A 71436-nucleotide genomic window follows, 5' to 3' on the forward strand; every position below is an offset into this window, starting at 1 on the left:
CGTGAGAAGTGTTACAGAGCACGCAGGAGAAGCAAGGACTTCCAAAGTTCAGGCCTGCTGGTGAATGTTTCCTTAGCTGCTAGCAGGAAAGGAAACACCAACAAAGAAGTTACTGTAAGTCATGCTATGAAAAGAAGACTGAGGATTTTTTATAGAATTTTAAAATATGGTAGCCAAAATGAAGAGATGCCTCTGAAAAATCCTATATAATAAAAATACAGTTATCTTTAAAAATTTACATCCTTCATTTAAAGCAATAACTTTAGCAACACTAAACACAAAAACACCTAAATGCTTTATTTATTCATTTAACATTTAAACATTTAACATTAAATATTTAATTTACAAGTACTCACTGTAAAAGAAAAAGGCTTTTTCAACAACTTCATTTCATGCCAAGCAGACCTTCCCAATCATCTCTCATGGATTACAGAAAGGTGTAGAGTTTATAACATGCACCAGATCCTACAGTCCTTAGCCAATAAAATTTTGTTGGAATTGTTTATCACCAGAACAGAATTTTCCATTGATATGGCATACTGGGAAGTGCTGGGTTCGAGGGAAGAATTAAGCCAGTTTACTCCAGAAAATATTTGTCACAACATTTTATGGCAATAGACTTAGGACTCCAGAGCGACTCCTACTTTCAATATGCCAGTATTGGTTTGGACAGTGCATTAGCATGCTTGAGGACAGCAAGGAAAATGCTGTTTCTACCACCTCCCTTCATTTCTACACAGATGAACCAGTGTTGTGTCCTCAGTGGTTTTACACCACTACACAGTCTGCCCAACATCATATTCACATTTGTTATTTATCATATTTTATTCAAACCTGATACTATACTAATTTCATACACAAGCACATCTAATATTCTGTGGCCTTTTTGCACCTCACAGTTTCAATGCATGCAGAGCAGCAAATGAATATTCAGACTCTTTTTGTCATATTTGCTTTTCCTGACAGTCACTGATGCAGTTCATTTTGATACAGCAGAAGAGAGGTGTTTGGAAACCTAATTTTGGAAAGTGATGTTTTATTGTTCATTATTAAAGAAAACAAAAAAAAATCAAGAAAAGGAAGAACACATACAATGTGCTATAAAATAAAATAGACTACTTGCAATTTGGAATAATACTTCAACTTTTGGTCAGCCCTGAAGTGGTCAGGCAGGTGGATTAGATAATTTGTGTAGGTCCCCTCCAGCAAACATTCTGTTCTGTTCAATTCTATTCTAATGTGTCTGGAAAAAAAAAAAAAAAAAAAAAAAAAAAAAAAAAAAAGAAAAAAAAAAGTAGGATTCAGTTCAGCACTAACATGCCAAAATTTAGACAATTTCATATAAGCTAAATGTCTTTCCATGATAATCAATAGTGATCGCACTCAGTGGAGCCAGACAGAGAGCAGTTCGTCACAACCTAGATCAGACTCACAGGGCTCTGCTCAGTCACTTGGGCAGACACCTAGCTCTAGCCAGTTCCAGAATATCCCACTGGCTCTCAATTGCCATGCCAGAAGGGCGTATTTCCCTCTCTGTTTTGAAATACCTGCTAGCCCCACACGGAGTCTTACATGCCCCCTCTCCCCGGGGATGACACTACATGATGGTGACTGAATCACATCTGGAAAGAGCGATATGGTGGCCTTACTGTCATCTCCCACAGTTGGGTGCTCCAGGATGTCTAAGGCATCTGCATTGGGCAGGCAGGTACCACAAGGGTCTTAGAGGAGGCCGACACCTTTCCTGAGTGGCAGCTACAGGCCAGGTTCACACCACCTGTGCCATCCAGGCCACCTCTGAAGCCTGGCTCCATTAGCTTGTCAGACCATCCTGGAGGCACTGCTGAGTGTTTTAGCCAGACCTCAATCAATTCTAACCACAGCAAAGATCCATATTTCACATGGGGATTTCTGAATGCAAAGGTGTTGATCTGCAACTGAATCCTACTCAGCAAACTGGAATTCCCAACTATTTTGCTGGTGTATGGGTGTCCTAAGAAAGCATTGGCCCAAAGTTCAAGAATTTCATAGGTTGAAATTCAGAGACATAGATAGTCACAGCATAAACAAAATCCATTTTATGAAGTTCTTTGTGATATCTGTTAAAAATTAATTCTAATGCATTCTTTAACACTATGCCACTTAGCTCATCCTAAATAATGGGATGTCTTATAACGTCACAACAGTGAACTTTTCCAGCATTAGATCAGAAGAAAAAAGATAACTCCAGACCCCTGTCTCAGCTACCGAACGACAATTAATAAAACAAACAACCAAAAAATATCAAATGGCTAGTTCCAGTCATGTTGCACCTACCTGCCCTCAGGACAGAAATATGTCAGTGACTCTGTGAGCCTGTTTCTGCAAGAAAGTAACTTATTCTTGGGAGTAGCTTCACTGAAATCAGTTTGTGTGGAAAGTTGCGCTGAATTCAAATGACAGCTGAATTACCGCCTGTGCAGTGCAAGTATTTATTTTTAATATACTGTTCATGCACTCTGGTCTCAGTTTAGCATGTTCATCCTGAGAGGATCTAATTTAATTATTCTCTTTTATATTTATGGCACATTCTCTGGCAGTGTTATCTTCCAAATACTCTATCACCAGTATTATGCCCGTCTATGTCAAGAATGAAGCAGAAGCCATGTTAAGACTTGTTATGTCAGCTTAAAATTTCATATTATCCACCACTTGAATACTCAAAGAAAGTCTCAGGGACTTTTTCTTTAATTAAATTAAATTCTGAAGGTTCCTCAATAGAAGAGAGAAAGTTTCAAGGGAGAGAAAACAGGGCCAAGCTTATCAAGGCAAAACAATTGTTATTTTGAATCTTAAACAAAGTCATTCCCCAACTCCTCTCAAAACTCCTAAATTTCTGCAGAAATACTGTCACTTTAAACCAAAACGACTTAGCCAAATTTATCCCTACTACAATGAAAATGAAGTAACTAAATCAGCTTTAATATTCAATCAATTTGGCTAATTAAGTCAAACATTCATGGATTTTGTTGACTCGTAGTGTGAAGATTGAAGGACCCACATAATGGATGGATTCCAGTCTTATTTAACAAAGCTGTAGAAGTTTTTTGATTTTATTTCTGTTTATTCACCAGATAGATAGGGCTAAACTAGTCCTGAATCTGCATATTTTATTTATGCATATAATAGCCAGCTTCAACATAGTATCTGAGCCCCTCCTTGTACTTAAAAATAGAAACATTTAGAAAAAGAAATTTAAAAAAAACAATAGCAGGCTGTCTCTTTTTTTCCTTTTCTATCTGAAGGAGGAAAAAAGATGTTTATGGGAAGGGGATGTTGTTTATTTGCTTGTTTATGTTTGTGTGTGATTGAGTAAGTGTCGGGTGCGTATGTTTGGAATTGGCAGGCAGCTCCTTATCTGTGCTGGCAGATATGTCCATGATCTAAAAACAGCCTTTTAGAACTGGCTGCATGTCTCACTATATACCAAGAAACAATTTCAGCAACTGCCTCAGAGCTGAGTCCTTCTGAGACCTCAATGCTCATTTACTGTTCTCAACAGTAATGGGAGTATCTCACCCACAGATTCTGATCCTCATCCTGTCCATGTTCCCCAGCTGGGCAGATGTTGCCTACTGCACCAGCACAATCACTTGTCAGTAGAGTACTAGGCAGACAAACAGCCAGACACCTTACACAGCACACCCTGCACACACCTTGTCCATTAAATGTGTGGTTGAAGTTCATCTTTAAGATGGTCACTTCAGGTTTCCTCTACAGTCATACATCACTTTTACGGCACAGTCCATCTGATGTTTTTTTGGATGGCCACCTCAATGTGCAAGCAACCATGCCCTAAAAGTACGATTACTTTGGTTGATTGTTGGTTTGGTTTGGTTTGTTCACTGACCAAGACGGGGTCTGGAATAACTAGTTTGTGATATGACCGCTTTATTCTTAATACTACAGTAAATCAGACCACAAGTCACACAACCACAGAGTGAATGAGGTTGGAAGGGATGTCTAGAGGTCATCTTGTCTAACCTCCCTGCTCAAGCAGGACCACCTAGAAATGATTGCCCAGGACCATGTCCAAGCAGCTTTTGAATATCTCCAAGGCTGGATACTCTAGAACCTCCTTGTGTGACCAAACACCTCCCAGCGTTTGGTCACCTTCACAATAAAAAGTGTTTCCTGACGTTCAAAGCAACCCTCTGGTGTTTCAGCTTGTCCTCACTGTCTCTGGTGCTGTCAATGGACATCACTGTAAATAGCCTGGCTCCATCTATATAAAACTCCCTCTGAGCCTTCTCCTCTCTGGGCAGAACAGTCCCAGTTTTCACAGCTTTTCCTCATAGGGGAGGATGCTCCGGTCCCTTCATCACCTCAGTAGTCCATCATTTGACTCCCTCCAGAGTGTTCATGTGTCTCTTGTACTGCAAAGCCCAGAACTGGACACAGTACTCCAAGTGTGGCTTTACCAATCCTGAGTAGAAAGGAAGGAAAACCTCCTTCAACTTGCTGGCAATGCTTTGCCTAATGAGGACCAGGATACCATCTACCTTTTTTGCAGTGAGGGTACACAGCTGGGTCATGTAAAACCGGAGTGGAGATTGTAGAAATGTGCTGAAATCCCCCACAAAAGGAGGAAATCAAGCCATTCTGGACACAGATATCACTGAGTCATTCATTCTGCATGACCTGTAATAAGTTTACAGAGATGATAGTAAGAACAAAAGAGAAATAAGCAGCTCATATGTCAGCAAAAGCTTCAACAGGAATTCTAATAGACCAGCAAGAAAAATCTTCTTTATGAGGCATTACTTTTACACATCTCTGTGTATCCAGGACCCACTGTTAGCCACTTGCAGGAACACATGACAGAATTGCAATCACCCTGATGAAAGCTCCAGGGTGTACATCCCATTTGGACCCTGCCTTATACCCTCTCTGTGTTCAGGACTTTGACACTACAAAGCATCACAGATTTATTCAGCTGCGGAAAGGAAGACAAAACTTTAGTATGACTGAGTGGATCACTCTGTTTCATACATCCCATTCTATCTCCCATTCCCACCCCATTCTATCCCTAATCTTGTATTAAATCTACATTAGATAAAATAGGTAAAAAAGACAGCAAAGCATAATTTCTTTTTTAATTGTGTCATAACACTGATTCAAGATGTGATGAATCCATGTCCCTGCAAATTGGGAAAGATAACTAGAACTATCAGAAGTACAAGAATGTGCTTTCCTTTATCACATCACCATCGTGAGTGCTCTGAATTTTTCATACAATTATAGGAAAGCCAGGCCAATGCCATTAATGTTTCCCACAATACTTTAAAGTCATGAAACATCACATGTGCAATTTTCAGAGAAATGAATGAGTTTTCTAATTCTAGGAGGTTTTCCAGGAAGTTTCCTATGAAAGTAGTTATGCATAAATAGTCAGAAGTTAAAAGCTGGAGTCTTCTTCACCATTCTTGTTGCTGCTTGACATGGGTCCTTCCACAGCAGGATGCTATTATGAATCTCACTCTGAGGCTGTAACACCTTCCATTTACTGCACAGACTGGTATATATATTTTTGGATTTATTCAGGAAGCCTGAGGAACTATCCATTAGGTCTTTCTGCACCATTCCAGTTTCTACAGAGCCACTGATCTTAAAATAAATAATTAAATAAATAAAATCATAAAGTGGGTGAGGGATTGGGATTGGGTCCAGCATGGAGAGTGGGGAATGATGTGGGTGAGGTAAGAATACTCTAATACACCAGAAAAGAGACTGAGGTCAACAGGAGTCATCCTGGCCACCTTCTGCTCCAGAGAATGATCAACAGTATTCAAACCATTCTCAATGTATTTATTTTATCTGTTAAACATTAATTGAAAGAAACACAAAAAGCCATCTGGCCTTAGTTAGGCTGCCATGAAAAACTCCAGAAGGGAAGAAGTAAACCCAATGCTGAAATAATTCCTTCCTTTAACAAGCTGTTTTATAAAAGCTTTCTAAGTCTCTCTGACATACCAACGTGATTCATTTACAGCTTTGAGGGTGGCATCAATTAAAAGGTTTCTTTCCACATTCCTTCAATTTGCAGATCTTTTCAGACAGATTACACTTTAAATGTCTTTAAGACTAACAGATGATTCCAAACTCACGTTCATTTAAAAGTACCTCTTAAAATGTTCTAGACCACTGGATTGTAACTTTTTCTACTTCGCTCAATTTGTATATGAAAAGTTGAAATGACTGTCAAAGTTACCATAATGATCTGAAGTGGTAAAACAGAATGAAATAAGCCATTGTTAGATTCACTAAATTTGATGACAAATTGCACATTTGGGGGTCTTGACCTTACTTATTTGTAATGCAGAAATTCAAGAATATATTCCATTTTCTGGATAAATCAGTGTAGTCATCTTAGACCTGTTTCACAGAATATTTTACAAACTTTATTTAAGAATTTATAAGGTTTAAAATTTTGTCCACTATTGAAGTAATGTGAGGATTTTTTTTAAAGAATTTTATTAGATTCCAGATGACTTCCATCAATGCTTTCACTATGTCAAGGCTTGGAGCACACACTACCACAGAGCTGGCTGAGGAAGGGCAGCTGCAGACTGCCTCAACCCCTTGCTTGGCAGGTGACACCAAGTATTTACAGCTGATGTTTTCACTAAAAGGCTGAAGATTTCTCACCCCTTCCCCTCATGAGCAAACTGAATCTCAGACATTCTTCCATAGACTAGTTCTCCTGCCATTTATCATTTGAGGCAAGAATAGCCCAACAAGGCTGTGGATAATCTGATCTCTGGCAGCCCAACGCTATTAAAAATGTTCCTTCTGTCATTAAAATCTCTCTCTCCCCTTCTTTTTTTTTTAAACCCCCTCTATTTATGCAAAATTGATCTTCCATTAGGAAGCAGACCTAGACACAATGTTGCATTAGTATACAAACTGAAAAACTGACACAAATGTAATAAAGCTTTCCGGCATTTTTTACTTCTGGTTCCTCTATTTCTTGTCAAAAAGATGAGCGCTTTTTTGGGGGGCAACAAAATAGCAATAAAAAACTTACAGTTGCTGGCTGAGTACTATGACTACCAAGTTCATCTCATAATCACTGTCACAACAGAGAGGTGCAGCTCCTCATGCTTTGTTTCTAGCATGATGCACGTCACGCTTACGTTACTTACACATAATGGAAACAGAGTACTTTGATTGTGTAGTGACAATAGTCTGCATATTCTTCCTGGTTCTAGCATGAACCATAAAATCAATGATTTCCATTCAATTGCTACTACCAGGTCACAGAAAAAAAAAATAGAAATAAGATGATCATCTAGGCATTTCTGAGCACACGTGCTGCTGGCCACTTCTGAGTATCTGCTGTGTACTTGTTTTTACGAATTATCCAGTAAAAGTCAAACACCTTAAAGTAATGTAAGTGTACTATATTGATAATATCATTTTAATCACCCAACTATGTAATTCTGCTCCCAAATATAGTAGACTATGTCTATTTTCCTTAGGACTCTGATAAATGATCTTCATTGTATTTCATTCCTTTAATTGCTAGACAATTCCCTTATCAGTCCTAAACCCACTTCATCTGAGAACATTTATCTTAATATTTCTTTATTTGCGAGCCTTTATCTTAAATTTTGTAATTGTAATTACAGAACATGAGTGGGAACCTTGAGGCAGCTGAAATCATCTGCCTTCAGTTCAAAAGCAACAGAGATATTTGTCAATTACTATATACTAATGCCTTTTTCTTATATATTATGTAAATTATGTAAACATGTAAGACGAACAATTCTTTAACAATATGATTAAGTTCACCACCAGGAAAAAAAGCAGAAAGAGATCTGTTAAAGGAAGTGACACCTACATGTTTTCTAAGTGCTTGAGTTTTTTTCCATGAACAGTTTGCACTGATGTCATAAAGTTTGGTTATTCTCTGCATTACAAGTCATTGTGCATGGAGATAGCTTGAAACGATATACAAAACCTAACCATTTTTATTGCCAGGGAATTCAATACTCCTGCTTGCAATCCTTTGTCCCCATCATATTTGATCATTCTGATCTTCAGAACCTGAGAAAAATACAGAACAGCTAACTGGTTTCAGAGACTTATGGCAGAGACTAACACAAAATCTTAAAAATTTCAGTTGGGCTCAGTGTTTGCATAGAAGTCAACGTCCCTTAGACCTCAGAAAAAGTATCTAAACCCTTGCAGCATCTTTTAATCATCCACCTCTTTAATACTTTTTTCTAATAAATTTTCAGGCACTTTCCATTTCTTCTATCAGTTAAAATGAGCAAGGATAGAATTAGCACAATATTGGGCAGACAGTGTAGTAGCAATTCCCAGGATGCTCTAATATTTCAGCATCTTGTCACCATTTTGGCGATTTCAGAGAAATTGTGTGCAACTGATCACCATTACTGTTGTATCCAGAATTTTAAAAACCTCACTGAGAGAATTTGTTATTCAAAGTGGCCTCAAAGAGATAAATTAGTAGGATATATTGGTTAACTCAACACAAAAACATCACAGACACCGGGATATTACACAACTGAGTTATTCTTGTCTGGACTCTGATGACATCTTTGTCCCTATGCAGATACTAAGTTAAGTTTTGCCTTGGTATCTTATAAATAAGCTGCATATATAGAAATACGTCTTTCTTTACAGTTTTAGTATTTGGGGGATTTTTTAGCTTAATTTTTAATAACCATGGGAAAACCACATTCCTCTCTCCTTTTCTTTTTTGTGACCTAAACCTGTAAAAGATCCTCAACCCTCGTTCTGCAAACATGAAGATAAAATTGACGTTATGCTCTTGTCAGTTATTGAATGATATTCCTCAAGCTTTATAAGTCATGCTAATTTTTAAAGTGTAAGAGTCATCAACATTTTACAGAAGTTTCTTCTTACTGACAATTAAAAAAAAAAAAAAAAAAGTTAAAGCATCTCCTTTTCCCTTGTACCTTTTTAAAATAATTAAAACCAGCAGTTTTACTGGCCAAGCAACTATATAAAAGAGCAAACCTCTGACTACAACATAAAGATGGGTGGTCACATTTTGTACGTGACAATGATTTCCACCAGTGCTTCTGAGAGATTTATGAGGTTTCATTGGTTTGGATGCAAATGCATTATAACATACTAGTCATCAACAATTCCAGCTATCCCCGACTTTTAACAAACACACAGCACAGCAGTGAACGTCCTAAGCAGAAAGAGGGGTGCCGTTCTTCCTTGGCTCAGTACCACCATCATAACCCACGTAACAAGGCAGGAAAACACTTTGCTGCCAGAAACACTTGATGCAGGCTCTGCGCTGAGCCCGAGAGATAGCCGAGGAACCGCAGCAGCGCTGGGACACGGCCGCTTTCCATATGGATAGGTAGGATCGGAGATGCAAGGGCCAAAAAGCTACCTTTCTACAGCAACCACAAGAACTGTGCAGGGGATCCATTACCATGCTCCTATGGCATACTTGTTTCCAAAGCCCCTCGGCTCCACCTGGCTCTTCCTGCCTTCCCCAGGGCCTCAGGCGCCGAGGGCACGTGTTGCAAAATTTTTCCCGTACAAACACGCAACAGGCAGGAAGGGCAAAGTCCTACAGAGGTGTGTGTGGGAGGGTGAGGCAGGGATCCCGACGGCTCCCGAGGTCGGCAGGGAGCCTTATTCTTCCTCATCTTCGCCGGAAAAAGAGGACACACTAAGGACGCGGTGCCGAACGAAACAACACCGAGACCCTTCCCCGCCGCCGCCGCCTCTCCGCTTCCGCCGCGCCGCGGGCACTGCGCAGGCCCAGCGCCGGCGCCGCCGCCCGCATGGAGGAGGAGGAGGAGGATGAGGGTGGCGGTGGCCGGGCGGCCACGGCGAGCCCGGCCGGGTCTGCCCGCTTCGTGCGGTGCCTCTACGCGGTGGGATTCCTGGTAAGCGGCGGCCCTGGGGCCCGCCCCGCGCGGCCTGCGGCGGGCGGCCGCGCCCGGGAACGGGAATGGGCTCCTTTGCAGGCCGTGGCTGCTGGGTTCTGGGGTGCATCGCTGCAGCCAGGGCTTGTAGCGCTGCTGGTGTGCAGCGGCTGGGCTGTTTTACCGTGCAAACAGCCACGCAGTTCGACACACAGGTCGGACTTTTGTCCTGTGAATGCCATGGAATAGCGGACCACCCAAAAAGCTGAGTCTTGCCTCCGTGCTTATAAGAGAGCTGCTTCCTGTTTCCTTGAAATACCCATGGTTTCTGTACATTTACCCGCCCCCCCCCCCCCCCCAAAAAAAAAAACAAACTAAAAATATGTTTCTCTTAAAAAAAAAAAAAAAGTCTCCTGTTGAAAGAACAGACTTTTTAAAAGGTTCATGTTCTGTAATGATTCCTGAGCCTCAGGAAAGTGCCACTTAATTAATTTGAGATTAAAAGCGACGATTTGGGAAATGAATACAGAATGAGTACGAGTTTGCACTGTGAAATGTCAGGATAACTGTCTTACCAACTTTTAGGTTGGGCAATAGAAACGACCCAGTTGGTTTATGTCCCGCAGAAAATATCACAGGGAACTTTGCTCCTTTTAACTGACTTTTAAACTTTTTTCAGGGTTCTCCAGCCCTGACATAGCTTATTGACACTGAGCTGGAGCACACAAGGAAATCAACCAAGTGAGTGTCCTTTTAGAGGAAGTGGTGATGCAAGCTTCCTGTAGCCAGAGAAATAAATACAGCGTATCTGTCACTCCAGAGAAGGAGTTACACACTGGAATGAGATGTAACTACCCATCAAAGGATAGTGGTCTTGCTCTACCTGCATGCCTGTGACAGTCCAGTACTGCCAGGGTATAGTCTGAGACTTGTGCTTCTTAATGTCTCCACTGATGACTTGGACGAGGTCACTGAACCTTTCTTCATATTCACAGATGACACCTAAGATTGTATTGCTGGAGGTGTTTATAAGTGGTGTGCTCTGTTTGTTCATGCTCATGTATTTAATGGTTCTAACTTTGTAAGCCTCAATTTTAGCCATCAAAAAATAATTAATGACAGACTGTGAGAATTCGCTTAGTGACACACATTGTTGCAGTTCATCAGTGCTTGAGGTAGTCCAATTCAGTTCAAGTAGTCAGTGATGAAAGGTGATTGTGCTCCAATAGATCTCCCAGGGACACTGGATGCTGTGCCAGATTGTACTAGTACTGAAAGAACTACTGGGTCAAAGTGGTGAGCTTAACAAAAAGTAATAAAGCAAAAGGAACAAGTAGGAGATCCTTGTATTTCTCAGGATGGGCAGTGTCCTTTACCCTCCTCTTACAAAATGTTTTACAATTATGCTTTGCCTTTATTTTTTTTTTTTTTGAATTTTCTGTCTTGTCACTTTCTTAAGCTATACACAAAGGCAGTCTGTTAGTAGGTGTAGATCTATTGTAGCGTCTTCTCCATTGTAGTTGGGTGAAAGTACCATTTTTTAAAATACACGTTTTTTGCACAAATAAAAAGTATGTTTAGGTGATTGAAATTAGACCACTTTGGATTTAAAGCACTGATACAAAGTACTTTTCTTGTTTAACAGGTAAATTTTAATATATTTAAAGGAATATTTAATGTTTAAATGTATATCTTCAAAAGGATTGCATCTAGACTGGGTGAAGAGAATTGGTGGTTTTATAGGTTTAACTCCTCTGCGAGGCAATCCTTTATCTTTCAGTTTATGTGTTTTGTAAGATGAAAAAAATTCTTTTAACCTTGTGTTGATATGGAGATAATTTACTTTTTTAAAATTTATTTTTCTGATGTTGACTGTTATTAAGCCTGGTTACTATTGTCTTTGTGAAAGTTGCCAAAACTTTTCCTGCCTTTTTTTCAGGATTTATTTGGTGTGAGCATGGTGGTTCCTTTAATGAATCTTCATATCAAATCTCTAGGAGCAAGTCATACAGTTGCTGGAATCATAGGTGAGTTGCAGTACGTGATTTATGAAAGAGTAAGATAAGGCCTGGATTTTGCCTTACTGCAGACTGGACATTGGAACACAATTTTCCTTGTTAATAGCATAATAAAAAATAAAGACAATTTCCACATGAAACTGTAAGGGCAGCCATACTGTGTTAGACCCAGAGACCTGTTCAAACTTGTGCACTGACAGTAGCCAAAAGCACATGCTTGGGAAAGATCACAATTGGAAAGAACAAGGAAGTCTTGCAGTAGCATTTGTACGGCTACTTTCCAGCATCCAAGAATTCACAGCTTAGGAATTTAGGGAGCCAGAGGTGTTGCTTGTAGTTTTATTGTTATTTACACTTTGCAAATGGTACTTTTGCGGCTGGTTCTCCAAAGCTTTCCAATGTCCATGACTTCCCAGTTTGATTAAAATCCTTACAGCTGTCTTGGCAAAATATTTATTCACTTTTAGGAGTGTTTACAAATAAATTCTGAAGATTTGGAATTTTATCTTAAAGTGTTTAGTGCTAAGGTAAGTTCTGTGGCTTTAAAGTACCTTTTATGGTATTGTTTATGGTTTGGAGTGATACAATATTTTCTTTATTCCCAGAGCTGTTACTCAGTTTTATTATTTTGTTTTCTTATTTAACACTTTGTATGAAATAATTCTGCTTCTACACTGAGTTGACAGTATTATTTTAAGCAGCAACTAGTCAGAAATATGTTTTCATTTCAACAGCCTGCTTTAATTTTTAACATTATAAAAAAAACATGGGCTTGAGGTGTATTCTTATAAATTAAAGAGTCTAGCAAATGTTTCTCTCTGCTTCTCTTTGCTCCTTCTCTTCTGTCACTAAATGCTGCTAGCCTCCAAAATGAGAAAGTAGGATCCGTGTTTTCTTCAGGGCTTCTGTGATGCCTTGTAGTAGACTGAAGCACCAAGTGGAAAGTCCTTTCCAGTAAGGAAATTCTCTCCTGATTCTGAGAAAGCAATTATAAATGCCAAGATCTGTTTTGTTTAATATACCATACAAAGCAACATCATTTTGCCTTACATAGTTTTACAACTTCTCAGCACTTTTTTCTTTTTTATTTTGTCATTCCCTGAAACTATTTCCTTCATAAAATACTAATCTCCACCCTTGGTTTGTCCTGCTTCCTCTTCCCATTCTTCTAGTAAACTATTCCCATGATTTCTCATTTTTTCATAATTTAAAATTTTAAATTTTAAATTTAAATTTTAAATTTAAAATTTTAAATTTTTTTAAATTTTTTTTTAAAAGCTGAATTTTTAACACTGGTATTTTGTTTGTTTTAGGATCTCTCTATGGTGTAATGCAGCTGTTTTCCAGCACATTTGTGGTGAGTTCTAACTCTGCATTCCAAAGCATATTGGTATTTCTATGGACTGTAGAGGGGGAAAGGGTGGGGTTAATAATAGCATTTTTGTGACATTTTGAAATTGCATAAAGTGTTCATACAAGCATTTTGGTTGGAGGAATCAGTTTTTAGTTTGCATTAGAAATGGCAGTTTTGTTTATGGGGAATTGCCAGGTTTTTCAGGCCCAAACAGAATCTAGTTTTTAGACAAAAGCCAGAATACAGATTTGGGCTCAAATACATTACTGAGCAGGTCGCAGTTACACAGGGTTAGCTCCTCTAGTGTTGGTGCTAGTAGAGCATTTTCCTTCAGTGCAGTAGCCTCTCCAAGAAGCAGTCTCATGAGTCAGCTTTTCATAGCCTGTGATTTAGTTTGCTTTCCCTGCTTAATGAGCACTATCTTGTAACTCACTGTATGGTCTAAATTAATTGTTTCATCTTTGCTATTTGTTTGGTTTTGTTTTCTATTAGCTATTGATTTTTTATATTCTAATATTACCCTGGTACCAGTTTTCTAGTTTTGAAGAGAACAGATTATGAGAATGTCTCATAAAAGAACTGTTTCAGGGTTTGTTACGCAAGACACCTGGGATAATTTCCCTCTGTAATTTTGTGGCATGTTCTTGGAAGTGCAAGACCATTGTCTGCTTTCTTAAAAAATTATTTCCTCTTGGAATTCAAACTGATTTAGAAGCATGATAAATTCAAGTTTTCGGTTTTCCCTCTGCAAACTGCTTCTTACCTATCTGTGCTCAGATGACAAACTCTTCATAGCCAAGATCATTGCTTTTAAGATTTTCAACAAGTAGCAGTCTTAGTGATGCAAGCATATATTTGTGGCTGGTTATGGTAAGATTTCCAGAAGACTTCTACTGGTAATATTTTGTGGTATTTGTTGCAGGACTGTCTTTTTAAAAGGGTGATTTTTTTTTATTAAAAAAATCTGTATACACAACATTAAATGAAATAATAATTTTGGCAGGTAGCCTGCCATCAGGGCAGAGCTCTCCTTGTGACTTCCAAATTTTTCACTTGGGAATGTTGTGTAAAAAACTTATTAGGCTCTCATTGACAGTCCTTTGATGTCTTGTCTCAGTTTAATGCAGAAGTACTGATTGATCACTGCACATAGCTTAGTGTTATAAAAACACTACTCTTTCTTTCCTGCTTTGTGAAAGGGCTGCTGGAGTGATATAGTAGGAAGACGGTATTCCCTGCTTGCTTGTATTCTTCTCAGTGCACTGGGTTACTTCCTTCTTGGAAATTCCACCACAGTGTTCCTGTTTGCTATTTCTAGAGTCCCTGTAGGTGAGTAAACACTTGGAATTTTGCAGTTTAAATTCCCTGTAGTCTCAGGCTGAGAATTACTACGGGAGAAATGGTATATGGATAGCCACATATCATCATCACCCAGTAGCACCAACTGAACCTGAGTATTGGAAAAGTCTCTACAAATAAAGAATTCTCATTTTTTTTCCTGAAAATTATTTGAAATATTGAGGCCTAACCCACCAGGCATCTAAACCCCACCCACAAAGCTGCTTACTCCAGCACTGAAGAACTTTTGATTAATAGAATTTTAAAAATATAAATCATACAAATTTGGACCATTGTTACTTGAGATAGATCTGTCTCTTTTTTGGACCAAGAGATACATGTTTATTGATTTGTTTATATTTTTTGCAGGTATTTTCAAACACACACTTTCCATCTCTAAGGCCCTGCTGTCTGATCTGGTCTCAGATAGGGATCGCCCTTTAGTGATGGGGCGCTTCAATGCAGCCTCCAGTGTGGGCTTCATTCTGGGACCTGTTGTTGGTGGCTACCTTGCAGAGTTCAAAGGTGGCTTTTACCAAACGTCCTTCATCTGTGCCTCTATCTTCCTTCTGAATGGTGGTAAGTTGTATGTCACATTTTGCCTCCTGGTTCCCTTCATTCCTCATTTTGTCCTTTTAAGCCATCTGTAATACCTTGAATTCACAGTGTGTTTATCATCTATGGCATAATCATTTTGTATGCCAGTACTACTGTTTGAATTTGAACTTGTGTGGAAGGGTGGGAATTTTGAAACAGTTATCCTCCAGGTGCTTCTCCTTTGTTCTGCCTATGTCTCCTTTACATTCAGACACAAATGGGAGTTTTTGATGTGCCCAAAGATGAAGACTAGAAATCATAGTTTTGGCTTTAGCCATTAGATTTGTTTGTATTGTGTGAGTGTGGCATTTCAGTGCTTTCCTTTCTTGTTTTCACTGCATTTAAAATTGAACCAGTACTATGAATAACACTAGACTTAATATTTGCAAATTTTTTACGGACAAGTATTGTTGAAGTATTTTTTTAAATTGTTACAATCACACTAATATCTTCCATGTAAAGTTGATGCAATTGAATGAAAGCAACTAATTTCTTCATCTACATAGGTCTTGTCTGGATGTTACCCTGGAGTGAAGAAAACACTAGCAATAGGGACCATTACCAAGACAAAGAAAAAAACAGTTTCTCAGCAAAATCAAATCATGACCATCACTTGAAATCAGCAAATACTAGAGCTGTAACAAACAGTAGTTTTTTCCAGTCTCCATGGATCCAAGTTGCAACAGTGCTGAAGAAAATTAAAGGAATTGCGTGCTCTAATTTGTGGGATGTATTTTTAGTGCGGTTCCTGATGTCTGTTGCTATACTGCTGTACTATAGTAATTTTACTCTAGCCTTGGAGGAGAGATTTGGGGTGAAACCCTTGTTTGCTGGATACCTGATGAGCTATAGCAGTGCACTTGGAGTCCTGGCTGGTTGTCTGCTCGGACCAATAACAAGACTCTATGGGCACGACACTTACAGACTTTTGTTGCACTCCAGCACTTTTACCTGCACGCTGATCCTCCTGTATGCATCAGCACCAAGCATATGGATGGTCGTTTTGTCCTCCACGTTCTTGGCCTTCTCCACTACTATAGGCCGTACCTGTATCATTGATCTGGAGCTGACTGTTGGTGGGAACGAGGCCAGTGGGACACTCCTAGGTGTTGGACAGTCGGTGACATCAGTGGGACGTATTATTGCCCCACTCCTTTCTGGAATTGCTCAGGAGTTCAGTCCTTGTGGCCCTCCAAGTCTAGCCGTGGGACTAGCATTAGTTGCTATTGTGATAATGAATGCAAACAAACAAAAATACCGTAGTCGTGGAAGTGTGAAGTTAAAAAATCAGTAGACACAATTTTGGATTGCACAGATGTATCTTCACCTGCCAGGCTTGTACAGTAATTACATGATTTTTAAGGAGAGCACATTATGTTCCCGTGGAAGCAAGTATATATATGTATTTCTGCTGCAGGGATGTTAAGTCTAGACAGATGTTATTCTAACAGGTACCACCAGGACATTTCTAAGAGGGGCAGATGTTGCTATATTGTACAGGCTGTGATTTTTTTAATGGATTTTTAACCTTTTTGGAGGGGAAAAAGGAATGTCAAGAAACGCACAAATCCTGCTTGTAGCTCATTTTTGACACAGTGTTTAGATTGAAAGATTGTTTAAAAAGGGTGAATCAAAGGTGATTTTTTGTTGTTTAATCAGAAGGATATTGCAAATGTATGGCCTTAATTTCTTATGCTGTGGTCTGTTTCCTTTTGTCTGTTATGACAGTAGCTTATATAACAGGATGTTTGCTTATGTGATTTTTGTGTAGCATGTTTTGTCCAGAAAACTTTCTGCAGACAGTGGTTAGGCACTTTGGGGTAATCATGCAACGCCTGCTGACTCCTGGTCTTTCCCAAGTAACAGAATTGGGTGTATGCTAACTTCATGTACTAGAAGACCTAATCTTAGAATAATACAAGGCCATTCAGGCTGAAACTGAGGCTGAATTTAAGTTTTATAGAAATTTGAACTGGTGGCTTCTGTTTAGTAATAACTTCTACTGAGGAACTTTGTCATAATTTCTTTATTTATATTTCCTGTGCAATTTTTCTACCTTCATTTTAAGAATAAATTTCCTTCTTAATTCTCTCAAGTGACTGTAAAGTTGTGAGCATCTAGCAGTATTTCACAGATCTGGATTAATGCATCCTGTCTCATCTCAGGCATAAGTGACATTTTGGTGACAAGAGAAATAAGGCTTTGCTGGTATTTTAGTCCTCATTTGTGTGCATGGCTTAACTGAAGAGAGGTTACTCTCAAAGCTGTACAGAGTTGTAGCACTCTTGTGCTATTTACTGTTCAAGCTCATTACTTGCCAGTTACCATTGTTTGTATTTCATATGAAACGTGGAGAAAATGTATTTTGTTCTGATAATGTTCTCTATGATCTTCATTATATTACTTGATGAAAATACAAAGTCAACTATGTAAGTATTGGGTTCGGGGGAAATTTATGCAATTTAGTTATCTCCTTGAACACATTGGTTCTAACACTTCCTGCTTCAGGTCAGTCATGGATGGTGCGTGTATTTTTTATTTTCATTTTCTTCTTTACCTTTTCCACTGCCTACTAGCATTCAAGTATTTTCTGAAACCTCCGTGATTCCAGTGGCAGCACCATAGGAATTCATATATGGAACTTTGAATTGTTTTAATTTTATTTATTGACATAATCAGTGTCTTATTCCTACTGTGATTTCAGTACATATCCTCAGAGTTCTTTATTACAGTAATATGTGTTTCATTTCTCCCTAGGAACTTGAGGCATCTCTTATCTTCTCTTGCCTTTCTTGGTAGATGCCCAAAATATTATTGCTCTGAATTTCCTGTTTTGTTTCTTTCCATCTTTTCATTTTCTTTTTTTTTTTTTTTTTTTTCTTTACCTAAAACCTCCCTACTGTAAGTAAGGGCATTCTGTTTTGCATCTCTAGCAAGGGATTAAGGAAAAGAGTTGTAAAAAACCTTCAAAAATTAATATATGTGAATGATTTTGTAATTTTTCCAATACTTGTTGATTATATGATGTAACATAGCATTTGCCCTTCTGAATTGCTGCACTGAGTTAATCTGACTTCTGTATACATCTATCCTAATACATATCCTACTGAATATAGATTATAGAAGCCTCAGAGTTGAGAAATCTGTGGAAGCCTGTGGTCTTGGGGACATATTGTAACACATTTTACAGAAGTTTTTTACTTGTAGGGCAAAATTATTCCTGAAGTGCCACAGAAACGTTTCTTTCCTGTACAGGTATAGAAGAATTGCACTATTTTTTTTTTTTTTTCTTTAAGGACTAGAAATAAAATGAAGTGACATTCCATATTATTATGTCACTGGTTTTTTCCCCATCTTCCTCTGCTGAAGCTACAGCACAAAACAGAAGTGTTCAAGTCAATGTGAAGTAAAAGGATGCTTTTTTTTTTTCCTCAAGCTGTGGTTAAAATCATTTGAACCTGTCTGCATTTCTCATAATGGGCACAGGAACCAAGGATTGATCCAATAAGTGGGTTGGGAGCTAATAAAAAAGAAACAAAATAAAATGGAGCACTCTGTAATTTTGAGATTAAGTCCTTAAAGCTACTGTTCCTTGTGCCTGGAGACCCCATTTGCATCCCTTGTGTTGCCTCTTAGTTGCCATAACCGTGGAAGTTCAGAGAGTGAAGATTCAATGACATTCCTGCAGATACAGAGATGTGATTCCCCGTTTTGAGTTGAGGAAGGAGCAATTGCAGCTAATTTTGGTTCCAGTCTAGTGGGCAAACTACTGAGTTACTCATCTGTTTCCTGAATCCAGTTCTAGTATCTTCTGTAGAAGACTGTAACAAACCAGATCTGAATATGGACTAAAGGAAAACAGTTTCTGCCAGAAAACCACTGCAAATTAAGATTTTTCTCTTGCTTGCTGTTACTTTATTTTGGGTCGGTTTCTTTGGCTTGTAGGAAGGGTTGGGTTTTGGTTTGGTTTCTTGGGTTTTTTTGGTCTTTGTCCTTCCCTTTGGTAAGTGACTAAGTGACTTTTCTGACAATTTTGATCAGCTCATGTTGAAGAGGTTGTGTATAAGTACTGATTTTGTTGCTTTTAAATGATGAAGCAAAGGTAAGATTTTTTTCCTGTTGGGGTAGGCTGTGTACTTTTGAAGAGATCCTTTATAAATATCAGTTGGAGGGGTTGACCCTTGCTCGACACCAGGTACCCACCAAAGCCACTCCTCTCTGGAAGCAGAGAGGGGAGAGGAGAGAAAATAAAACAAAAGTCTTGTGAGTTAAGGAAGGGAGAGATCACTCACTGATTACTGTAATGAGAAAAATAGACTCAACTTGGGGAGATAATTGAATTTATTACCAATCAAAATCAGAGCAGGATAATGGGAAGTAAAATAAATCTTAAAAACGCCTTCCTGCCACCCCTCCCTCCTTCCCAGGCTCTACCTCCTACCCTGCTGCAGTGCAGGGAGATGAATGAGATGGTCAGTTCATTGCACGTTGTTTCTGATGCTGTTCAGAGAGGAGTCCTTCCCCTGCTCCAGCGTGGCGTCCCTCCCACAGGAGACAGTCCTTCACAGACTTCTGCAATGTGAGTCCTTCCCACAGGCTACAGTTCTTCACTAACCACTCCAGTGTGGATCCCTTTACCAAGGGTGCAGTCCTTCAGGAAAGGACTGTTCCAGTGCGAGTTCCCCATGGAGTCGCAAGTCCTGCCGGCAAACCTGCTCTACTGTGGGCTCTTCTCTCCACAGGTCCACAGGTCCTGCCAGAAGCCTGCTCCTGTGTGGGCTTCCCATGGGGTCACAGCCTCTTTTGGGCATCCACCTGCTGTGACATGGGATCCTCCAGAGGCTGCTGGTGGATATCTACCCCCTGTGGACCTCCAAGGACTGCAGGGGCACAGCTGCCTTACTGTGGTCTTCAGTTGCAGGGGAATCTGCTCCAGAGCCTGGAGCACTTCTTCCCCTCCTGCACTGACCTTGGTGTCTGCAGGGTCGTTTCTCTCACTCCTCTCTTGTCTGGCCACAACTGCTTCTACAAAATAACTTTTTTTTTCTTTAATATGTTATTAGACACTGATTGTCTTGGCCTTGGCCAGCAGTGGGTCTGCCTCAGAGCCAGCTGGCATTGGCTTGGTCAGACAAAGGGAAAGCTTGTCAGCTTCTCAAGAGAAGCCACTGCTATATCCCTCCTGCTACTAAAACCTCACCGGGCAAAACTAATACACCAGTCCTGCAGACTTCCATTTCTTGTTTTCTTTCTTCTGAACTTACTCATTGCAGAGATCAGTACTGTTCTCATCTTCTGAGAACAAGTTAATTATCAAGCAGATAATGCAGCAACAAAATAGGAATAGTGCTGTTTATGATCTGGCTTGCTCATGACTTCAGGTTCTCTGTAGTGCCATTACATTCCTGCTGCTGGGAACCTCTGTGGGTGCTGTAGGTGCCAATCTGTTACAGGTGTTGCAGGATACCCTTGAGTAAATGATCCTTTACAGCCTGGCACTTTGGCATTTGAAAAATCAAGACTTGCCTGCGCTGTTATTGCTATAATATTGAAGACTAATTCACAAAGAGCTGATCATGACTCTTGTAAGAGTGTACTGGAGCCTGAACTTTGGGAACCAAATGATTGTGAATGGAGGTCAGACTGCTTGTAGAAATGAAAGAGTATACAGCTTATTTTAAAGGGAAGTCTTGAAAAACTTATGTTTTAATTTACAATGAGAAATTGATTCAAAAATTTTAATTACTTTAAATCTCAGCACCAAGGAACTATTTTTTGAGATGTGCTGCACAGTAAGAACCAGTCTTCCATTCTGTCAAATATCTGATAAATAGGAGGTCTCAGAGAGGAAAATTGAAGTAAGCTGAAGTATTTAAAATTTCTTTTCCTTTTTATGGCAAAAAATTACTGTTTGAAACAACCTGTGGCAGTTAGGGTGCCATATTTATGCACATTAACAAGGATATTTTTATTGGACCAGAGCTCTTGTGGTACAAAAAGCATTCCAGAACCAATTTCAAAATCCTTCATCTTTTCTTCAGGGGCTGGGGGATGTTGACAGAACTTGGACAATTTTGGAAATGGTGACCAGCTAAAGCATTTCTTGGAGCGTCAGCTGATGTCTGGAATTGGTGGACTTGGCAGCTCTTGAAAAGCTGGTGCAGGGTTCAGTGTGTTTGCTTCCAGAGAGCCCAAGATATCCTTCATAACAGCAGGCATGTTATTTTGGCAAAAATTTTAACTTTGTTTTTCCATGTGATTTCTATGTGGCTTTAGTACAGAAGGGTATTCTCTAATTTTTAAATTGTTATGCAGCAAGGTTTTCTTTTGTTGAACTGGTTTCAGTGGAATTTGCATTATATTTTAGTACAAAGTAGGACAGCCCTTAAAATTTTAGCTCTTTCGGCAAATTATTCTTGGGGTTTTTTCCATGTATGTGCCTAAAAAAGGTAACTGGGCATCTATCTCCTCTAGGCCTTGTTATACCTACTTTCTTATCCTATTTTAATTTATTGGCCTCTCAGGAGCTGAAGGGGAAATCCTTAAAACCCTAATTCAGAGTGGAGCTATATTTTCCCACTATCCCTAAAACTGAACTTTCTTCATCAAAAATGCATTAAAATATCTATACTGCCCAGAGTGTACTGGTGAGTCCAACTGGAAACAAAATATTTGTCTGTGGCTTTGGCAAGTTTCCCAGTCACTGCTGAAGATCCGGTTTCCTTGAAAAAGCAAGAAACGTTGTCCTCCGTCAATACATGACTTTCCCCATCAGATGGTGCTCGAGGACAGATTTATTGGGCATTTCATCCTCCAGCAGACAAACTGATACAACATGAAGGATGTCGCCTCTGCAGGCTCCAAAAAAAAAAAAAAAAAAAAAAAAGGCAAAGGTAGACCTCTGACCCAAACCAGAGTCAGAGTTGAATGATAAGGGCTAACTGGAACAATGCCTGTGCCACCTGCTCCTGTCATTGCTACTGAGAAGGAGAGTACCCAGAAATCAGACATGGCAAGGGTCTGATTTAGCAAAAGAGCCTGAAAAGGGTGGGAAGACCAGAAGTGAGGAAGGCAGAGGGTACTTGCTAGGACACAGAGTCCCAGAAGATTTGCAATTCTGCTTCACAGTGTGACTATGCTGGAGATGTGCCTTGATGCTTGTATTCTGTGAATTTCAAGTGCTTTGGAAAGGTAAAAACATGCTATTATGTTTTGAAGAACAAAGAGCTTAAGACGGTATTTCATAAAAACGACCTTCAAATTGATGTGCTTGTACTATGGAGCACCACTTTAAGCACAAATAATGTGAGCGTGCCCTGCATTAATGGGCAGCCAGCATAGCAGTAAGGTTCCTGAAACCTGCATTCATTATTTAAAATTGTGTCATAAAAAATAACTGCTTAAAAAAAAAATGAATGGCAGCTCTCCCCAGACAGAAGCCAAGTGCTTGGTCATTACCAGCACACAAACAAGAAAACTCCATGGAGAGTAAACTAAATATTGATGTGCAACATTTCACATTTATTGATTTGGTCAGCTTTCAGATCGGCCTGATATAAAACATCTAATTTAAACAATCTGATTTGTAAGGAGGATGTTGTCTCAAAACTGAAATCAAAACTCGAGGCTTTTTTCTTATTTAAACATGATCCAAATAACACAGTGACATAGCATTCCCTGACAATTTTACAGATGAAAGTACTTTCCTGTTGAAAGACAAATTTAAATTTGTTTTTAAAACTTGTTGGCTTTGCTTGAACCCAAGTTTATTTCCAAACAGGAGATGATCACTAGAGGACAGCTAAGTATTGATTTCCACAATAATCATTTGTTGAGAATAGCCATGAACATCTGACTGAGGATTATAGGGTTCACAGAGCCATTCCTCTGCAGCTTAGACTTTGCATTTGCCACACAGCAGAATTTTCCAGAGATTGAACAGAGGAAAAGGACTAAAGGACCTAAGGAAAGAGTTTGGGAAGGTTTGATATTTCAAATACATACATGAAATAAGTATTTTGGAAATGCTGTTAGAAGAAGGAAAGTCTTACATCCCCACTTATCAACCCCCACCCAAGAACATTTGAAAGAAATCTACTTTGTGGTTTTAAAAGAAAACTCTGATTTTTAATAGTTTTTTCAAAACAAGCTTAAATAAAAAAAAAAAATTAATCTTATTGCCCACAGATTTAGAAATGTGCTAATGAAAGAGAAAAGTTATGATTTCACAGTGTACATTCTTCAATGAAAGTTATCAATTTTGTAACAAGTAGAAAGAAAATTATTTCTGCACTGTACTGAAATGTGTATCTGTGCTAAAGCAAGCTCAGTACTTAGATTATGTGGGACAGAAAGTGCAAATTCCTGAGAGCTACAGTTACGTATCATTTATTTTAATGCTTCCCATATGCCCTCAAATGGCAGCCATTGATGCTAGGATCAAGAAGTCCATTGTATTAAGGTGCACAGTGACTTCAGCTGATTCCAGGACCCCACTGTGCTACTTTTCTATAAAAACAAATTACATGGAACATTTTTGTTCCTTGGAGTGCATAGATCAGACAAAGAAAAGATTACCTTTCCCCTCTTACAGATGAGGAAACAAAAAGTAAAACAAATTAACCAGGGTCACAAGCATGAGCTTTTTTGAGTCCCAGTGGTCCCTGACTCAAACAGGAGACTGCTCGCTTTGTCTACGTGCAGTGCTCTGCAACTATTCCACTGCTGTGTTTGCATTACATTGCAACCAAGTAACTAAGGTGCAAAAAAGCAATTTTGATTCAAAACATTATTTATCCACTTGAAGTTTTTTTGTTTTTAGGCCTTCTAGTATCCTGCTAAGCGCTCTGAGTTCTTGCTGACATAAGTGAAAGCCAAGGTAATTCAGTTTTTCTTTGGTGATCCTTAGTACCTTTCAAAGGTAACATATTGCCAAAAATTCAGAAAGTAAAAATTCAAGATATTCAGGTCTTTGTTGCAAGTCCTTTTTATAAGCCTTATTTGCAATTCCTCTGCAGCTTGTTTCTTCTCTTCTTCCTCTTTTTCTGCATCAGAGGTCTTCAAGCAAACTAGGCTTCAGGAATATATTTATTCTTCTTTAGAAGTCTATATGATAGGTGCATTGTGCAATTTTCAGTGGTATTCATGTTGAAGCTCTGGTTAAAACAAGTATTATTGATTATAAATAAAATCTGAAATGATACACAAGTTTGGGGCTATTTTTTAAGAATCTATCCAATCACTGGACTTTCAACAATGACTTCAACAGAAAACTGGGTATTGAACCTTCGTGACTTGGTTCCATGAGAGATGATGTGATAAGGCACATTTCCATACTATTTTAACAGTGGAAATAATGTGATTAAATTAAAGCATTGCCATAAGTTATTTGTAAAAGAGATATATTTTGGTTTTGTATCTTTAATTTTGCAATTGCTGCAGTATTCCTTTCACTTAGTTAATGGAGTCGACTTAACTCAAATGGAAGTGGTTAGACCCAGATGGAGGCTTGTTGTGTTATTTTAATGGATCCCATAGTCTGATCAGATCATTTGGAATCCTAATTCAGTATGTCCATGGTTTGTTATCAATAGTTCTCCTTTGGCTATGTTCAGTACAGCTGGTTCTCAGGCTTATTTCTCTGCCTGTCCCCTTGCGATGCCTGCCTAACTAACCGAGGTGGTGGCATAGGTCTTGCTGGCCCATGGTCTGCAGTCAAATCTTCCCTGCTCAAAGTGCCAAATCTTGGTCTTGTCAGCAGTGGCTGTCTGAACCCAATGGATGGCTGAGGCAAAGTGCTTGGCTCCTGCTGCTCTCCTCGTCCGTCCTGGCTCCCGTCAACTTCGTTTTTCCACTCCACCCTAAACTCAGGTAGTGGCCTCTGTTGTCTCAGTCTCTGGTCTCTCAAGATTTTCCCTGCTCTGGGCCTTAGATTGAGCACTGTGGTAGCAGCATCCAACTCAGAGTCACTGCTGTCACCCACTGTTAATTGAAAACAAAAGTTTAGTTTTAGGTGTAGAATATAACTGTTTCAGGAATATTTGAGTAGCAGCACATTGAGCCCTTGCAGCCATAGAATAAGGTTTCCCCATATTTTTCTATATTCAGTGCTTTCTGATCAGACCCAGTAACAGCCTCTTAATTCTGCCAAAATAGGGGAGAGATTTGACTTTAAAAAATCAAAAGTATGATTTTTAGAAAGGCCTCACACAGCTGCTCCTTGATTACCAAGTGTTCCCTTGATTGAAGTGACATTTCCCCATTTCTGGGAAATTTCCAGTTTTTTTGACAGGAAAAGACTGCCTCTCTCTGAACTTAGGGTCCAGTCCCTGCTTACATACAAACAGGATACCAAAATTAGATCTCTCAGCCTCACATCTCATGAAATCTAAACCAAGAGGCATTTCCAGAGCACAGCATGTACAGGGGCTCTAGAAACTTGACTTTGGAAAAGGAGCATTAACACTCTTACCAGGCAAAGGATCTCTCAAGGTCAATGTACAGATGGGTAGAAATATCCCATCCTTAATAAGGCTGAATGTAAGACATGAAACAGAATCAACAGGGCAAATCTTATAGGTTGCAAGTGCTGCAGACTCTTCCTACCATTCACAGCAGGATAGAATATGCTCTAGAGAAAGCTGGCATAATTGTTTAGGGAACGCCTTTAAATGATCATTGCCAGTAAACCAAGCTGGAGATAGTCTGGATGTGCACATGTGCATATTTTTCCCCAGCAAACTTCTTTAAAAAGAATTAACATGTTCATCAAAACTTGCACACTTGAGTAATTTGTTCATAATTTTAATAATAGTTTATGAATGCCTCATATTTGTTCTTCGACTTAAATCAGATATGATGTTTTAAATATATCAAAGTAAATAACTGTGCAACTGTCATACGAACAAATTAGATTAGTAGCCTTCATGTCATTTCTTTTTAAAAAGGTGAGGAAGGGGTCAACAAAATATATCACCATGTAATCGTCCATTCACCCAGATAATTATATATCAAGGGAGGTCTTCATCAGACTGTGTTTTCAGGCTTTTTCCCTTCTAAGTATGTCAAATAATATATTTTTTGACAATTGAATAATCTGGAGGCATATTTTCTCTTTAATTCTAGGTGACAGTAGGTGACCTCTGCAGACTAACTGCAGAATAAAAGCATCCTACACTCAGGAGAGCAACAATATCATTATTAACAGACAAAACCACAATATATTAAATTAATTAGGAATAGTGGAAAACTAGTTGGGGTGGAGATCAGGAAATTTTAGAAACTCTGCACAGGTTTCTTCTTCCCAGCAAGAGATCCTTATGACAGCTTGTCATGAAAGAAAATGCTCCCGAGAATGATACAAGTATGGTAATGAAACCAGTATCAAAAGTAATAGATATAAAATTGGGCAATGTTTTCACATTATTTCACAAATATTTGTGCTCCAACAGATTTTTAAAATGTTTTTTTGTTAGAACTCAAGAACCACAATATAAAACGTTTGTGAGTTTAGGCAGAGGAAAAAAGTTAGCAATTTGGTTGTAAACCACAACATTTTGAGTTCTTCATGAGAACAATAAACTAGATCTAATGTCCTCATTTCCCTCTCTGGTTTGCTTTTCAGAGCAGTGTCCTCTACCCTGACCCCAGAGAGAAAAGAACCAAATAGGCTCATAATCCAGGAGGGATATCTGGATTATGGAATAAAGATGAGAAGAATGAGCCATGGCAGTGTTCCTGGTGCAGAAGTGCAGCAGGCAGCTGCTTGCTGACATGAATGAGGAGATGTGCTGGGAGGACAACACCAGTATGGGATAGGAAGTGAGAAAGCCCCACAAAACCCTTCTGTCCAGGGCATTTCTCTACACTCACATTTCTGCTTTAGGACACACTGTTTTAAATGCTCTAGTTTGCTTATTTCTCTACATCATCCCTGAAAAAACCTTCCTTCTACGTAAGCAAAATGACTGCAGCACAGTAAGAGAAAAGAAGAAAAAATTAATTACCTCTGGAAGATGTTTTATTTCTCACTCGTAGTTTCTCTGGGAGTTTAGTGTTTTTAGGAAGTGAAAGGAATCTTTTTGTATTTGCTGCAGCCTGCATGCAAAGAAAACCAAAACATTTTAAGTCACTGCAGCCTAGTGTACCTGCGTAATGCCATGTTAAGATACACAACTAAGGCTTGAACACATTTCTGTAGCTAAAGGGCTTGAGAGTAGTTTTGAATTAGCTAATATGTGATCTTTTACAACACATTCAGTGCTGATTGCTGGCTGAAGGCTGTGCTAACTAAGGTAAAGACTGAATAATCTCAAGCAGTTTAATCAAATGAAAACCTAGTGAAATGCCCTCTGAGATCAGAGTTAATAAATGCATGGTCTCTAACCTCAACCTTGCCTGCACAGGCTTTCCTAAGGAAGGTAAATGCTGCAAGCATGGCACTTCATGCAGCTTAAAACTTGTTCAAAACTTTTTATTAGTCAGCTGCAAAAATCTGGGTGAGACTGTAGCTTGGGCTCAAGAACCAATCTGCATTCTGATCCCGCAAGAGCTTTATACATATAAATGACTTTATACAGTTGACTAGTCACACTGAAGTTGATGAGGAAGTTAGGCACCAGCATGATCATTTACCAGTTCAGGGCATAAAATCCTTGTTTTCCCCAGACCAAGATTTAAAGGCTATGGGAACAGACCACACGTCATACTTCTAGAACATGAGAGGTACTTTCCAGGACAAGTTGCTTTTTTTTTTAATTCAAAAGTTTCTCAAGGACATCCTTTCTTACATTTACTACAAAGATTTTTAAAATCTTTACAGTCTACCAGCTCTCCTATGCTAATATCATTACTTGTGGCAGACCCAAAGGGAACCTGAAAGGAAATTTATTTTCCCTTAGAGATTTTTCCTCTTTGGATTTTTATTCTTTTCCTCTTTCTCCTCTTCCCTCTGTGGAGGATTTATTCTTAAATAGATACCAAGGATAATTATTCTTAAAATTATAGCCAGTGTGTTTTAAAAAGTTATCAGACATCCTTTTTCTTTCCTTGCCCCAAAAGTCCTGCTGAGTGTCCTCACTATTCCACACAGTAAATAATTTAATTGTATGAAAAAGATAACACATGTGACTGTGGTTGAGAAAAAAAAATCATTCAGAAACAGTCTTGTTGTCATAATTAACACCACAGTACCTCTAGTAATGATCACCTATGAGACATTATCATCCTTTTGGAAACATTATTCCAGCCTCAACTGCTGAAGGACAACTGTATGAATGAAGACAACAGTCACAAAATATTTCTGTAACATGAAAATACATATTCACAGGATAGCTAATTTCCTTGATTCCTGATATGACCCAAAGGATCCGTTTCCCTGCCTTATTAGTGTTCTCCATTCCAATATGGTTGGAAGTTTACAACTGCAAGATTGCCTCATAGAGCCAAATATTATCATGCCACAGCAATCCTTCTTAGTGGAAGAAATTTTCCTAACCAGTGTCAAAATCTGAAGGCCTGACTACATTTTATGAATACTAGAGAACATATAATATTTTTCAAGTGAAGAGCTTGCTCTGACTGATGTGGTCAAAAGTCCTCTCCTATATTTTAGAGCTTAAGTAGCTTTTCTATCTCAAAGTAATTTTTAACCTTTAATCATCCACACTTTATCAAAATACTGATAGAGAACACTGATCATACCTACACTGTGCACAGAGCCTGTCCAGTTTCTCTGAGGTAAAATTATAGCAGCAGATCCCACTCCCATATCACATTCTACAAGACTGAAGCCTTGCTGAAGGTGTCAACACAAATTAAGGGGCTCATGGGTGCAACTCAAGGTGTAAGTGTGAGATTACATGTGCAGTTGTCTTCCAAATTCAGGATTTTTCCCTGCATGTCAGAAGATTGCTTTTTCTGTATGACAGCTACAAAGAGCTGCTTTCAATAAAAATTAAAATTAAAAAAAACAGACCAAAAAAAAAAACCACCAACAAAAAACACCATAAAATGCTAGTACCGGTCTTTCCCTTGACAGGCTGTTTGTTTTCCTCAGGCTCTCCCGAAGGCTGTGCCGGCGACGGATCAGAATTTCTTTGGCCTGCTTCTCACTTGCATCTGCAGCCAGGCTATGTCGGTTGTAGGACATTGTCTGAAATGGAAAAGCAGTGATCACAGCCTGGAAAGCATGATGTCAAATGTGTTGGACTATATGAACAGGGAAAACCAGGCTTTTTGCTTTAATAAGCATCATAAATCCTTGTGAACAAGATCGTATTGCAGATGATTAAGAACAAGAACAATAATTATGCTGAGAATGTTTTTATTCATCTGCTTCACAACCACCTGTTTTTTTTTGTTGGTTTTGGTTCATTTTTTTTAACCTGCTGATATTTATAATGAAAGATGTTGGCTTAATACCATGTTTACCCTCACACTATAGTAGCTTGGTCAGTATGTCAGTAGAGGACATTTGAAAGTGATGAGTCCCCTAGAGGGAAGTCATTTTTACCTCCAGCAAGCTGAAGCCTGCTCAATTTTTGAATGTTTTCCAAGGGCTCAGGCATTCAAACTACTTAGCCACATGAGGACAAATGCGAAATGTCCTTTTGCTTTTATTTCACTATTTTTCCAATTCATGATCTCTGCTCTTAATACAAACAACTTTACAACTGGAGGCAAATAGGAAATCTAATCCCATATCACAAAGTCACCAATATAGTGATACAAGTAGATAATGTTGGGTTGAATTGGCACCTATGATCCTCCTTTAATACTGTGGTTGCATCAGAGGTAATAAGAAAAAAAAACATTGTCTTATCAATAGTATAAGATCAAGTAAGTATTTACACAAAAGAATGTGAATATGCTACTGTACATATGACAGGATATGGATTCAAGGCAACAGAGGTAAATAAGAGCATTATTTGTTATTGTACGATAGAGCAGATGTACTAGCTCAAAGATGTGTTAAGAAGATAATCAGCATATTACAAGAGCAGTGGGATGTTTATGTAGGCAAAAGTTCATCCTTACGCGGTGTCGTATTTGGTAGAGATTCTTTGTTAATATTTCTCGCATGTTTTCCATTTCAGTGGGAGAAAGGGGCTTTATCTTGCCTTCATGATAGTCACTGTGGCAGAATGAAAAAAAGGAAAATAGGGGAGAGGGTGAGAGAGAGAATGTTTTTATTTTTATGGTCAGGAATGACATTTGAATTATTTCCTTTGTTAGAGGTGGAAACAACATTTCAAAACAACTAAGTAATAGACGAAAATGTAACATGTAGAAACGAAATCTTGATTTCATTTGCATCTGTGGTTAAGACGTAAAATGTGATCAAAATTACAGTAATTTGTCCACTGTATTTAGGTAGTATTCAAAATGCCCCTCAGGCTTCCCTTGTAGCTATTCTCAGCAGGCAGGCAGGCAGGCAGGCATGTGTTCAAGTCCATCTCCGCTCTACACGGCAGATGGATGTTCCAGCAAGCAGCTGTCCCAGTGAAACAACACACGCCGGAAGAACACAGCACTTCACCTGAAGCTACAGGCAAAAGGCTTTTGTTTCACACCTCTTACTGTTCTGGTGACATTAGGACACAGAGCATCCTCAGTCAAAGCGATTATCCTGCCTACAGCCCAGCCTGTTAAATAAATTGTGTGACCCAGCTGAGCTGCTTGGCCGTGCTGGCATCCCTTGCTTACCTGAGAGACACCGATGATGGGACCTTGCTTATCATTCCACTCTCTGCCATCTCAATGGCATGCTTGATCTCTAGCTTCTTGTATAAAGAAACAATGCTGGATTTGGGCTGGTTCTCACGGATTAGAAGTCTTCGCAGGTATTTATTGTCAAACTTTTTAAACCTGTACATGAGGCAAACCAGCCCAACAAGTTAATTCTTACTGTGCATAGTTAAGGAAAGGCAATATATTGCAGTTAATAAAATTTTAAAGGACTTTATTTTCTGGGAATGTGGCTGTTCATGTTAACAACCTAATGCTGAGCAACGTAAGAAAGGGTCAATTTCAACTTTACTTCAGATAGATAGTCTTAATATGTTAGATATGTTAATGTGTTAATGGGCAGTCTCCCTAGAAGCAACTTTAAACTTTTAGGTATTCTGTTATTAGAAAATATTATTTTTAATTCTCTGTTTTCATCAAGACAAAGAGAACATTAAATATTTACTGTAATAACAAATAAAAGGCCAAAATTTGCATCAAGTGCTTTTTCTTTGAAATTTTAGCTTGCTTTTGTAAAACTTTAGAAGTTGTTCCTTTCTCTAAAGCAACTGCACCCTCTTGGTTGCTTAGTAAAAAAATATTGATTACAGCTGGTGTTGCTTTTGTTTGTCAGAAAATATTTTGCCCTCCAGACATTCTGAAATTATTCTTGAACTTGGGTGTGAAGGTCATGAAGAAGTGGGACTCTCCTTAGCTGTGCAATCTTTTCATTAAAGATCTCACACAGACCGGAGGAGAACCAGGCTAAGTAAAGAAAAATTGTACCCATGTCACTCATCCGTCAGGAAGGTGTCCTCACTGTGTCACCCCCAGTCAATTTTGGACACTGTGTCCACCCTATGTCAATTTTTATTTGGAGAGGGCTCTCCTCAGCCATTCTTGCTGGTGCCATTCTCTCTTTATATAAAATACTTTTATATATAAGTATATACAAAATACTTAAATTCTTCTTGGAGCAGAGACTAGAGGGTGGCAAGCAGTGCCCATGCTTTGGGTCTAAAGAATTTGGATGTAAAAGGAATTAGATCTAACCTAATGATGATGATGATGATGATGATGATGATGATGATGATGATGATGATGATTCACAGATAAAGTAAAAATATTAATTATTCAGGTATTGCCAGGGGTAATCTTCTTAACTGACACTAAGTCTTAAGGAATAGCATCAAGAACTGTGGAGCTGCCTGCCATTAGGATGTGTCATGCATCTCATGCCAGCTGCTGCCTTGATCTTTCTAGAGGAAATCCACTAGCTTTTGTATGTTTACCGTCAAATAGGAAACTAACCCATCACTTAATTGCCCTAAGAAACACAGCTTGCAGGAGGACAGCTGGGTGGGAAAAAAGGCTCAGCAGACATACAGGAAATGCTTTGCAACAGTCAGAATCATGCACCCTCAGAAAGTACCATCCTTCACCCTGGGATCAGAGAACTGCCTTTCCTCCCAGCTGGAGATTCTGTTCTACTTGCTTGTGGTTTAGTAAAAGACATTGTTTTCCTACTTTCCCTTTGAAACCCACATGTTCTAAAAACAACCATATGCTTTCAAGAATAAATGCTGAAAATGAAATCTGATGCCCAACAGTCTTTGTTTATTGCTGCAGAGCCATTTCAACCTCTCCTGTTTAACAAAGAGTTCCAAATGCCAGTCTTACTTATCTCTCCAAAAGTTGTGACCCCAGTGTCCACACACATCTTCAATTCCAGTCTTCACGTGGTCAAAGAACTAAAGGAAAACATTAGTTCATTACATAAACTTATACACATCACTTGCCTTGTCCTTAGACCTTATTAGTTTTCAACTTACTTTAAAACAGAAACATCTAGTCACAAGTCAGAACAATGCTTCAGTCCTACCAAAAGCAGTCCAAACCAAGGTCAAAGACAGAATCTGTTTCTTTCCCCCTCAATCTTCCTTAGCTCACAGCCACAAAAGGACAGAAGTTAGTTGCTAATTCCCTCAATGTCAATCTTGCTCAGCTCCAGCCTGAAACTAAAGGCTTTTCTTATATTTTCACTTACTTGAAATTCCCTAACAACTTGCTGCTATGCCTGGAACTTCCCCAGGCCTGACAGTGAGGCAAGTATGACTTTGTGGAGAAGAGAATCTCAGTGGACAGAAGCTCCCTACATCAGCACCAGCCCCTCAAGATGCACAGACAGCATTAGGTCCTGAGATCCTATTTTAGGAATTTGTATCATCTTAAAGCATCCTGTCCACCTAATATTAGAAACACGCTCTTCCTGAGTCTATTATCAATTAGGAAAAACTGAATCAGTTCAGCTAAGGTCTCACTGGATCCCAGAGGCAGCATGTTTGCTTTTAATTCAGGAACCATCGTAGGGGTCTCTCAGTCTCAGGGAAAAACCGTGGTAGACATGTCCAAAGGATAAGCTCTAAAAGGACAGACTTTTAGATGCCTAGATTGGCTTATTTCCCAAATGTGGCCCTTACTATTCCTCCCTTTTGAAATTTCAAACCACTTGCCTCAGGTATGCTGCAAGGAGAAATACATTCAAAAAGATGCATGGCTAATAATCTGCAACAATTGGAGACACACATGTACCAAACATATATCCCTAAAAAGGGTGATGGTGTAAGAGTTTAGTAAGTTTAAGAGTGTGTTTAAGAGAAGTTTGCATTTGTTTAATTAGATTAAATCAAATACAGTATAATGTAATTAAATAAAGCCATAGGTTTCCTGGTGTAGCTGAATTATAAAATAACATGTATCTCATGTGTGAAATAAACTACAGAAAATTAATTTACTTCTAGATCTGAACAATGAAGAAAGTGAGAGATTCCAAAATAAGGATACATAACAATAATTTCTGTAATTGCCAGAAGTTAAATATAAGCTTTGCAATTATTGTGCTTATAACAGCTATCAAAAAGAAATCTAGTACACCCTCTCCATAATGCTGATGCTGAATGCTGAATGCCTGTCTGCCTGAATGGGACTAGGAATTTCATCTATACAAGGGTTTCACCTATGATACTGAAGCTGCAACGTACCCTGTTATAAATCTCTTCACTAACAGCAGGCTGCTTTTTATTTGATCTTTTGACATCAAGAAACTCCACGAGTGGGCGAATTGTTATTCCCTGTGAAGAAAAAAAGAGTACAATAATTATAAAAGTGTATTCATTCTTTTGGTTAGCAGGTTTTGCACTTAGCTATGAAGTCCTTGTCAGCTGCAGCTGACATTAATGCAACAGGAGGAAGAAAGTGGCACCCTAGAACTGAGAGCTCCAAGAGAGTCAACATAACAGAAACTATCAGGAATACATCGCCTATCCCACCCATAGTAATTTTAAACTTTTTCTTTCAGTTTTGTTCTGTGTTAGAAAAACATGAATTAATAAAATGATTCCCTATAATTTCAAAATGAACACATAAAGTCCTCTTTTTAATACTTACGTCCAAAAGAGGTATTCAAAGATATGTAAACAGTACTATTATGGATATCTAAGATCATAAAATTATGTATTTTTGTAAATATGTATCCTTGCCTGACCATTCTCAGAGAAAGAACAAAAAGTTTTGGCTATTCCTGAATGATATAATGGTTTTCAACAAGTATTTGTGGAAGAATTAAGATAATTTGTTTACTTGTACAGACACACTGGCACAAGGGAGAGGAATGAATCTCCTGTGGTGTTGAGATCAGTCCCTCCTATCCCAGACACCCAGGTCACATTTCTTTTCGTAAATGAATCAAGCTTTATTTTAAAAGTAGTTAGGTTTCTTTGCCCCATTGCTCATAATGGAACACTCATCTTGAACCTTATTGTTCTGATAATTAGAAAGCTGCTTCTTAATTGCATCATGGTCACTGTGTACCACTTTGTTCTTGTGCCAACATTTGTCTCTTTAGTTTAAACAGTGTTCACTCCCTCGTATAAACAGTAATTATAGTCCCTCTTCTCCTTCATCTTGCTAAGGCCAAGGCATCCTGGTCTCCTTTCCCATGACATGCTTACCAGTCCCCTGATCACTCCAGAACGTGCCACTGTGCTCTAATGGAAATACCTGCCTCAGTGTGTCCTAAGATCACATTTGCCTTTCTTCTGTCCCCACTGTATCACTGACTTAAAATCTACCCCATTACCAGCTAGTACACCTGTATCTTTTTCCCTATTTTTTTTCCAAATCAAAGGTTACCATTTCACAAGAGAAATTCCTAGTAAGAAAGTCTTTGCAAGGACATGTTTGCACACATTACTGTTCAGGTTCATTCTGTTCCTTTCACACTGGCCCTCAGTTCTTTCTACAGGATACTGTATCTCACTGTCACCGTGAGAACACTTTCCAAAATCTGTCATCAAGAAACATCAGCAACAAAACCTCCTACATCTATGTGCCATGGTCAGTTAACAAGAGTATTACCTTATCCTTGAGGAATTCCTTTAATAATATCAGCCTATTATCTGGCCAGAGTGGCTGAACACTCGAGCAGATGCCCAGAGGCTGGGGTATCTCCATCCATCAATATATTCAGAACTCAGCTTTAAATGGCCCTGAGGAATATCATCTAACTTGAGGGTTGCCTTGCTTTGAGCATGGGGTTGGACTAGAGACCCCCAGAGATCCTTTCTGACCCAAAGGATATTTTGCTTCTATTTCCATTTAAAGGAGGAACTGTAAGCTCTTTTTTCATTCATTTTACAGTCATCCTAATGTCAATGTAAAACTCAATTTAATGAGTAGTTAAACTACTAGAGTACTAGAAATCTCCTCTGTAGCCCCCGCCCCAAAGATTTTACTATAGTCCAGTTAAATGAGATTAATCTAGAAAATAAATTGCCTTATGAAAGAATAATGCCAGGTTTTTCTTTGATAAATCATGTTTCATCTCATATCACATTCAATTTATCTTCATATTTTAAATTATTCTGTCCTTCAAAATCAGTTTTCACAGCTAAAGTCAACTAACTGACCTCCACCTTGCCCCTCTGCCCAAGCATGAGCACAGATACTTGCTTCCCACAGAACCTTTTTCCATGTAAAAGGCAGAGAAACAAAATTCCATGTTTTTTTCCACAGACCTGAAATTTCATTAAGAGCCACTCACATCTCTCTCACTGCTCTGGATAATGACCAGTCTGATATGTTTATCTGATGGGCTTGGTCTCCTCGACATTTTGCAGGTTTCAGTCTCTCGCTCACCCTTGACCAGGTCTCCATGGCCAGGTGGCCATCAGAGACAAGTTCTTCATGTCCTAACACACACCTGGTGCTTTTTCAGGGCTGTCCAGGTGGTTTGCAGCATCACTCCCTAACACCCAGACTCCACTTCACCTGCCTGGGCCCTCAGTGTCTTTAGCTCACTGTGCACTATGTCCAACACTGAACTTCTGAGTGAACACACAAATTTAAACATTCTAGAAAAAGGAATTAGCACTGAAGCTGTGCTCAGATTATCTTTTGTCTCTACTCCAACCTCACTAGTCTTAAATACTTAGTACTACTTACATGTTAGCATAAGTACTTAATATCTGGCATACTTTTGCTACCTGCCTGTGGTATGCATAGCATTTTTTCTACTATGACTACGGCAAGTACCTTCAAGTATGTTCCTTACAGTCATTAAGTTAGAAAATTTCATTTTCTACCCATTAGAGGTACTTATTTACAACCTGTCTGAGAAAGAAGAAGTTCAGGAGAAGAAAGGTACTACCTGAATGAAAACGGTAAAGAATATCACCACGATAACAGCAGTGATGAACAATTTCTTCCTGGGAAACACAGCAGGAGGAAGCAGAAATACAAGTGAAAAACAAATTGCTCCTCGGAGACCTCCATAGGCGATAATAAATTGGTCCTTAAAAGTGAGAGGTATTGTCCGGAATACATTAATGATCTGAGTCAGAACGAAAACACCTGAGGGAAAAAAACAGAAATACAGAGAGGAGAGGGAAAAAAGGGAACTTCAGAACTAGCCCATGATGCTAATATTTGTTTAAAAATACTTCTATTTGCTTCTTCAATATGTATTATTGATTAAATGAAACATTACTTAGCAGCTTGCAATACCATAATATTAAACTAAAAAGCCTTAGGAACATCATTTTGAACATATTTAGTGAGCTAAACACCTCGAGTCAGCTTGATTTAGGACCTGAAGCAGCTAATAGATCTCCACAAGACAGCTACCTGCTAGACTACACCTCTAAAACAGCAATAATTCTCTGTGTCAGTTTTGACCAAGACTCCTAATTGCTTTTTCACTGCACTTGAGGTGATTTTGAAAACTGGTTTGTCTCCACCATCAATCTGTGCTTTGAACCCTGCAAACTTCTGTTCACTCAATTTTACTCACACAGACATGAAGGATGCAGGACTGGGATGGGGGGACAACACACCAGTTAATTCTGCTGTATCTTTTGGAAAAAGGTTCCAGGGATGTGGCAGATTGGAGTAAAGGAATAAAGGCAGGTGAAGGAAGCAAGCACTGGGGGCAAGAGCTGGGTGGCAATCAGGCTGTTGGTCTGCTTTTCAGCATAAAGTATTGATTGTGGGGTGGCAGGTGCCATAGGAGAATAATCCAGGTTTCTGCTCTGAAAGGAGACTTAAGAGCTGGATTAGAGCATGCAGGGACTGAATCATTAGAGAAGAAGCGGGGGAGAGGAGCAGATTTAAGACCTACCAGCCTGCCCTGCACTTAGCTCTCTAGGTAAAAGAAAAAGAGCTAGTACTGTAAATTCAGGAGAGATCAGTTTCTTACACTTCAATTACAGCATTTCCTGGTTTGGTACTATTCTTGTCAAGGACTGACAAGGAAAATCCCAAAGCTAGTAAACATAAATTATAAACAAAACAAAACAAAACAAAACAAAAAAAAGGCAAAAAATCCCACAAACAAACAAGCAAAAACCTGCCACAACCTTTTTAATTCCTGAATGACTGCTAATTATTTTTAACAAAATTTGCTTATTTGTAAATAAATGTTTACTTAAATACATGTATTGTGATTAACAAGCAGACTGCCTCTCACTTTAGGTGAGTAGGATCAGGGCAAAACTGATTTTTAGGATCCATTTTAGGGAAAGGTGGAAGCTGACCCTGTGATATAGGGCATGTTACTAATACAAAAACCACTCCACAAACTGATGGGTCTCTGTCTAATTTTTGGTATTTTCTACTTGAGAAGAGAAAACATTTCAATTGCAAAGAATACTGACCCATAGTCAGAGACTTGCTTACCCAGTGCCCTCCAGATTAAACAGAAGAGGAGGGTGAAGCTAACAAAGGCCCAGTTCCACTCATGGTTCTTCCCAACTGTAGACACACCCATGAAGATGAAGATTAAAGTCTCACTGACACTGCTCAGCATCTTCATGAAATATTTTATTGTTGTGTAGGATTTCTGAGAAACATTTTCCTCCACGTATTTATTCATGGTCATGGCACAAGCTGTAATCCTGAAAGGCAAATATTATCCCATATTTCATTGGCTTCATTTTTTTTTTAGCCTCTCTTATATCTATATACTATTATTCATTTTCCACAGCTCTCTTTAAAATGCAAAGCATAACTTATTCCATAGCCAATCTCAAATTTACAGACCTGGTGAACCTAAAATTTTGGGCACAATTTTTTTTTTCTGCAGTGGGGAGTTTTCTGAGCAGACATCAGTGTATGGAGAGCTTTTTCACATACTAACTGCACATGATCTGTGCAGGGGTCACTCCAACTCTGTTTTGAAAGGGGCAGAGATCAGGAGAGACAGGGATAGCCTTGGAAAACAGGAGTTGCTGCATCTCTTGCTGCTGAGGGACATCATACAGGGTGGAAACTGCATATCTGGGGGCAGGGCAGGACTTCCCTCCTTCCCTACCAGCAGCTGTCCCACCTCAATGGCAGTGACAGTAGCCAGCTCCTCTTTCCAAGCAAAGTAAGCAGCAAGGCTACAGACAATTTGTCATCCTTCACCAGTTTAGGCCTGCACGTAGGGCTGAATAGGAGAAAAACACCACTAGAAATCAAACTGATGCTACTGCACATTTAAAGTGCCTACAAATGAATGAAATGAGCATCTCAGCTGATACATGAGAGAAAAGAAAGGGCTTACTGTAAATGCATCCACAAGTCTATTTTCTGTGTTAGCAAACAGAGTTTGTTAATCCTTGGGAAAGGCAAGGGGGGAAAACATGACTGGCTGTACATCACTTGCTCAGTATGGCTGTCCACAGTACAGGGATGGCTGAGGACCACTCAGCTACACATTTACAAGTTTAAGGGTAGTTAGCAGAGCTGGCTGGAGGATAACTCCAAGGTGGTGTCTCAGTAGGGAAGACAGTCTGAGCTGACTAATAATTATCAGGGAGGACAACAAAGGCAAGATACATTGTGAAACAGCTGTCATTCCTGGTTCTACTGTCTAGGGCAACAACATCTGCTCTGATTGCCCAGTGAAAAATATTATACACATCCATGTATGGGTCCTCAGTCAAACCCATAAAAGTTTGTGCTAAAACGTTTTTAGCACACTAAATCTAAACAAAGAAAGAGAGGTGTATTTACATTTACATGTCTTTCTGAATACAGCCAACTTGTCTACAGTTATTTATTCCAGCTACACCAGGTTTTCGGATATAAGTATTTGCTAACATAGGAGATATTTCTTCATGCTGAAATCTCTACATTTCTCTCTCTCATGGAGCAGGAGGGCAGGTTTGCTAGCGTCTCTGGAAATTTCTGTTGAAATCCCCCAAGTCTTGTCGAGATTTCACTGCAGAAACTCTTCTGCTAAGCACGTCCTGCCCCTAAGCCAAGAGCCCCATCTCTGAACCAAACATCCCTGAATGTGAATGTAAATGGAAAGGCAGACTGTGACAGAGCTCAGAAAAACCTCACTGACAATATGAATACACATGCCTGGGTTCTTTCTTTTAAATAAGGGATTTTTAAAATTTTTGCAAAGCAAGAGGAATCCCAGAAGCAGCAGTAACTTCAAAGGACCTCCATACAATGAAACTTTTTTGCATTTTGCAAGAGGGAGTCTGTAGCAGCAGCTCAGGTTGTAGTCACAACCTGAAGTTCAGACTCTGAACACATTTCTCTTGATTAATTAAAGTTCATTTTGTCCAGAAGTTTCATTCTCTTACATGGAACCACATCTATGTCCCCAAAGTGGCTGGACAACAATACTTCTGGACAAGTCTGGGAGGACATGTGGACACTGGGAGAGGACAGAGTGTACTCTGTTGACTTCTCCCAAGCAGCACAGACCCTGAATATACATCAAAGTGAAGAAAACCCAAGGAAGAAGATGTGATATGGGGACAGATGCAATCTGATGGGCAGATAGTGGCTTACAAATACAGGCAGAACAGTGCACCTACCCTGCCCTTCACCCTGCATTTTTGCCCACCTATACTTGGTGATGGAGAAGGATCTAGTCAGCACAAAATAAAGTGCCCATTGGCATGCAAAAACTAGCTCCAAACCTAAGCAAACTCCAAGACTAAGAAGGAAGAAAGCCTCACTAAGGCTATCCCAGACCCCCATCTATATTTAGTACTGATATAATTGTCAGCCCTCTCCTCATTTTCAGCTGATTTCACCAAGATCCTGAACAGAAAGATCCAATGTGGTCCACAGGTAGCATGCTGCCTGGGAAGCAGAGCTCATCCTGACCACACAGGGTCCACTGTGGAAGAGATAATGTAGATTTCATAAGCATGCAAGTTTTCTCTCTGAAACACTCAGAAGTTAAGGTAACATTTCTAGTTTGAGGACATGGTTAGGATAACAGAGGTGCCAATACTGACAAACTGATGGTGCTTTTCACCACTTTCCTCCTTGTTCTGATCTTACAGTTGCCCAGACTGGGGACTTACAACAGATCCCACATCATGTGCCTGAGCAAGAAAGTGGGAGAGGACCTGGCACACACATGGATTTTGTCCTGACAAGAAGCAGCAGCTTGGTCAGGACATGCACTCAAGCCCAGAAGCTGTCAGACACTCCCTGGTTCCTCAGTTTGTACACAGTTCTGATGATCAACCACAAAAGTACATGCACAAATCTTCTCAAATCCACTTAACACTTCGACCCGCCAAAAGCCTCATACACAGTGGCAAAGCAGCTCTTCACTGCACTGACACAGCTACAAAGATGTCAGCGATGCCTGGGCTGTGTCGGCTCTCCTGCGCTTATCTGCACAAGTGTAAGCAGTGTGCTGCAGCCCCGCTACCCCAGCCGATGGCACACTCAGTGGAGCTGCCAAGTGCAGGGGCAGCAAATGCCAAAGAGCAAGAAGCAGTGGGTGGGCTGGAAAACAGCCATTTCTAGGCCCACAGTCATTTCAGAGGCCCAAAGCAGCAGCTTAGTGCCCTGAAGCATTAGGACTGTCAGGTCTGCATCAAAGGCACAACAAAACACACAGTACTGTTTATTACCTTCTTAAAATAAGTCATTTTCATGATTATAGTAATTTAGGAAAGCCCTGCAGCATGGGGAGCAGGGAATCATGCTCTGGACATGGTTTGTTTTTGGAACCTGAGGTAATGGAGACACTGTAAATGGATGTCTGATAAGAATCTGTCACCAGATTAATCAGAATCCTTGCAAGCTGTAACTTAAAACACCTACCATGCTTACCCACTAGAATTTAAAGGGACAACACTCTTATTTTCAGTCACATTTTGCATTCATTCAATTAATGTCAAGCTATTGAGGAGTTGGTTCAATGCTACAAGAAATAGAGCTGCACATGTTTTCAGATAAGTAATACTTCACACCTAATCACTGCTCAGTTTGAATCAGTTCTCTCTTTAGAGTATTTATTTACATGAGAAAAAAATGTTGAAGTCTCCTTCATTTGAAAATTGTGTGGGGATATAGTGTTAAAATTTAATATAAAATCAATGTCTTTATGCAAGATTTTATATACATTATTATAATAAGTTATTCACAAACTAAATTTTTACTGTCATAATAATCAAAGCCAAAGCTTAGATGTGCTTTATTTTACATTTCTTACCCACATACTTTAATTCTGGCTTCCAATTCTGTGACCTGAGTAGTTGCCTTGGTCAAGAAGGGGAAGGGAAAAGCACTTCATTGCAATTAACCTGCAACATTCTGTACTTCTGAAGAATAAAAGTCTCACTGTATAAACAGTACAGTTTCTGTCAGGACTGCAATAAACTAGGCCACCGGGTTCAATCCTCAAGTTTCCTTGACCTACTAAATTTACACTAGTTTCAATGTTTGCTCCTTTCAGCCTGCTAAGTCATTGTTGCAAAGAAAAAAAAAAGGAAAAAAAAAAGAAAAAGAAACCTATATTGATATTAAAAGTTCTGCTGCTTCGCAGCCTTTATGAGAAATTAGTAAGCAGAAAATGCAGCAAGGGAATAAAGTTCAGATTCAGATTTGTATATTTTACATCTGTGATCCTTATTCATGCACAGCTCCAGTTACAGTAGAAACTTTTCCTCTCCTTCTGAAGAGGATTTTCTCTGCAGCTCCCAGGGACATGGTTCAGTCCCTTCACTGTTTCAGCCAGGTAACCTGGTGCAGGGGTTATACACGGACATTTCAAGAACCGTTTATCCTTAGAACGAGTACACAAACTTATCAGAAGAGGGACAAGTGCCTTTCATTCCCTTCTATTCCTCTGCCAGTGAATTCCTACTTGCCCAGGAATGAGGCAATCTGTCTAAGTATCTTATTTATTTGGTAACACTGTATGTTCCTGCTCATGTCCTTCCCCTAAAGTATGGTACATGTAACCACAAGGTCTCACTGAGTATCTTTATAAACCTGGTTATGAAAGAAGTGGGAATCAGTAGTTTAACAGGCTCATGTGGATATGAGGAGAAAAAGGAGAGACCTGGCAATTATTCCTCATAGGCTGAACTGTAAATGGCCACAGAAGTAAATAATAAATAAACAATCTCGGTTGTAAGGGACATTCCAAGGTCATTTGCTCCAGCTACCTGCTCAAAGGAGGGCTGACTTTTAAATCAGACCCAAGCAATCCTCACATGAGTCAGTCGCTGCAAAAAATGACAGGGAACTCTGGTTAACCCTGGTGTGTGTTTTTGCTCTGTGACACAGAGCAAATTACTTTCTGTAGCTCAAAGGCCAAAGAAATGTGACAAGAGCAGGGCAGATTTACTCCAAGGGGATCTAGAGATTGCAGGAGCTCCAAGGCTGTCAGCAGCACTGCTGGGAGAGGACAAGCTTTATGGCTTATAGCAGCTGAGATCCTTCTGTCTCAGCTGGGATGTTACTGCTGTACACAGTTCTGTCAGCTATTACAAAGTACACTTAGAGACAAAAACAGACAAAACATTTTAAAGATAACTCATTTTCTACCATGCTCTTTGGGGGTGAAAATACTTTGTGCTTCCTCTTCTGTTCTGCACCCCTTCAGGGGCCACTGCACAAACAAAAATGAACATGTTGTTAGTGCTGTGGGAAGCACTGGTGTGCTGGTGACAGGCACTGGCATGTGGTGGGTCCCCTGACCCACCAGCAGACCCACCATGCTCTATCCATTGTGTCCTAGATGCAGCAGGTCCAAATCAGTATTTTCATAAACACTGCCTCAATTTTTTCTGTGTACAATTTAGCCACATGTTTTCGGTTTAGAAGCCCTTTAAGTATTTGATCATAGGATGTCAAGGACATTTGGCTTTAGAGGTGGAGGAAACTAGAAACCACACAAATGCTATTAATAGAAGCTATGGAAAGAGATGGCACATTTATGAACTCGGTCAAAGTGAATGCATATGCTGCTTTATTTAGGCTCATATCAGAGAAAGAAACCCATGTAATCTTTAGCTCTTTACTTACATTAAAGTTCCAACCCCTGTTGTTTCATGGCATATTCCTATTTTTATACTACTGAAATCACCACCCATAAGTTTCCTTGCAAATTGCTTCCCAGTCCCAGAAAACTTTATATTGGCACGCCTATGATAGTAAACCTATCTTCACTTGCCTAAAAGATAATAATCAGGTGAGGTATTATTGAGTATTAGTGACACCCAGCAGTAACATCTGAGCTTACACAAAAAGCTCTTCTCCTCATGCCTGAATGACTCATATTTGCCACTAGAACAATAAAAAGTCATTAAAGAAAGTTGACTTTAAAAATATTACTTGGAACCAGAGCAAAATATTTAATTATATCAAATGTCATAAAGGCTCTTTTTAATGTTGAAGTTCTTACAGTATAAACATAGTGAAGAGAGAGGCTGTGCTATTTTTTTACTGAAGACGAAGAGTGAAAAACCAGAAGTGAAAATATTTCTACCTGTTGGAAGTGGGAAGAAAAATATTATTTTATACATAATGATGTATACAGAGAACTTTGTAACACACAGGCACATGTATCAAGATAAACTATAGGAATATATTACCACTGGACTGCAAACTTTACATTCACCCAATCCTTATTGTGCCTGTAATCCAACAGAAGTTTGCCTAAATGACATATACATTGTCTTCATTGAATGGTGTTTACTGGCTGCTCACATGACTAGCTGTTAAACACAGTTTCACAATATATTGGCATGGAAAGTGAAGGCAGCTCATGAAGTTCCCTGCTACCACTGCCACTCCCTCCCTGCCACCATTGCCCCTATATCACCGTGGGCCACTCCACACCCATGCCCTTATGGCTAGTTGAGGGGTCACACTAGGACACGGGTCACCAAAGTGGCCTGGGTTAAAAATAAGCCCACTGAAAATCCAAGTGAATATTTTTAACTTGGAACATTTCAAAGATACAGCTTATGATGTGATGCCATGAGCAGTTTTAGTGACACAGCTGGCGTGGTGGCAAGCTGAGAATATGCGGTGGAAGCGGGAGGGAAGAGGCCGGAAATCCTCAAGCCAGCAACTCTGCCATGCACTATGGAGCAATGCCAAATGGCAAGGTTTGCAAAAGCTGATCCTCTCTCCAATTTCCTTTGGCATTCTTACTTGGATGCTACGATTACTGAAGTTTGTGGTACTTACGCCATGATGCCCGAGAGATGAAACATTTCGGCTGTTATGTATGACAAGTAACTGTACAGGAAGACAAAGAGTGGCTCAATCACTCGGATTTTATGGGTGAAACGGGTGGTAAAAGCTGCTACAAATCCCAAAAGGATTCCAATCAATACTCCACCGATCCCCACTATAAAGAAGTTAGCAATCCCAGCGAATATGTCAATAACCTTAATTGTGCGCATCTGGCAGAAAGACTTGAACAAATTGTACAGGACCTATGAGGAAAAAGAAAACACATTATCTTTTTGAACTATTCTTAATTTCCCTTTTTGCCATTATGTTCCTCTGCTTAAATGTTGAACTTTGAATTTCTCTATCTACCTTAAATTTGCTTTTAGATACACTATTATTTATGTCTGGCATATTATTTGTCATCCATATATACCAGGGAGATAAAAAAGACAGATAAATACAATTATTCCCATTTTTGTAAATGTGGCAGATTTCTTAACATGTGCTGCTCTGGGGCTAGGAGCATAAACCTATCTAATTCTTCTTCAGAATCATTTACTTACAGAGCTCCTAATGTACATTTCAGATTTTCCCCAGGTTAAAAGAAATAAAACAGAAGGAGAAAAAAAAAAACAGTTTCATATCCAATGAAAAATCAGGTTATTTTCAAATCTGTTTGATCTACATGACACTGAGAGGTAGAGTACTGAACTAGACCACAAATTCTTGTAAACTGCTGGGGTGGGAAAGGATAAAGAAGCAACTGGGGATGGACAGTGACCACCTCAAGGAGTAAAAGAAACATGGTATTCATTAAGCCCATGCTCTTTCTCAAAATTCTTGACTATTAGGAATCCAATTGTATAAAGACTGTTCCAAATATTGAGTATTTCTAGAGATTTGGATTTCATTGCCATTAAAAAACCTGTTGCCATGTGTTTGCCCAGTTTAATTTTCAAAGCATTTATAACCATCCTCCAAAGCAAAGTAGGTCAATGGGATGATCACATTTTCTTAGCCAGAGACCCTTTTTGTTTTATACAGGAAACAAAACAACCCAAAGACCACATTTCTCTAATATCCAGTGGTTTAGTTTCTCCAAAACAGAAACCAATGGAATCAGTTACTCTTTTGAAGACACTTTAAAGGGTTGCCCCGTCTGCAGATCCACTTGGGAGATTTAACCATACCCTGGTGTTGCATGTATGCTTCCAGCCCTGCAGTACCAGGGTGGCTACACTGTCCCCTTGTACAGAGCTAACTTTGGTCACAGGCACCTGTTCCTATCACAGTGGGCTCACAGACTAAGCCAGTGAAGACCAGTCATCTTAGACAGAGTGCAGGAGTTAAATCTCTGCTTTCCTCCTGGACTTCTTAGTACACCAAACAGGTTTCTCTATCAGGAATGCTATTTGAGATCACAATGTTTTATCAGTACTTGCATTGTGCCAACAAAGTAGGTGTTTGAGTAGTGGCTGTGGAAGGATTTTCATGTTTGTAGTCTTGTTCTCTCTCACAGGACAGAACATAAGCTATTCAGCCCTTCTTAGTCAAAAGTGGGAAAGTCTTACAGAACTAAAAGTTTAATGCAAAGCCGTGGCTTATTATGGGTCCTTTGGGCTAAGTGAAAGGAAAGAAATGAAACAGAAAAGAGAAAATATATTCCAGAGCAAGCATGAAAATAGAAAATTAAATCAAACATAAAATGGTCATCAGTAATTTTCACTACAAAGCAGCAAATACAGTAAGAGCAGGATCATGAACTATTTATTAGATAACAATGATGCTCTCAGGATGAGTCCACTTGGGAGAAGCGTCCTTTTTCATCTGCACAAACCCCTTGCTGCTATGAGGCAGACTCCCGGCCTTTATTCCTCATTCCTTGTTACTATGTAATGTGCAGGAAGGAAAGCAATGTCATAGGCTCCACACCTGTTTTGATTTGTAGACCTTATGGATTTGCATGGAGAGAAGTGTACCAGAATTAAACCTATTGACGGTAGGAATGCCTTTGCTGGTCACTTTACAAGGACCACTCATTCCACACACTCCCAGGACTCCATTAATCACAGACTGAAGAATACTGTTGACTTGTGTTGTGTGCAAAGAGTTTCCCTGAGTCACTTGTTGAAACTTGGGATGATCCCAGAGTTGTGTTTTTCTCTAAGACACCTACAGAATTGGACCTGTCAAAATACTCTCTTGGTACATATTAGGAAAGCTGATTATTTTATTTAATTGGCATTTTAAATAGTATTTTTTCATATTTTAAAAAGTAACTATATAAATATATACAAGGCTAGTCTCTAAAGACTCTTTACAAGGTTCTTGTAAAGAAGCAGAGAATTTTGATCTATCCAAGCCTTTCCATAATGTCACTTCACAGCAAAGTATTCACTCTACGAATAGAATGGAGCCTGCTGCTCCACATGGAGGCATCCTCATAAATCTCAAGTCTAATGCTATAAATTATTTGAAAGAAGAAAAGCCATTTTCTCCTTTGTACCTCAGCCATGGTTAAAGCAGCAGCTACTACTATGGAATGTCATGAACAGGATTTTAACCTCATTCCTGTTGGTTTTTATTTACACTGTTGCAAATGAGATCAAAATCAGGTTCACTTCCCTTTTACTCTACAGCAGTTCAGTTTTATTGAGCTTTCTCTAAACTTCCAGGTGCATCAAACACCAACTCTGGTCACATTTTTAATGCATCTGGTGTGATAACAGAGGGATTTTTTGAAGTTCAAGATTTTCATTTATACAATAGCCTTCAGCTGAACTTACTGAAGGTCACACCAAGCAATATTAGTCACTGATCACTTTTTAATCTTGTCTCAGAGTATCTCTGAAACACCAACTGCTTATTTGAATCAGTTCTCAGTTATTAAGTTTTTAATTCTAAAATTACTTTAGAGCACTCTAAAATAATGTTGTCAGCAGATACAGAGTACAAAGTACTGCTGTACTGTTTTCTAACATGGGAATAATATTATTATAATGACACTGGCTCCTTCTTTCTGATTTTAAGCCCAGAATTGGAGTTTGACCTGCTAATACTCAGCTGTGATCTTATCATTCATTATCACCTTGCTCGTTATGTCTGACAGTTTCTTGGTAAAGCACCAGCTCTGATCAAGAATCCAATTGTCAAACAATGTCCTCTGCCAAATTCAAGTTCCAAAATTCCACCAGTGGGGGAAAAAGAACATTCAAATGCACAGACATATTACAAAAACTATTATGCATGGAAGACAACCTGAAAAATGCAGCAGAACTCATACTCCTGAGAAAACACACCTTTCTTTGTATAAAAAATGAAGGTGTGGGAGCATATTCTCTGGAAAGGAAAGCATAGATGACACTGCTATTCTAATAAAAGCACATTTAATAAAGCCACTGTGTTTTGCACTGCCTCTCTGCACAGCCCCTGGGTTTTTTTTGATATTGCAGCGGCCATAGGAATTAGGCAGCTTCCATGGATGGCCAACCGCACGTGGGGCTCAAGGGGTACAGAAGATGAAAGCTCTGCTGGCCGCTGGTATTGTCAGCTCCCCAAAAACAGGGGCAGAGGAAGGCAGAGTCCAAAGCACCACCTCCTCCAAGCACAGGGCTGAGCAGCCTGGCAAGGGCTGCCCCAGCAGCACCTGCTGCGGGCAGGGAAGGTAAGGTCCTCTAAGGACAGCCCCAGGAATCTGTGTGACAGCCTGGGTCACATTTTAGGTATAATCACATGATTGCAGGTGTGTGAAAACATAACAAGGAACCATTAGCAGACCAATTCTGTGCGTGTGGAAACAACTTGATCTCTGTCCAAGCTCTACCTTTAAGCGATAGGAAGACTAAAGGTACTCTACATTCCTTTCACTCCTTCATAAATATATGTAAGGCCAGTGCATTACTGGACTGTCCCTACAGACTCCTCAGATTATCCTTCCTCTGTTAGGGCATCTGGGGAGGCAGGCCATAAGGAAACCTCCAGAGAAGACAATAATGACGCCTACAGGAAAGCTGTAGGCTTAAATTGCCATACCAGCCCCTATAAAAATGGTAGTTTAGAGAAATTTGCCTTTGGGAAATAGCACATATGAATATGCCAGTGATCAGGATGCAGAGTTTTCCTAGCAAATCATGCTGTATTAACTGCTGCCTCAATGCCTCAATGGCTGACTTCCATTGAAAAAAGTGATTTTGTTTGGAAAAATCCACCAAACAACAAATTTTAAATAACCAGATCCTTTCCCCCCCCTCAAAAAAAAAAAGTATGAATAGACATCCATTGCACAAGTGGCCATTAGAGTGACTAGAGACAGACCCAGCCATGGCTGAACTGCTAAGCCTTTTGAAACACAGTATGTACACCCATTTATTTACAGAACTGGCTTAAAGTACCAGTTTAGCATTGGCAGGCAGTTCCAACTGTAAGCTAATGAGAAAAGCCAGGTTTTAGGGCAAGACTGTAAGAGGAGATGTGATTCAGCTGACTGGATAGCAACAGATTCAGGTAAAGCATGCAGTCCAAGTGAAAAAATAATATAATATTCTCACAGACACACAAGAATTTATCAAAACCAAGGCTCAGAACAAATTATGACATATACATGTGTTAAGCAGATGAGGGAAAGTCCATGACAAGGGAAGAACAGGTAGGGCAAAGTTCAAGAAAAGGGGAAGACAGGACAACTTTGCATAGAATGGGACTAGAATAAGAAGCCAAGGACAGAAACAGGAAAGTGCAGACCCAATTAATGAATCTTTCTGATCCTTCCCGCATATGAAAAACTGTACTTCTATACTTTCAGAAAACAGAAAGCATGCTAGGACATGGTTGGCATGGGCAGGATTTCAAGGCATGGATAAATGGGAGTAATGCCCCAAGCAGTGTCATCAGGTACAAATGAGGGACACTGAGGTGGGATAATGGAATTTGCAGATTGCTGTCCTCAGGTCAGCACCACAACCCCAATTCAGCTAGTTAATGATTAGAAATTACTGCCTCCAGCTGGCTGTCTTATCTCATCTGTAGCCTGGGATACGTGTATTGGTGATTTCAGGGCAGTTCCAAGTGGATGGGCATATGCAAGAAGTTAACCTCAGCAAGGTCCTGTGCCATCTCCATGATTTGCCATCCTCCCCATTAACTTACTCTGACACCCCACACTGGGCCCTTTCCCTTTCCTGTCCAACAACACTTCTGCAGGTGAGGAAAACCTACAGTTTCAGATTACAGAAGTAATAGAACTGCAAAGATACAGAAACTAGAGTGATCAGTAGTAAAATCCCTACAGTAAATATGCTACCATTACTCTCATGTAGTAAGACTAGTTATTTTTAAACCTAAAGTTTAAAGAATTAGACACACTCCTTGACTTCCATCCAGTAGCAAATTGTAATAACCAGATACAAAGAGATACAACAGAACGGCATGTAAACAATCATTCATTATTTTTATCAATTAATCATTTATCAAGTAACTTACCACAGTTATAGCATCATTCAGCAAAGACTCTCCAAACACCAGGATATAAAGCTGCTCATTGACATGGATATTTTCAAAGACGGCCAGGACCGCCACAGGATCCACGGCTGAAATGAGGCTGCCAAAGAGCAAATTCTGCAGCAAAGTGATGTCAGTCAAACCAAATGCACTGATCTGGCAAATTCCATACAGGGAAATTCCAATGCCGATGGCATTCCAGAGCGTGCCCACCACAGCATACCAGAATATGGTGCCAAAGTTCTCAAAGAACAGACGAGTTGGCATAAAATATCCAGCGTCCAGTACAATAGGTGGTAACAGATACAAGAAAAACACATCACTGTTCATTACAGGTGGGGACTTCTCCTCTGCTCCAAAAATAATCCCACCAAGAAGCAATCCAACGAGAATAAGGAGACAGCTTTCAGGGACTATTGAGGGCAACTTGTGATAGAGATGAAAGCCTTGAAAGGAAATTCAAACACAAGAAAGGGAAATGGTTACTTGTACAGAATCCATAAGATTATTCTGGATTCTGACATTGTCATTTCTGTACTAAACAAACAGCAATCGCAGGGCAATTTCATTTTAATTACAAAGACTGAACTGGACATTCACAATGGGCCAAGGCAAATATGTTGGCTAGCATAGTTAATTCAATTGATTTGGTGGAGAGATAAATTAAGCTAAACATTCCACTTAACAGCTAGGCTGGATGGAGCAACTGTGTGCAAGTGTTCTATGTGAAACTGTAGGGTTTTTTTAATGTGGAATCCTCCAGAAACACAACCCAAACACTTCTCTAGGGTAAATAACATCTAGATAGAGAAAAAAAATCATCATACTAACTACTGCTTCCTCTCTGGAGAGCTTCACAAAGGAGTTTAAAGAGTACTTTAATTTCATTTTTACTTTTAGAGTCTTAAAGCTAGTGAGGGGAACTAGCACATGTGACCTCCACCCAGTCACCATGATCACTTCCCCCACAACCAGAATGAAGCATTTACAGATACAATTATTATTTTTAGTGGAGCCTCCAAATTAATTTCACAAGAATCAAAATATTTTCCAGAAAGTGACACTAAGTTGTGGCCTGTATTATTATGTTCATTCTTCTGTATCATATGAATTATAGTAGAGTCAAGATTCTATCATAAAAATCTGTGCAAAGTACTGAAGAAACTAATTTTAAAAGGTTCTGAATGAGGACTTAGTGGTTGAATGTTACTTAGCCCTCTAAAACTCTCAAAGCCATGAAGCTTTGATTTAAAGATTCCAATTACTTATAGAAGTTGGCTGTTGTAAAGATAATTCTGGAAAGGAATGGGAAAAGTTTTGAAGGAACTGACTCTGGCCAATCTAATGAAATGATCAACCTTATGCTCCAAGGTCACATTCCAGGTCCCAGCGATGCCAATCTTTTCCAGACTCCTCCTTATCTATATTTGGCCCACATAATTATATAGAAATTGATCCACACCCACAAGATCCCACAATCCCTGCCTAACTAAAAAGCATTTAAATTATTTTAAATGGGAGCTGCGGAAACACTGGGTGTGGTAATAACGGGCGTCTATTTCAGTAAAACTATTTCAGTAAAAATCACACCTGTAGTCGAAACAGTTAAATTACTGCAATCTTGGTATAGTTTACATGCAGTTTCCCAGTTACAAGATACTTAACAGATATGTTAAGTATCTTGTAACATCTATTTTGTTAATTCTTCACCATGATTTTTTTTTTCCAGTTAAAAGAAAGCCTGAACTTATAATTAGGAAAAACAAATGGTTAAGAAGGAGCAAGGGGAAAGTTGTTTTAATCTATGGACTTTTTACTTACACATTCTATAACTATTAAAGTTATTTTTAAAAGTAAGCAGCTCAAGCTGCATTTTTTTTCCTTTTCGAATGAACACAGACTGCTTTAAATACTTAGAAACACAGCCTATGTGACTCACTAGGACTGCCAAATTAATTGCCATTCTTCAAAATCAGAATCACCAATGACCTATATTGGCAGAACAGGTAATGATACTGGAAAAATCAAGAATTTGCACTTGGAGACTTGACTCTTCACCTTTCAGCTGCTTACATATAAACATTTTATGACTCATCTTGGTTTCTGCAGTGGTAGAAATACAATTCCAATAGAATGGTGAGGAGGTTTCCCCTGAGTAAGTAGGTTTTGCCAAAGGTTTTTTTAAACCCTTCAAAAGTAAATTTTAAATTATTTCCTCAAAAAAAATTCAAGAGAAGGGAAATTTTGTAAATGCAGCTTTTGACAAAAACAAAAAATTACCAACCAGTTGTAACGCAATGACAACGAAATGTCTACTGTGAATAAAAAAAAATTAAAATTTTTTCTTCCTTCTTTACAAAACACTCTGGAAAGTTCATAGCCTCTCAGAGATTTGGGATTCCACCTCATTCTTAAAGATAAGAGAAAGCCTCCCACTAAGTTAAATATGCTTTTTATTAACATAAAGCATCAAAACTCCTGGAAGACTTTTTGCCTACATGAGAAGTATTCAAGGGTGATTAGGGACAGGCTGTGGTTCCTGATTTGAAGGCAGAGAGCTAGGATTTAGAGTCCAGTGCATGTCAAGTCAGTAGCAGATTCTCTGCCCAACTTCCCTGCTCTGTGGATTCACAGCCACAGGATCAGGATCACCCTGGGAGCAGATCCCCTGCAGTACAGGAATACTCAGACTTTCATGCTGAATGCAAGACTACAGCTACTTTCTTCTCCTCTGACCCTGTCCTTGGGCTTCAGGTTATCCAGGACTCAACTTCAACAGCATGGAAGATGTTTATTGAGTAAGCATCCTCCATATATCATGGCCAAAATGGCAGTAGGATATCTAAAGCCAAGTTCAGTATGTTTCAAGATAAAAGTCTTTAGAATCTGTTTCCTTCTTTATTGGGGGTGAATTCCAGTGCTTTCTGATGCTGGAAATGCCACTGAGATGAGTACCTCTGAACAGCATAAACCTTCTTTCAGGAGAGCAGATTTGGAAGGGTATCAGCTCAATTGCCAGAAGAAACACTTCTCACTGTGCACTTGTGATTAAGCATAGAAATAATGAGAATGTGGATCAGTTACACAATATTTTGTTAACTTTAGTAGCATAAAAATTAAGCAAAACTGGGGATTGGGTAGACTAGTCTCACTCCTTAGAGACTCCAGCATATTCATGTGCAATGGTCCCATCTAATACACTCATGGAGTCCATCAGCATGTGAATAAAACACATCTGGTATCAACACACAAAACAATAAATAGGTAGAGGTAATCATAAAATAATTCTATTCAAGGCAATTTATTTGATTTCAAATTGTGCTCATGTCCTATACTGGAATAAAAAGCACCATGTTCCTAATATCCTTGTGAAAATGCACCTTGTCAGAACATTCAAGTTCTGCTTGACAACTTCAGGCTTTCCTTTCTTATGCCGCCTTTCTTGCTCCCTCTATACCAAGCTTACAGTGACATGATCACAGCAGGATCTGACAAACCTTTCCGGTAAATTCCCTATAAAAATTAGCAAATGCTGGAACATTTCAGCTCTGATGAAACTTCACTTCTGTGAAAACATATTTGTTAAAAGATTCATAACCAGGTGCTGCAGTTGAGTATTCTTTGGGATCTTTGGCACACTGAGAGAGCTGTTGTTACACAGGACCCTATCTTCTGAGCTCCTCACAGCCGAAAAGACCTTAGGAATCTGTTCATAAAGGTTTGATACTCGGCAGTGCCAAGTGTAAGCATTCAGTGCCTAGCCCCAGAAAGGAATTTGTGATGCCAGATTAAGCACCGAAGTTTCCTGGGCAGTGCAGGAGTCTTGAGGTGGATTTTGCGCTGCCTGGCATGGCAGGGACAAGATGCCTGTGCTGCCCAACAGGAAATGATGAAGAGAGGAATGCTTCAGAGAGCCTCCTCTCTCAGAGGGCCCCTCTTTGGGCCAGAGGTAGTGAGATGGGCTGGGAAACCCATTTCCATCCTTTTGAATCAAGACACATGGCTCATTCCTAGCAACCAGCATGGCAGAGCATCATTTAGGTATCCTGGTGGTCCAAAACTGCTTATCTGGGCTACCTTCAATAGAAAAGAAGGCATAAACCAGTGAAAATTTGATGTGGAATGTGACTTAGGAGAGATGGGAGCCTGACCTGGGAAGGTTTACCTGATGCACTCACTGGATAAGGAAGCACAGACAGAGCTCCAGGAGCAAGAACTGGATGTTCCTAATTCCAGTCCTGGAGTCAGGGCGCCTGCAGATAGGTGTGGTGAAGCTGAGCACTGCCACACCTAGGGCCACTCCTGGATCTGGGCCTCATTGCTCCGCGCACACGCACTGACAACAGCATGCCCTAGATTAGCCACACTTGCTTTCATATGGTGTAACTGAAAGGATTTTAAAATTATGTGTTTTTCGTCACCTATACTGTTTGCTTGCTTACTCACTAGAATCAGACTGGAAAATTAAAGCAGTCAGGCAACTTTTTTCTTTTTTTAGCTTTTTGGATGCCTATGCACTAGCAAAATACCATGATAGCCAGAACATATAGCTTTACAGAAATTATATATTATATATTATTGTGTCTGTATGTGTATTTACATGTTTCAAATGGCTTCCCTTTTAATAAAAAACTTTAATAAAACAGAAACTTTTTCAGTAGTTTTAGCTTATACAAGAGTTTTTTGCTTTATCTAAACTCAGAAGCCAGAGCAATTTTCAGTACTCAACAGGCTAAGTTCTCTACCAAACTCCCTATTTCCTGGTTATTACAGTTTACAATATATTTGAGTGTATCATATTTGAACTGTGTCCTGATTCCTATGTCCTCAATGTATACTTAAGACTAAGCATGCACCTTTAATGCATTAAGACATGCATCAGGATGCATGCCTGCTTAATGGCTGCAACACACTATTTCGGCAGCAAGTAATGGTAGCAGACCAAGTTACTTGGGTGAAGGATCAGGCCCCCAGCTGCAATGTTAGACATGGCAGGAGGTAAGTACAAATTTTTGTTTTTTCAGAATCCCAATTACCTGATCACTAACCAAACTGTGACACAGTCTATTTAAATGTCACAAGCAGAGGTTAAAAGTTTTAATTTTGATTAAAATGTTTTATCAGAATGAGCATGATGGTAGTTTTTATGATAATCCGTGCTGCAAAGCCAGAGTTCTGAATGAAAAAACTGTACTGTGGGCAAACTTACTTATTTTGTTCCCAGGACTTTATTCCTTACATTATCTTCTAGGTAAGAAGATACAAAGTTCACAATTCATAGAGATTTACTAGATTTTAAATAGCTATCTAGCACACCATTATCTGACAGTCTTTAGCTTATTATGCTGTACTCATTTCTCTGTTTGGGACATAGAAACTAACTAAAAATATGACATAGCTGCACAAAACTCAGTGAAACTATGCAATGCAAATGTTTTCCACATGAGGGAAGAGGTGGCCTTCCTTACTCTTACAGTGCTGTCTTTTATATTTTTCTCAGGATGTAAGTGAACGGTGGAAAAGCAGAGTAAGGAGGAGGCATACTCTACCATCATAAATATTTGCTTTTAATCGATCCGTTTTACTGCTTTGAGACTGTCATTATACCCGGCGTTATTTTAAGAGAAAGAAGACCGTGCTCAAATGACAGCAGAGCGATCAAGAAAAAGTCAGTCATGCACCGGGTGAACTCCGGGGTTTACGGTCCTCGTAGCCCGGGGTTTACCCGTCTCTTTTTTTCCTCCGCGCCTTTCCTAACTGAGAGGACCCCGACTTCTTCCAGCCAAATCCCACCCGGGCATCCCTCTCCGCGGAGGAGCATCAGTCCCCTCCCCCCGCCCCGCGCCCCCCGGCCGGGCACGGACCGGCCAGCTACCGGCACGGAGGGAGGGTCGCCCACGGTCCCGCTCACCGATCTTGGCGAGGGAGGCCAGCAGGATCCAGAGGGTGATCTCGAAGGGGATTTGCACGTGGGGGTAGTCCAGGGTGAAGACGTGGAGCCGCGTCTCCTCGAAAGCGGTGCCGCTGGGGCTCGGAGGGGTGCCGGTGCCCATCGCCGCGGCGCCGGGCAGCTGCCCTTCCGAGGTGGCCCGCGCCTCCGCCGCGCCGGCCGCCAGCGCCGCCAGCACCGGCAGCAGCGCGGGCACGGGCAGCAGAGGCCCGTCCCTGTGTCCCAGGACCCTGTCCCCGTGTCCCAGGTCCCTGCCGCCGCCAGGCGCTGCGGAGAGAGCGGGCGCTCGGGGACCCCGGCACCAGCTCCTGCCCCCCAGCACCTGCGGGGATGAACGGGGCTGTGCGGGTGTAGGCAGAGCCGGGGGGTGTTCCTCTAGCTGCAGGTTACTCTAGGAGACAGATGTATGCAGTCATATAAATACATACACATACGGTTACATAAACTAATCTAAAGTGTTAACACACTCTGTATGGATGCGCCTGTGGATACATATAGAGTCTTTAAATACACGTATCTAAACGCAATTTAGGGACTTTATATGTATGTATGTACATCCAAACACGTACATGTAAATGTATACATATATATATACGTATGAATGCTTATATATATATATATATATATAAATGTTTACATATGTATGTGTGTATAAGCATATGTATTTTGCCATTACCAAATGCAGAAAAGGTGCTTCTACCACATATATGAAAGATAGCATTCTCTTCAGAATTACTAATTAAAACTCTGTTAATTTGGAGAGTTAAAAGAATGCACACAGTATACATATATGTATATAGGTTCATATATATATGTATATGCCTAATATAGAATATAGGTATTTTATTTTATATATAATTAATATATTATATATTCAATATCTAAAATAATATATAGTATATTGTCCATATCTTTCCACGTCTCAAACATGTGATTTCTGTTAATTAAGAAATACACATTCTATTAATTCAGGCAGTTAAAATTACATACTGTATAAGCATATATGATTGCTCATACATATATTCTCATATATGTGTATATAAATATATGACTGATAATATATGTATGTGTGTGTTGTAAATACTGAACGTGTGACTGGCAAAATCCTGCTTCTAAAGGCACTTCAATCTGATTCCATCAGATACTGCTGAGTACCAGGTTTCTGTATTTCCTGAAAGAACGAATCTCACCCATGATTTACTCATGACTTCCCCACTTATGAGTAAGACAGTATTCCAAAGCTCAAACTCATAAAATCTTTAGAGCACACCATTCTGCATGCCTCTCTAGCAAAGCATGTCTTTCTTGGCTTCCAATAAAACTAAAGCAGGAAGTAGGAGTTATTTTTTCCACAAATGTATCAGTGGCTACTGTTTCTGCAGGATGTTAAAGTTCAGAATCAATTAGCTGAATATCTGTAGTTGTCATTTACCTTCAGAACCTGAAAAAAGGGCACTAAGCCTGTAGTTTTAATGACAAATTTTAAGACATTACATTAATAAAAAATTCTTCTTTATTTATCTACAATTCAGTCAGGAAAACATGTTTTAATATCAAACCAGTATATACACCAGCTAACTCTCTAGCTTGATGCAATATCTTCATACCTTCTTTTATTTGTTTTATTAGATTCTCTGATATAAGAGAAACACCTAAATATTGTCAATTCTGAGGACATTTCCTTTATATGGAAAAGGAATACAAAAAAAAATGGTCTTTCATTTCCTTGTCCCAGTCAGACCATCCATAAGAAGAGAAGTCTAGCCCTCAGGTGAAGGTGATAGCACTATTTATTATAAATAATAAATTTAATTCTGTCTAAAATCACAAGATCTGTAATGGTACTCGCACGTTTCATTTTATGACCTTTTCTGCAGATGAAGAAAACCTTTCTGAAAAATAAGGTTATGAAAGCATCAATACCTGCTCTCCTAGGATCCCTTCTAGTTATCTACCTGCAGGATGCTGCACTGAACTGAGACTTTTCTTCAGTGCTGTCAAGGATTGACAAGAGCAAGCTGTCCCATCGACCCTTTTTTCTAAGGGTCTGATTCTATCATAATTCTGATCTATGCTGGAATTCATACCCCATCCAATAACACAGCCAAAACACACTGTAGAGCAGGGAACTGAGCCGCCGTGCAGCTCAGCAGGCGCACCAGCCACCAGACCAGTGTTTGGACATTTGTGAACAGCCTGAGGAATTTCACTTTGCCATAAGAGGGGAAGGAAGACTATGAGTAGGAAAAGACTGACTCATACAAAAGTGGAGGAAGGTCCCTTCTCATGGAAAATGTTCGTCATTGCTGCCCTGTTCATTACAGGCAGTGAGGGATGACAGAACACGGCTGCTGCATGCTGGCAGAGACAGAGAGATACCTCAGCACCCAGGTCATGTGCTTTTAGTCACAAAGTTTCACTCAAACACAGAAAAACAGACCCTTCTTTGGGACACCATCCAGACATTTGCCATTATTTGTCCTCTTACTCTCCTCAACTTCAAAAATAAAAGGGCGCAGACAGCAGAAATTCTTCTAGCTCTGACACGGCTGTGGGTCTGGTTAATACGCTAACTTTCTTTTTATATTAAGAAAATGAGAAGTTGGTAAATGGGAATAAAAAAATGAGGGAAAGATGTCGTTAATCTTGAGCCTGGAGACTTACATGCCAGTAATAAAAAGGGAAGTAACACATTGACACAGACCCCAAAGCACTGAGACAATAAAGAAAATGGGAATTGAGATTAATTATTAGAGAAAATAGTCCATTATTAAACCAAACTAATATATTTTATGGATGGATTGTACAAATGAGACTATCCACCATTTGAAAAGGAATTGTCCTTACAGAATAGAATGATGCAGCAGGAGAGTGGACCCTATTTGACTTTGGACCTAGCTGAAGTGGTTGCAGTGAAGCTCAGCATGGTATGAGGTACTGAAGCACTTGTGAAGATTCCGTCAACATTTTGACACATGCCACTTTTCATTGCCACCAGCCTTGGTCCCACAGATGCTGAGGGTTTCACCATGGGTGGAAGGTCTTTGAATCCAGGCAGAGCTTTGCCTAAGACAGCAGAATGGGGTATGATATTCCTATTATCTCTGCCTCACCTAGGTAGGCTGTAAGAGCATCGCTTCCCTCCACTGCCCTTCGCACTGAGCCCAGCCCTGCAGGTGTCTGTGCAAGAAGCAGCTTCTCCTGCAGCCATGACTGGGGACCTCTCCATACAGAGAAAAATATCCCTGAGCTTCAATGCTGCCCAAGAAGGGAAGGGAGGGGGCTCAGGGAGAGCTACAGAGGAGACGTGAAGGTGTGTTCCTGGCGCCGCGGTGTCTCGTCATGGCTCTGCGCCTGACAGCTCAATGCATCTGCTTCCACTTCAGAACAATTTTCTGTCAGGTCGCTCCGCACCATTTCAGTGATAGCACAAACAGAAAGCACGTACGCCGCACTTGCCTGATTCCAGCTGATCCATAGAGGACCTTCCCACAGAGCCCCCAGCACTGCCTCACTGCCCGCGCTGTGCCGTGCCATCTGCGCCCGGTGCGCTTTCATCTCTTTAATTCTGCTCGCAGGCATTGTCTGTTCTACCAGATACAGTGCTAACAGCATTTCACGTGACAAAGTGCATGTTATTTCATACATCAAGATGCTAACTCACATGATTCAGTTTGTTTACCTTTTAATCCTTTTATTGATTATTACTGGAAATTGCTACCAGAGCAAGGGACTGCCCAGGGTACCCACAGAGTGCTATTTGGGAAAGGGAGGCATTGCCAGATCCACTGCACAAGTTTGCAGTAGCTTGAGTGGTTCACACAGGTGTTAGGACAGCTTAGTTTTACTTTTGTTGGAGTGGGCACTGGGATTTTCTCATTGTAAGCCTGGCATTGAGTTACAGGGTTGTATGTCGTCTGCGTTTATTAACCCAGCTTTATCTTTTCAGTAGGAAAGATCAGTCTAATGCTATTATAAAAGCTTTGCTTTCACAATGAAAAGCAAAATAAGTAATTTGGAAAAAAAAAAAGAGACTTTTCACTGTGTCATAAATTTAGCTTCATATTTTAGGGATTCCCTAAAAATTATGAAGTGATATTTTCATACTTGATGTTTCTGACCTGTCTTGGTCATCAGAAAAGCATTCTGGAATGTTAATGTGACTATTTCAGTATCTGGATCCCTACAAAAAATGTGTTAGGTCTTCTCTTGTAAACATGATTAAAAATCAAAATGGTTGGAGGGGAAATCATAAATATAACAACAAATATAAAATTATGTCCATAATTTTCATTGCTGTTCCAGTTCGACAGAAAATTTCAGCAGATAAAAAATTCAAAAGTTATATTCTATTGCTGATGTTTTATTTTGATGGAAATTAGCTCTTTGCAGAAAATTTTACTCTTGCATCCTTCTTGAATTTTCCCTGACACAGTCCATATAGCAGTATAGTAAAATCTGTGCTCCTTGTTCAGAAGAAAAGTATAAATTTCACCATTCTTCCTGGTAAGTTCTCCAAAACAGCCAAAGACTTTTTCCAGTTTTCCCCAAAAGTATTTTCCCCTAATGCACAGGAGACAAACACAGACCACCTTTCTTTAGTATGTTACTAAAATAAGTTTGTAAAACAGTCTAGTATTTCCATTAGAAAAAGGAAGGAAGTTTCTGGGCTATATCAGGCAGAGATAGGTCGTCTTGACATCTGCAGCTGTATGGGAATCACAATTTCACAAGGAAAGCCTGTGACCATAGTACCTGCAACCATGGTGTTCCTGCAGTTAAGTGAAAACACACACCAAAGAGGGGACATAGATTTATTTTACTTGTTTAGAAGCAGCCTCATTGAAGATTTAAGGATTATAAAATACAAACATGCTTGACTGAGAGTGGTTTTCTCTAGGAGTGGGGGCTCGTCACTCACCTACATGCATTATGTTAACAATAATTTCTCAAAACCTATTCCATTAGGGGTTAGACTCTTTTTTAAGGGCTGTGTCCTCAGGGCCTTGACTGAATAACTCTGTCTCTAAATCCATTAATTAGTGAATTAATATCTCAGCTATCAAATTATTTATTATCTAAAATCAACAGTCCATTGAGGATGTGTTTTTCCACAGACCTTTCCAGGATTGCTTAGCAACCATCCCCATATACCAGGTCCACCAGAGGCATTATATCTTGCTCATGTGGGCACTTTAATGGCAGCAATTTAGCTCTGCATGTCTAAACTTTGGTTAGCCATTTTAAGCCCCTTGCTCTGTTAGTTGTTATGCCTGCACAACTTGTTTTATTTAATTGGAAAGAGTGGAGAAAGGTGACAGGTACCATCAGCCACCTAATATTCCAGGATTCCAGGAATGGTAGAAGCAGCAGATTGCCTGGCTATAGATGCAGAACATGAGGGAAGGAGCATAACTATTTTTTTAACCTTCAAAAGCAGCCCCACAAAGGAAGTGCTGAATTCAGAGTGATGAGCTCTGCTTTTCTGGGGTTTCCTTAGGTCACTCTGCAGCAGTCACAGCACCAGCCACAGTTATTCCAGCGTGAAGCCCGGAGGGAGCAACATGTTGCTGCTTCTGTGGATTACAGGCAACCACCTCCCCAAAGCCAGGACTAATCTGGGCATCAGAGTAATTGCACCCATGTGAACACTCTCCTAAAGACTTTTCCTAAGGCTTTCCCCAGCCGGCAGATGTGTACACAGCACTCTGCTCACCATGAGTAAGCATCTCTAGCAGATTCAGCCAGGAAGCTCTGGAGAGATTTTTGTACCTCACACCAAATAACAGAGAGGTTTTAGCAGCACTGCAGGGCATCAAAATTAAATATCATCCCAAAGAAGAAAAAAGGGACGTGTCATAAACTACTGCAGGAGGGCTAAGTGATGTTTCTAGCTCCAGAGGGACACATATAACCCAGGAAGAATAATAACCCATGAAGTTAATTTCTGCTATTGCTTCAAAGTGCCCTTCTGTTCACAAGACAGGCAAAATCAAGAGGAGTTGCCCAGAGAGTGATTGTACCGTTTTTTCCTTCTGTTTCAGGTGATCTGGATATCACTGAAAAATTACATTTTTGGGTACATTTGCTGAAAATCTAGAATTCAACATGACAGGCTGGTCTCCTCCTCTTAAGTCTTAGAACAATCTAATTGCTTAATAGCTAAGCAACATGTTTAATGTTTAAACAGTAAATCCCCTCTTTAGCTTACTCTACACCAGGACACTTAGTCATTGAATGATTTCTGAGGCTGTGTCCCCATGCTGGCTGTCAAAAGTAGCCACTGTTCTCAAGCTTAGCACCTGTCACTGCCATGAATACAGAAATACTAATTTAAATGTTTAACTTCAGGGGCAAAAAAAAGTTAATGACTAAAAGAACACTTCCAGTTTTAGCCTTACAATGCCATCAAAAACAATGAGAATTTTCATTTGAAAGCAGAGTTTGATAAATTATGGCAGATATGATAAGCATATTTCTTAACTCTTTCCCATGAGTTCAAGCTGGATGGTTGAAATTGGAGGGTGAAGTGATTACGTTAATGCTGTAACCCATATTTACAACTCTGACAACCTTTGAAGCATAGAGGTGTAGCCTCTGTTTGCAAAGGGCAAGGTAAAGACTGACCCAGTCCTGCTAAGCTACATTTCCACTCACTGTTTGCCACTAGATTAACACAAGCGTGTTGGCCAAGTGTGGCTTTCAAAAATGCTGAGGAGTTGTGGATTTCTTCCCTGAAAAAGTTTCATTTAAAAATAAATGCTACAATGTTTCCCAAGCAGTTCTGAAGCACGCAAAAAATGTGTCCAGGCTGTGCTCAGTCTTGTAGGAAATCAAGCACCACCTTATTCTCAGCTAAGCACAGCCTAACCTCTGCTTCCCTTTCACCAACAATAAGCTGGCTTGGATAGGTGTAGTAGGTCACACTTAGGCCCTTGATAAAGACTTCTCTAAGAAAACTCAGATCTTAAACAGGAGTCTAGAAATGTCTTCTGGGATGCCTACAGAATTCCACCCTGCAGCAATGAGGAAGGTCAGTTGACAACAGTAGCTGGAAGAGAATTAATATGTGTGTGTTTGTCTCATGGCCCCTTTGTAATCGATACCTTGTTTCTGACACACTCTTATTTCTCCTCCTTACCCAAGAACCCACCTGAAATATACAAACAAATGCACCCAGTGCTTCCTCCGGTCATCACTAGCTACAAGAAGCCATCCTTTAGCAAAGGCATAAAAAACTACCTTAGATTCTCTACTACAAACCTCAAAGCTGACTCTGTCCTGAGTGATGCTGTATGTATCCCACTGAAGCCAGGGAAGTGTTCCTGACAGCTGAAGTAGCCCCAATACAAAGAAGATGTTTTGAATTTTGAATTGCACTGAAAGATAGTTTGTGAATTGCTGCAGTGGGTTGCCAATGAATTGTCTGCACAATAATACTATGTATGTAGGACTTAAATAGTAAGCATTTGTTACCTAGAAAAATATTAACCTAGAATAGTTGGTAATTTTTATAGACTGTATATAACTTTTCTGTTAGGATTCAGAAAGCTGCATTTCAAGAGTTGATTAATTCTTCTTTTCACTGGCTTGTGTTTTGTTTATCTCTACTCAGTTTTCCACTACTTATTTCTCTTTATCCAGCCTACACACTGAAGTAATTTAGCTGTTGCTTGTATCTCTTATGTCACTATATTTTCACTACAGAAGTTCATAAACCCTTGCAGAATCTGTAAGTGCTTTTCTCAGCTGATTGGCTCTATGACCAGTAGGCAGCTGGTGTGAACATAGGTTTTCCACTTGACTTGCTGGAGTTTGGCTTTAAATTTTATACAGAATGTTATGTGTGGTTTGTTTTCAATAAAAATTAGTCCAGATCATTGTTCCTATGATTCATGTGAAAAAATAAACCTTCACCTCTTCACATAATCCTATCCTTGGGAAAGTTAGCACAAAACAATCAGGTAAGAAATTAAAGAAAATCATTCACTCAAGAAGACATATCATGGGAAAGTCCACCCTTCCCATGCTTCTTGAAGAGGAGGTGTGTTTGGTAGAACAGCCAGTGAGTCTGTGAGAGTTAGAAGAAAGCCTCTGATCTGAAGACATCCTAAATTTAGAGCCAAAAGGACAAGAGCTGTTAAATTGTGCCTCTGCACTCCAGAGACAAAGGGCACAACATTCAGCTGCACAAGAAACCTGCCCAGCCTACAGCCTGGATTTTAGCACTTCTAAAGTGGAATAGCATCAGTATGGGGGGATAAGAGAGCAAAGCTGCAGTGCTTAGAGCACGCAGCAGCCAGGCATCAAAAACTTTTTTTTTCCTAGAAAGGGCCTTCTCATTATTTCAAAGGTGGTATTATTGAGCCCTATGACTCATTTAGCATTCCAGAAGTGTATCAAGAAATAGGTACAACGTTTTCATTTTCAGAGTTTTCCAAATGAAAAAAAGAAAAGTAATAGCAAAAATTGCTGATATTATAAAACTTCTCAAAGAATTTATATGGCATTTCAAACTGGGAAGATGCATACAGAAGATTTCAGGAATGGAAATGTGGACAGTTCTTTGGAAAGATTTGAGAAGAGTGGAAATTTTTGTTAACAAACTAATGGTTGTTCACTGGTATAGAAACAAACTGGATACATTGGAATAATGAGGAAGATGTCAGATTTTCTTTGTCTCAATGAAATTATTTCAGTTAACTTTCTCAGCATTTGACAAACTTTTAAAATGTAAGATATACATAACACACCACCAAAAAGATCTGATTAACATTTTCAGTATTGACAATCCTTTGGTAATCACAGTATCACTGGCTCCCATACCCTCTTCATCTACCTATACCCTGGTTTTGATTATACTCAAATGATAATGGTTTAGTAGAGAACAGATTTACTGCTTCTTCAATGACTAACATAGAGCCTCTTTTCCTTTTATATCTATTTAGTATCTATATCAATACATTTACACACAAACACACATGCACATATACATGCACAATGTATATATGAATATGATTTTATGTATATTTTATATATCTTTCATGTAATTAGCTCTAATAAGCAGTCTTATATTTGAAATTATTTTTCTCCTTTTCCATGAATGCAAATTTTGCAAATAGAATCTGCTGCTGTATTTATAAATCATTTCAGCTAGGCATAGATACTTAAATATTAAACTTAATTGCAAGCATTTAAAAGTCATAAAAAAGCAGTAGGATTTGATCCCATAATTAATGGGATGGGCACCAAAATGTAAACAAACTTTTTGATCAGAGAAAAGGCTGCACAGGGACAAAAACCAGCAAACAAACAAGCAAAAAAAACCCTAGGAAGAAAAAAACCAACAAAAAAGCCCCAACAACAACAACAACAACAAAACTACCCCCTGAAGAAAACCATCCTAAGTACCCTAGCAGAAAAGTGCAGAGGAATGGTAAAGTGTGTCCAATGCCAACAACAAATACATCTGCTCACAGAAGCCATGTTAGAGTAGCATTACTTTATTGAGAAGATTGCATCCATTTCCTTGTAATTTAACCTGCCTCTGATTACTTTCTTATGCAACAGTCTCTCTTGGAACATTGCGTCATGGAAAAAAAAGGTGGAGCAGTTATATTCATAGCCATTAACTACCAGTATTTTTTTTTAAACTCCTCCTGCGTGACATTCCATCTATACCTTCCGAGGAAGGAACACCTTACCAAAATACAGAATTAGCAACATTTCTAACATAATTTGCAACAAGGTTTATCACCTCTTGGTACATAGAAATAAGTAAACCCCCTTTTCCATTTGCAGGTGCCTTGGGAAATGCCAGTTCTGAGGAGAGGAGCAGAGGCTGTTTATCTGTCCTGTGCAATAAACCTCTGCTTGTCCTGTGGTGAAGTAAAGCTGTCACATAAGCAAGTTTGGTTCTCATCTCAGTGAGACCAGCTTGTTGGTGCCAGTCCTGTACTGGCAGCAAACACCATCCTGCAGTGTTTGACACAAACCAGAGGAGCTGTTTAACAGAGAAACCCTAGAGAGGGGAAAGAGGAATCTGTCTGACTGAATAAGTGTTTTCTACTGCAGAAGTCAAACATCTTGAAACTTGAAGCTGTATGAAGTCCAGTAGGGAAGATCTAACAAATTTTTGATCCTGCATGCAGTCCAGTCCCAGCAGCAGGGATTCCCAGGATTCCCAGACTGGCTCAGTAGCACACACTTGTGAGCAGATGCATTCTTAAGGCAAAATAGATGGGCTTCTTACATGAACATGGGCATGGAGCTCATGATACAGATGATGATACAGCTCCTCTGATTTTAGATGCTGCTTTTCTAGAGCTCATTCAAGTATCATGGTACAGAACTAGACTAAAAAGTATCAGCATGTTTTTTAACAACTGCTCCCAAGTTCAGCCCTAGCATCACATAAAATATGTTCAGATGCTGGTGTAAAAAAGACCAAAATCTCTTAAACCCTGTTCAACTCATCAGAAAAATGTAATCATAATTTTATTTTTAGGGTGCCTTCATCTGTCCTGTAGCAATGGCACCTTGAGATTCATTTAGGGATCCTGGAAAGCAGCGGGCACTTCAAAAAGGCCTGCTTGTTGCTACCCAGGCCCATCAATCAGTGCCTGCAGATGCTACCTTGCAGAGCTGAGCACAAAAGACACCCCACCTTGATAAGCTGGGTACACATCTGAAGCTGAATGTGATGGATTCAAATCCCACATTTGCCCACAACTCCTATCAAAATCTCACAGGCTGGCCTAGGCAGGGTGCCTCCTCCTTCATGGCTCATGGCTTGGACAAGACTCTTTTCCTGAAGTTTTTCTTACAGTGCAATGGAATACAAGTTTTGACAATTGCTAAGAAACTTGTAGGTGTGTGTATTCTCCAGGTGTTTTCCAGTTTACTACTCGCTAGAGGGGAGTCGTGGATGAGGGTTTGGAGTAGATGACCTCCAGAGGTCCCATCTCAACCACTCTGTGATTCTGTGATGATAAGGGATTTTACCTATTACCTCTGTAGTGGTTGCCTCTCTGGGAGGATTAGATGAAGCCTTCTCTCCTGGGTTTGAGACTCAGGATTCTCTCACCTGTCTCACATTAAAATAGGATGAATAGAGAGATACAAATTGCCAAAATCACAAGGGTCAAAAAAAATGGCAGGTTCAGATGCAGTTTTTGGAAATGGACATAATTGTTATGATTCAGAGCTGGCACTAAGCAGAGAAGTTGGCTTCTAACTCAAAAGGTCACTCAAATTCTGGGTTTGAACTGTCCAGTTTACCCTGAGAAATCATACCCGAATTCTTCTGTGTGAGGCCAAAACCAGAAAGTATGTAAGTCTCCTCACTGCAAAAAATCAAGCAATTGACCAAACCAGCAATTACCGCAGGATCCAGATAATCTCTACATACAGAGAGGAGAAGTTTGGGGCTTTTTGAAGAGAAAATCCTGCTTTTTTGAACTCAGTTGCAAGAAAAAATCCAAATCCAAATATGATTTCACCCTACATTGTGCTACTGCCAGTGTGGAGATTTGTTGGTTATAGATAAGGATCAGCCAGGGTTTATTGCAAAGTTTATTTTGTAGTAAGCCTGTAGCAGCAATTAAAGTTCCAAAACAGTTTTCACATACTAGTAATTTAAAGAAAAGTACATCTCTGAAGATGTAATTTTCCATTTTTAATCTCTATCCAAAGATATTCATTAACTTTGAGCAAATTCCTGTCAAACAGTTATAATTGTAGAAAAAAGATACTTTTGCAGATATAAAAAAAGATGACTGCTGACTTTTTCCTTTCTCTTCTATAAGATAAGCCAAGAGAGATGACCTCTAAAGACTGGTACATAAATAACAGCTCAGGAACTTGTTCATAAATGCACTATAAAATTAAACTGGAAAAGAACTAAATTATAAATCCTGAATGCTGGGTAATAAGAATGCACAGTAGAAAGCAGCAATAAGATATTTTGATTCCTTTCAAGTCACAACCTGCTTCCTAAAATGATATCTGAGGTCACAAAGCTAATACATGTGGAAATGGAGCTCAGTTTTAGCTTAGATGTCAGAACATAGGTGATTTCAGCCTCAGTGCAAAAGTTGCAGCTATGTACAATATTACAAAAGTTCCTTTTGTCAAAGGAACAAGCAACATTAAAAAAATTCATACCACGAGATAGGATAACAATTAGCAGAAAACATCATTCTTTATATAGAATGGTTCTATGTGCTATTCTAACACAGAATTTATTTACTTAATATGTAAACTCTTCCAGGAATAGTCATTTCTTGGTTTATATTTAGCATGTTGAGTGGGAATTTGGTGTCCTTTAAAATGTAGAGGTCTGTGTAGGATGATAATATATTGAGGAAAATAAATCTTTGGTCTGACCTACCACCCAGCTATACCTCATATCCTGGCCACTGTCAACAAAAATTTGTCAGACTCATGCAGAGACAATATCTAGACATAATTTCCCAGCAGTCAATTAAGATCTTCACCAGGATAATTAATTATATATAGAAGACACATCAATACTTCCTTCATGCCCAGCAGCATGTAGTTCTCAAAGAGGCAGCCATAAGTATTTGGCTTTGCTCTGAAATTTGCATAAAGATACCATAATATTTATGGCCTCTATAACATATGCAAACTGGGATAGATTTTCATTTTTTACACTTTGTGTATCTTGATATTCTTAGACTGACAGACCAAGTAAACAATTAATATCTAGTTAATGATATCCTATCATAGTGCACTGGTCTATTGTTTTGGGGGTTATACTTATCTATATTAAAATAAGATATTTCATTATGTAGATTTTCTCGTATTTTTTGTTAAAAAAACAGAATGAACTTGGTATTTTAACCTCCTTTCACTTGCAGAAATCATTCTCTACAAATCCTGAACGAGAATACTATAGTAGATACTATTAAAAAGTCATTAGCAATATCCATTTTTCTCTCATGAGAAGGATGTTTTAGGCACAGCAGTGGTTCTGTAAAGTACACTAAAAAGAAAAAACTTCTCAGGCTCTGGTGGAGGCATTATCAAACTGAAATACCTGAACTGGGAAGAATTCCATCTTGGTGATGATGGTCAGACCTACCATAACACCTAACACTGAAGGAAACCAATACCAATTTCTATCCCTGTGGTTCCTGGAAAACCAAACAGTGTGGCTACCAATTGTTTGCTGGGCAGTTTGGAAACATAAAATAACTTTAAGAGCACAAAGCCCTACCCCACAATTATGCCTCTGTTTAATACTGAGTAGTCCTTAGCTAAGGCTCAAGTCTGAAAAAATTAAGGACATACTGCTCCTATTTCCACAAAATACTCAGCTCTTAATGGAAGCTTTCTTATTGATTTCAATAACTTTATTCACATGGAATGAATCCTTAAATGTTTGGCTCTAATGAGACTCCTCCAACCTTGAAGTTAAGCATTAAAGTCCAGATCCTTGTGGGTATTTACGTGTTTAATTATTTTCCTGTATCAGAACTAGCCCATAAAGACACGTTCCAAATTCTTGGTCATAAAGGCATGACAGTTCCTAGATATTTCTTTCTGCCATAGGCAGCCTGCCAACTGGAAAGCTTCTTTGCCTCAAAACTTCAAGAATACCGTGTGTCAGTCTGGCATGGGGAACTGGTCACTAAATTAAGATCACGTAATATATAGAGGCAAAATGTTTTCTTTTGGTGATATAAACTGCTGGAATGCACTATAGCACTTCAAAAACCCCACATCTCCCTTTTGTGCTATGCCCTCCGTCTCTATGCCAATGGTTTTTAATCCCACACAAAACCAAAAAAACACTGAACAATTTTTTTTTAAATAATTTTAAAAAGGTGATTATTTTGATAGTGTTTCTGACTTCAGTGGGTGTTGTGCGCATGTCAATCTTTTTCATATTCAGCCTGAAAGTTGTTTCTTCTTAGCACAGCTTGCTTTTTGTTCTATTGATTTACAGCAGAGGATTTGAATGTGTCGCCTTTCCTTTTTGGCTCTTTAAACACATTGCTTAATTCCATCAACAGAGGTCACTGCAGCTCCTTTCCTCTTTGGTGAAAGTGTTCCTCTTCCAGCAGATAAAGCATAATTAACGTTGTTATCTAGCAGAAGTTTAGTTTATCCATTATTTTTGAGACAGAAAAATTACTACAGGAAAATATGCACAAAGTAGAAGGCTAAAGTCCAACAAATCAAAACCAACTAAAACAAAACCCCACCAATAACAACAACAATAATAATAAAATAAGCTCATTTGAGCTTTGAAACTTAACCTAATTCATGCAAACTTGTTTGTATGAAGTTTTGTGCTTGGTCACTACATCTATCCTTCTTTACATTACCTAGGAACTAGACATGTGAATCCAATCTTGGTACCAGCTGTTCTATTTGCTCTGCAGCTCTTGGTAAATTAGTATCAGGCATTTCTATACTAAGGAAAAACAAGAAAAAACTCCTTCAAATTGCTAAGACTTTTGTCAGCAGTCATCACTTTCATTTGAATCTGTCTGCGTACTTATGAAAAGGATGAGGAATGATTTTGGAATATTTATTATTAGGTGGAGTTCAAGCCAAAGAGTCCATCTGAAGCTGCAGTAATGTGAGCCTTGCAATTTTCCATCACTAAAGGCATTACAGCTGACAGAGCCAAATAGACTTGCAGACAGAGAGTCTTTTAGAAATGAAGATAATATAGGAGTTGCACACAGTAAGACATTGTTAGAGATATATACATATATATGTATATTTATATCTGTGTATATGTGCTCTATGTGTACATGTAGAAATAGCTTAATTTATTGAAGACAAAAAGGAGATTTATCTCAAAGATAAAGCAGTCATAATGCCTTTCTTTGAAAGGACACTTTCCTTTCATAAGTGCCAAAAGGATCAGGTCAGTGGAATACTAATTCAGGCACAGTAAGCTGCATCCATATGTTCACCACTAAGGTGTCTGCACATGGGTAGGTGTCTCAGCAATCACTGGAGTCAGTGGAGGCAGAGCTGTTTATCAGGTAGTGACCAAGG

The 71436-nt window shown here is 39.4% G+C and overlaps 2 protein-coding genes across 2 annotated transcripts; one reads left to right on the forward strand and one right to left on the reverse strand.

The window, feature by feature from the left end:
* Positions 1–8994: 8994 nt before the first annotated feature.
* Positions 8995–18636, forward strand: MFSD9 (major facilitator superfamily domain containing 9). Its single transcript, XM_041417986.1, is given in 7 exon segments — positions 8995–9646; positions 9648–9944; positions 11863–11950; positions 13255–13298; positions 14495–14624; positions 15003–15212; positions 15737–18636. Coding segments are annotated over 7 exon segments (1785 nt in total). The 5' UTR covers positions 8995–9418; the 3' UTR covers positions 16525–18636.
* A 4094-nt stretch (positions 18637–22730) lies between these two features.
* Positions 22731–56616, reverse strand: SLC9A2 (solute carrier family 9 member A2). The gene is made up of 12 exons (XM_041417985.1): positions 56359–56616; positions 50430–50893; positions 44964–45214; positions 38190–38407; positions 36664–36866; positions 33998–34087; positions 32637–32707; positions 30936–31097; positions 30267–30363; positions 29251–29382; positions 27236–27326; positions 22731–25211 (listed from the first exon to the last, which is right to left on the reverse strand). The coding sequence occupies exons 1-12, from the start codon at positions 56498–56500 to the stop codon at positions 24841–24843; spliced, it is 2292 nt and encodes a 763-aa protein (XP_041273919.1). The 5' UTR covers positions 56501–56616; the 3' UTR covers positions 22731–24840.
* Between the last annotated feature and the right edge of the window lie 14820 nt (positions 56617–71436).

The sequence above is a fragment of the Onychostruthus taczanowskii genome, unplaced genomic scaffold (genome assembly GCF_017590055.1).
Source record: "Onychostruthus taczanowskii isolate IOZ18803 unplaced genomic scaffold, ASM1759005v1 scaffold58, whole genome shotgun sequence".
Lineage (NCBI taxonomy): Eukaryota > Metazoa > Chordata > Aves > Passeriformes > Passeridae > Onychostruthus > Onychostruthus taczanowskii.

What these genes read in the sequence shown, in the direction of transcription:
- SLC9A2 (XM_041417985.1), bottom strand. Translation starts at nt 56,500, where the DNA reads ATGGGCACCGGCACCCCTCCGAGCCCCAGCGGCACCGCTTTCGAGGAG. An exon ending in TTTAATCTGGAGGGCACTGG is followed by an intron (nt 36,867 to 38,189) that starts GTAAGCAAGTCT and finishes TTTTTCCCTCAG; the next exon opens with GTGTTTTCGTTCTGACTCAG. An exon ending in GCCTGTCAAGGGAAAGACCG is followed by an intron (nt 27,327 to 29,250) that starts GTACTAGCATTT and finishes CTTTGCATGCAG; the next exon opens with GCTGCAGCAAATACAAAAAG.